Source organism: Ischnura elegans, chromosome 8, assembly GCF_921293095.1.
Source record: "Ischnura elegans chromosome 8, ioIscEleg1.1, whole genome shotgun sequence".
Lineage (NCBI taxonomy): Eukaryota > Metazoa > Arthropoda > Insecta > Odonata > Coenagrionidae > Ischnura > Ischnura elegans.
Genome location: NC_060253.1, coordinates 21,555,910 through 21,627,998, shown reverse-complemented (window position 1 = coordinate 21,627,998; position 72,089 = coordinate 21,555,910). Strand labels below are relative to the sequence as shown.

The following is a 72,089-nucleotide window of genomic DNA, read 5'->3' as shown; positions in this document are numbered from 1 at the left end:
GTTCTGCAACTTTTTCTAGTGAGATTTAGGGGTAGGGGGTATCACAGGGGTCATGACTCCGTAACAATCTATGCAGTTATGCCTTTAATTGTTGAAATACAAGTGTCCTCCACATTAGATGAGTATTACTTTTTTTAATTAGACGAACCATTACTTCACAATATTGCGTCAAACTCGGGTGCTTATACTTATGACGTGGGAAGTCAATGAAGATGATAAATATGCGTTGAAAAGTCGGAAAAAGATATTAAAAAATTGACCCAACCTCAAAATAAACCAGAAGCATCTCTAATAACTAGAGATACGTGTAAATAGCACTTTCATTTTAATTTTATAGCACTTACAATTATAGTTTATAGCATTATGCAGCCTTTTTTTTTTTTTTTCACTATACATTATCAGTAGATGACGACAAAGTGCGGTGAAACACGGTTATTTGAAAAAATGCGGAACAGTTTTAATAATGTGTTGAAAAAAATTAATTAAGGAATAAGATATATACTAAACTATCTCACCCTCGGTGAACTTCGTACCACCTGATAATCAATGAACGGTTTCAAAACGCCATTTATAAATCAAGAACGGTTGTACTGATTTTAATAATTTTTTAATTATTATAGAAATATTAGTAAAAAATGTGCACTCAAGAAAACTGCAAGAATAAGTATTACAATGGCTTGTTAGAAAGAGATTTTTATTTATTCTATATACGTTGGGAGACTTAACTTGCCCGTTCTTGGGACAAGCTTACATAACGCTAGACCGATGCTTGATTGACGTAACAATCTCGTGAATAGGCCCTAAGGAAGAGCATTAATATATTATAGCTTATGGCGCGCTATAGTTTTAACTCGGTTAGGTAAAGTGCACCGCGTAAATCTACCCCCATGTGTAAACGTACCTCAGTCTACCTTACACATTCGGGTCTATTCCATTGAGCCAAGCACCTTCTGATATACAAGGCAAAAAACAAAATGTCATCATCGTATAGATCGCTAACGATCTTTGGTAGCGTTTTTAATAACCGTAGTCAAGGTCACAGCCTGAAAAAAACATTCTCAGGAAGAAAGTAAAGAAATGCTTCTACATTCCAATTGTCGAACTCGCCGATTTTTGCGCCTTTTAGACGGAAGCGTGCGAAAATGGGCTGGCGGGGGCGGTGGAATAGCTTGTCCTCGATGGTCTAGTTTAAGTCTCAGTCAATTAGCAGTAAGAGTCGGCAGAGCATTTCAGCAGAGCTCGTGACTAAATTTACGAATTTTAACATCGAAAAGACAAATTTTGCTGATTAAACATCATAAAAGTCCAGTCATCGCGCCTATGTCGCATTTATTCACGTGCAACTTGAGTAGCATTCATGTGTGGTTAAGTGTACGCTGTGATATTTGACAAATATTAATAACTGACATATATTTCATATTAATAATTTTTATATTAAAATAAAAAGTATATTTCGTACAGTAATTGTAATATGTTGCTTTTCCTCCCAAATTTTAGAAGACAGTTTGCCCATCAGACACTTGTGACCCCTCCAGAAAAAAATTCTGGATCCGCCCTTGTGAACTAGTACTACTCCAACAATGTCACCAACTCATGAAAAATGAGCAGCAACTTTTTTATTCTCTTGAATCATAGTTACGAGAGAATAGCTGGATGAGGAGGCTATTTTTCGTATTCTAACATATATTTCTCTTCAGACTACCAATTTCTTTTCATAAATGGCAATTTGGGGTCTTAGTGAATGTCCACATTGATAGGCTTGTAAATGATATCTACTTATTGTCAACTATAAGAGAAAACTTTATTGCCCAAGCACCCACTGTTTATTTTTCTTGTTTCCAATATAGAAATATGATAGTTTAAATCATATAGATAAAGCTAGCAGAGCCTTATTTCAATTATGTGAGGTTCGTGAATAAATTTCCAACAGTTCCACGCCATAATAGTAAAAGAAAATCAAATCTATCATATTTGAAAAGATCCTAAATATAATGTGTGATATAAGTGAAAGTGCTAAAAAATTCTAAACTAATAAATATTTCCTGTTCAGTGCAATATGTCCATGAGGTTCTATCTGCCTATTTTAATATATAGTGACTGGCTGGACCCCCAGGGCAAAGTACTGGTTAGGCCTGTTCTCCCCAAATACCTCAAGATGGGTCTTTTTCTAACAGCCACCACAACACCACACCATATTTTTCCTAGAATAACAAAGCCTGAGCGTGAAATAACTCACCATTCGCATCTTTAGGTTTTTCATTTTTAGCTCCATGAGATGCATTTCCTTTTGCTGAGCTATCTTCTGCTCGAGTTGCTGTCTCTTAAGTGTTAGGATCTGATTCTGTAGCTCTGCATTCTTCTTTTCAATCCGTAGGACATCCACCTGTAACTTGTTGTGATGAAGATTAGCCTCCGCACGGTATCGCTCCAACGCAGCTTTTTCCAGAGTCAAGGTTTCCATCCTAGACCTGTACTCGTTGTAGTTCTTAAGGTCCCCTAGTGCTCAGAGTAATTTTTAATTTTAATCCATTTTACTCAATTGGATTGATATTACTAATAGAATAGTGTAAGTATTAACAAAAAGTTCTCTCAGAAAGCAGTAAAACTCACCATTTATCTTAAAATTCAAACTCCGTTAAACTCACCATAGGTGCAACTAATACCGGGGTGTGTGCGGTATGGTATACCCACCAGGATAAGCGGTAGATGCGAGATTAATAAGTTGCGGGGGGGGACTTTATCCCCTAAACCCCCCTCGCTGCACCACTGGCCGTATTAAATACATTGCCTAAGTGTCTAGGGAGGGGGGGCACATTCCCCCGTGCTTCCCCCATCCTAAATCTGCCTATCCTGAGTTAACATCGCATTTTCAGGCTTCGATAAACCAACAATCACACTTTTAATTAACCAGAAAACTTGAGATATTTCACGTTAAAAGCATCAACCGTCACTAATGTTGCCTCTTTATCATTTAATTCTACTGGGACTCAGTAGGTACGGAAAATGTAACGGTAAAATTCACTCTGTGATGAAAAAATGCCGAAGCAAATGTGAGCTTAATAGCTACCTACATCAGTATGCAGGAGTACAGTTTGCCGGGCAAAACGTACGCCAGTAACTGTTCCATGACTAATGAGCTTAATGTGACTAATCAGGTTCAAACCAGACCCATCTTAGATTGATTAGGTTGATAACTATGGCAACTACATGAAGTTCATTAAAATGGTGAACAATCCTAATACAATTCTGCAGGTGCCAGAGAGAGAAACACCCATTTCCGTCCATATGCTGAGTCATTGGCTTCGGAAAGAGAGAAGGCATCGTCAACAAGCCAATGCCCTTACTGCCCAGCAACAAATCTTGATCCACAGTTAGCAGCCTATATTACGGACCTTAAGAACTACAACGAGTACAGGTCTAGGATGGAAACCTTGACTCTGGAAAAAGCTGCGTTGGAGCGATACAGTGCGGAGGCTAATCTTCATCACAACAAGTTACAGGTGGATGTCCTACGGATTGAAAAGAAGAATGCAGAGCTACAGAATCAGATCCTAACACTTAAGAGACAGCAACTCGAGCAGAAGATAGCTCAGCAAAAGGAAATGCATCTCATGGAGCTAAAAATGAAAAACCTAAAGATGCGAATGGTGAGTTATTTCACGCTCAGGCTTTGTTATTCTAGGAAAAATATGGTGTGGTGTTGTGGTGGCTGTTAGAAAAAGACCCATCTTGAGGTATTTGGGGAGAACAGGCCTAACCAGTACTTTGCCCTGGGGGTCCAGCCAGTCACTATATATTAAAATAGGCAGATAGAACCTCATGGACATATTGCACTGAACAGGAAATATTTATTAGTTTAGAATTTTTTAGCACTTTCACTTATATCACACATTATATTTAGGATCTTTTCAAATATGATAGATTTGATTTTCTTTTACTATTATGGCGTGGAACTGTTGGAAATTTATTCACGAACCTCACATAATTGAAATAAGGCTCTGCTAGCTTTATCTATATGATTTAAACTATCATATTTCTATATTGGAAACAAGAAAAATAAACAGTGGGTGCTTGGGCAATAAAGTTTTCTCTTATAGTTGACAATAAGTAGATATCATTTACAAGCCTATCAATGTGGACATTCACTAAGACCCCAAATTGCCATTTATGAAAAGAAATTGGTAGTCTGAAGAGAAATATATGTTAGAATACGAAAAATAGCCTCCTCATCCAGCTATTCTCTCGTAACTATGATTCAAGAGAATAAAAAAGTTGCTGCTCATTTTTCATGAGTTGGTGACATTGTTGGAGTAGTACTAGTTCACAAGGGCGGATCCAGAATTTTTTTCTGGAGGGGTCACAAGTGTCTGATGGGCAAACTGTCTTCTAAAATTTGGGAGGAAAAGCAACATATTACAATTACTGTACGAAATATACTTTTTATTTTAATATAAAAATTATTAATATGAAATATATGTCAGTTATTAATATTTGTCAAATATCACAGCGTACACTTAACCACACATGAATGCTACTCAAGTTGCACGTGAATAAATGCGACATAGGCGCGATGACTGGACTTTTATGATGTTTAATCAGCAAAATTTGTCTTTTCGATGTTAAAATTCGTAAATTTAGTCACGAGCTCTGCTGAAATGCTCTGCCGACTCTTACTGCTAATTGACTGAGACTTAAACTAGACCATCGAGGACAAGCTATTCCACCGCCCCCGCCAGCCCATTTTCGCACGCTTCCGTCTAAAAGGCGCAAAAATCGGCGAGTTCGACAATGGGGTGTTTGCATGGATTTTTATAGCGATATATGCGGAAACTTTACTTCATCCTAGATACGGAAATCTTATTTAAACTTAATTTTAGAGTATTTTTGGCCATTTTTGGCTGCGTAAAAAATTACCCGGTTTGAACGTCCGCGAAAACAAGAAAAATCAACATGGCCGCCTGTGACGTCACGTGCCCGTAACTTCGAGTACTTGCCGTACGGGTATGCTGCAGTTAATGGTTACGCGCTCTCTTGAACGAAAGTCAGAGATAGACTGTGCGCAATGTCGGCATATAAATGGCGTTTTGTACCAGAGTGTACAAATAAAAGCAGCAGGAACCCTAGCAAAGTGTTTTTCGCGGTTCCGAAGGAAGAGAAACGGAGGAAGAAATGGTTTAGAGCTGCAAGAAGGGACTTCAATGTCTCTCTGAAATCAACCCTTTATTGCTGCGAGGACCATTTTAAGGTATTTTAATATTTATTACTGACGCTTATTGAATAGATGCTAATGCATGTATATGACACGTAAATTATTCATGATGAAGAGCCTCTAACATCTGCTGAATGAATCCATTAATCGTACAAAATAGCCAACGTAATGAAATGGAAAATAGATGCTTCCAAAAAACTGCAATTCAAAAGATGAAAATTGTTGACGAAGAAAACCTTGGAAGAAGCATCTAGTAGATCAGAAGTAAACAGTTTATGCTATGATTTTGGTATGTACAGTTAAAAATATATACCTAATGCTTTTGTTCATAGATGGAAGACGATATGGAAAATTTCATGAGGTGCAAAATGGTAGGAGGGCATAAGCTATTGAAAAAATGTGCTTTTCCCCACTATTTGGCTGCCAGGAAGATCGGCAGAGAGCATTTGCGTCAACCACCCGAAAATTACCCGTGAAGAGGACTCAGCAGAGATTAATAGAAGACGCACTGAGTGTAAGTTGTACATATGCAGCCCTCCCTAGGCTGGTTCTAAAGATATTTGTAGCCTCAATGTGAGTTGATGAATATTAGTCTTATTATGGGAACTCTTTATAGGTACCTACTTTAAGTGTAGAGTGCATTGTTGATACTTGCCCTTTAAATAAATTAATATTTTAATTAATGAATAAAATAAATGATAATCACTAAATAGAAACATTTACAGAGACATAAATGTGTTCTACAGGTATCGACTGACTAAAGACCCTTAAAAATGTGCTAGATTTTTAATACGGTCCCATTATCATTTCGTTCGTTTTGTATGACGAGGTATCCTTGTGCCCTTTCCCTGAACAAAATCCTGGATCCGCCCCTGTGCAACATTGAAGCCTCATAACAACAGAGCAGTTAATATTTCTGAAAGATATTTCATATTAAAATGTGGCATCCATACTCTTGGCTTCTAACTATTGGCTATACTTGGATTCTAACCCCATCATATCTGAAATAAAATGATTATTGAAAATTTGAAGTGAAGAGTTTGGTGCTGCTCAGGTACTCAAATTAGAAAAAAATCAACTTGGCACTATGGAGATAAGGGTCTCGTTAAATGTATGTCAGTTACTTGCAAATTATTGCATGAATTATACAACTCATAAAATATATGCTTTTCTTTTAGGTTGATAAACATATCCCTCCTCATATAACCAGTCATGATTTGGATGAGGAGTCAGTGGACATAGAACTAGACTGCTCTGAAGCTCATGAGGGTGGAAATACTGCATCCAACTATAAGCCATTGACTCTTACTAAGACATTTAGTGATGCTAGTGTCCAAACTTCTGTTTCTCACATGAGTAAGGGTATTAATTGCAATATGACAAAAAAGGTAGTACTTAACATTGCCACATCACCCATTAAGGTACAGAGGCTGTGGATGAAGAGGAATTGGAGTCTGTCACAACAACTGAGGGTGTGGAAAATGGCGGTGGGAGTGAATATGAGCCATGCTCATCTGAGAGTGATGAGTCTGCTCATGAATTTCAGGACCCTGATGCAATTCTCTCTTGTGTAAATAGGAAATCCAAAATGTATATTGGCGTTCCAGATGAGTGGTTTCCTCATGCAATGTCTTTGATAATGAAATACACTAAACTTGCCCAGAGAGATATTGTAATTACTCTCATGAAAATCAAGGTAAATGATTCTTTTGAAAGGCTCGCGGATCAATTTTGCATATCATGTGGTCATGCATGTAAAATTTTTAACAGAACTGTGCCAATCCTGGCACACACATTGAAGGAACTGATCTATTGGCCTGATAGCGTGACTATGAAAAGGCAGCTTCCCATACCTTTCATTGTACTATGGAGATGAAATCATCTGGTAACTTACCGAAGTGCCTTCTTTCCTCTAACTTCCGGAATGCTGAAGCAGTCATTTCCCTTCAAATACTCCGCCACCATAAATACATCTACTTTTGGTAGATTATTTGTATTTCCTTTATCAAAATTTACCTCTATTGCCATGTTTTCGACAATTTTCCCAGTCGCAATGAGGCCTCATACTGGTAACTACGGGCAAGTGACGTCACCAACCGTATCTTCTCCCGCTGATTTCCTTGGCATTTTAGCGATTTTATTATTCATTTAATAATATATTTCTCCATTTGACTGTATTAAAACCTATGTTTTCTTTATCTACTTCCTTTCCTCTATACAATGAAGAAATATTTAAGCGCAAAAAATTTTTATGCAAACACCCCATTGGAATGTAGAAGCATTTCTTTACTTTCTTCCTGAGAATGTTTTTTTCAGGCTGTGACCTTGACTACGGTTATTAAAAACGCTACCAAAGATCGTTAGCGATCTATACGATGATGACATTTTGTTTTTTGCCTTGTATATCAGAAGGTGCTTGGCTCAATGGAATAGACCCGAATGTGTAAGGTAGACTGAGGTACGTTTACACATGGGGGTAGATTTACGCGGTGCACTTTACCTAACCGAGTTAAAACTATAGCGCGCCATAAGCTATAATATATTAATGCTCTTCCTTAGGGCCTATTCACGAGATTGTTACGTCAATCAAGCATCGGTCTAGCGTTATGTAAGCTTGTCCCAAGAACGGGCAAGTTAAGTCTCCCAACGTATATAGAATAAATAAAAATCTCTTTCTAACAAGCCATTGTAATACTTATTCTTGCAGTTTTCTTGAGTGCACATTTTTTACTAATATTTCTATAATAATTAAAAAATTATTAAAATCAGTACAACCGTTCTTGATTTATAAATGGCGTTTTGAAACCGTTCATTGATTATCAGGTGGTACGAAGTTCACCGAGGGTGAGATAGTTTAGTATATATCTTATTCCTTAATTAATTTTTTTCAACACATTATTAAAACTGTTCCGCATTTTTTCAAATAACCGTGTTTCACCGCACTTTGTCGTCATCTACTGATAATGTATAGTGAAAAAAGAAAAAAAAGGCTGCATAATGCTATAAACTATAATTGTAAGTGCTATAAAATTAAAATGAAAGTGCTATTTACACGTATCTCTAGTTATTAGAGATGCTTCTGGTTTATTTTGAGGTTGGGTCAATTTTTTAATATCTTTTTCCGACTTTTCAACGCATATTTATCATCTTCATTGACTTCCCACGTCATAAGTATAAGCACCCGAGTTTGACGCAATATTGTGAAGTAATGGTTCGTCTAATTAAAAAAAGTAATACTCATCTAATGTGGAGGACACTTGTATTTCAACAATTAAAGGCATAACTGCATAGATTGTTACGGAGTCATGACCCCTGTGATACCCCCTACCCCTAAATCTCACTAGAAAAAGTTGCAGAACCAAGAAAGGAAAGGAAATGGAAAAAATGTTTACTAGAATACCTAAAATAAAGAAGAAATGTACTCTACCGTTTCCATGCGGTTTTTCGCGGAAATGGGTGAAAAGTGTTATTTATGAGTGTTGTAAACGTTGAGATTTAACGTTGAGTTGATTATGAGTGAAATATACGGAATTTTATGGGCTGAGAGGAAGATCACTATAATTTATTGCTATAATAATCAATGAAATAATTAATGAGATCTGCTTCTTCAATAAAAAATAATACAGATAATGGAAGAATGAGTCGGAGTTCTTAAATCTCATTGTTCAATATGATGTTAATTTATTCTCTTCCTTTTGTTTTGGAAGTCCCCTCCACTACCACGACCGGTACCTCTTACACGACCACCACCTCATACCCTCACCAACACTGCAAGCTCCTCCTGCTCATTTGAAAGAGTTTCTTTTCTTTTTCGTTATGAAATATATGATAATGTATCTAATTTATCAAATATCTGATATTTTGTCTATCCATTTGTTAAGGAGAAGATTCCAAGATGTACTGGAGGAGTTCCACTTCCTCAAGAAGTAAGAGTTGAAGGAGAGGGTGAAGTATCGGATGGAAAGGATTAGTACCTGATACGGAGAGAGTTTGTTGACCCTAATTAATTATGATGGGGGGAGAAAATATACTATCCCCGGGTGAGCATGATAATTGAAGGAAGAGTATGTATTTAAAATTTGAACGGGGATGAAAAGTTTTATGTACGTAAATTAATAAAAAATAACAAATGGAATGAAAAATGTATTTATTTATTTCTAAATTTATTTACGCAGAACAATAACCCTTAAATATATTATTAATATATATTATAAAAAAATAACAAGTGGAATGAAAAATGTATTTATTTATTTGTAAATTTATTTACGCAGAACAATAACCCTTAAATATATTAGAAGTTGTATTAGAATGATGGGGGTGACCTTAGGTATACCGGGAACAACTAGCTCGTTTAGACGGTGGAATCAAAATTAATCGAATCATGCAAATGCAAGTCAATGCATATTTCTGCACGGGAATTAAAACATTTTTTTCAGTTATAGGATTGTATTTAGCTATCAATTTAGCTTGTTTCCTGTAATAAATATCAATAGTGTAAGAATCTAATTAGAGGTACCTAAGTATCCTGACCCTGAATCATACAGGGTTTCATAAAGTTTAGATAATAATTTATAAAGGTAATTAAAATTAACCTAAATTTCTATTTGTATCATATTTTTATGACTTTAACTAAAGAAGATATGAAAGGTTAAATATGCTTCACCGGACGAGAAATTTTTAAGTCCAAATATAATTTTTATGTTAATTTTTGAAGGGCTTTCGGAGCGAATTTGAAAAACAAATTATTAATTCATGTATAACGTTGCAGGAGCAACAATATTTGTCAGAAACATCGAAAGGTTAACTCCTTTAATAAGGGAGCAAGACACCCCTGACCCTGACCCTATGAGGGTCTGAGAAATTTTGAGTTCTATATTCGAAGGGTAGTTAAATATTATCACCTATACCGTTTACAGTTTGCATTTATCACTACAAATAAGAAAGATACTAAAAGATTTCTGTTCCCTCAGGCGAGAGAAATTTTTTAAACCGATCTTTGGACACTTTGGGGGGGTAATTATGAAAAATTTAATCAGTGTTTCGTATATAGAGTTGAAAGATGAACAAGTTATCTAATAACTGTTATAACCCTAACACGGAAAATAAGGGTACTTGAGTACCCTGAAAGAAAACCCTTAAGGGTCACAGAGAATTTGATTGCTGCATCTTATGTGCATTGAAAAACAAAGAAACTTTTTTCTTTAAACTTTACCCAAAATCCTTCAAATAACGGAGTTATTAAAGATTTTCTTGCAAAGCTACCTGCTGCTAACCTATAGTCCTAATACCATCACTCATAAATTAGCCCACCAAATCTAAACTACTTGCTCTGTCAAAATTTTTTCAACGGAATTGTTTCTATATTTATGCCCCCGAATTTTTGGGTGAAAATGAGAGTACTAGGACCAGGATTTTTCCGTACCCTGAATACCCTTAAATACCCTAAAAAGGGTTTTTACGAGAAAAATATTACGGATTAATGCTAGTTGTGTGAACGTCCCTCGTACGGATTTTTGAGGCTCTCCGATCAATATTATTGGTTTAAATGACCTTGCATTTCCAGGGACTTATATTGAATGTAGCCAAAATAATATGGATTCAGGTTTGCACTCACCAATTCACTGTCTGAGTTGGTCCTCCTGATTCCTGACGACTTCTTATATCGACGATAGCTATGCTGGTCCTGAGGAAGGTTCTCGAATTTTTTACCGTCTTCTTTAAGTGAAGATTGCTGTGAGGGTGGTCCTCCTAATTTGACTGACTTCTTTAGGTGAAGATGTCTATGCTGACTGCTTGAAGGAAGAGAATGAGTCTGCTCCGATCGAGTCGCGTGTTTATATCCTCAGAGGGGTACAAGCATAACTGACTTGAACTGGTTACGCTCCCACGGATCACGTCAGAGTCATTCCCACGCTCGAGTCTTGAGTTGATAAACTCGAAGCGTTGGGGAGCGTGATAAGGGAGTTCGAGTCCGTGGGACAGGAAGCATGTGGAGCGTGAGAAGAGATCTGGAGAGTGATAACTGGGTGGAATCGGCATATCTACACTACTATTGTATACAGTTTTATACAGGAAATCCTGTATACAATTGTATACAAAATTTTCTTCAAAAATTCTTTGTATACAAAAAATTCTTGAGTGTCATTTCTAATTTTTCTTACCTCGCACTGAAATTGTGTTCATATCAATTAAATTCAATCATGGAATGTCATTTTGCATATTTCAAATCACGCAATGAAATCGTGTTTATATCAATGAAATTCCATTCAGTAGTGTCATTTCGCATTTTCCTTTCATCGAACTGAAATCGTGTTTGTAGCAATAAAAATAATTCTGGATTGTCATTTCGCATTTTTCGTACGTCGCACTGAAATCGGTTTAATAGCAATAAAATGCAATTTTGGAGTTTCACTTCGTATTTTTTTTTATCTCGCACTGAAATGGTGTTTCTAGCAATAAAATTCAATTCCAAAGTGTAATTTCGTATTTTTCTTACTTCGCACTGAAATGGTATTCATAGCAATAAAATTCAATTTCTTGAGTTTCATTATGCATTTTTCTTACCTCGCAGTGAAATGATGTGTATAGCAATAAAATCCAAATCTGGAGTGTCATTTCGTATTTTTTCTTACGCCGCACCTAAATCGTGTTCATTACAATAACATTCAATTCAGGAGTTTCATTTCGCATTTGTCAATTACATGTCCTACAACGCACTGAAATGGTGTTTATAGCAATTAAAATCCAAATCTGTAGCGTCAATTCACATTTTTTTCCCGCACGGAAATCTTGTTCATGACAATAAAATTCAAATCTGGAGTGTCATTTCGTATTTTTCTTAACTAGGACAAAAATCGTGTTTATAGCAATAAAGTTCAAATCAGGAATTTCATTTCACATTTCTCTTATCTTGCACGTAATTGTATTTATAGCAATAAAAATCCAATTCCGGTGTGTCATTTCACATTTTTTTCATGCGTCGCACTAATGTCGTGTTTATAGCAATAAAATTCAATTCTGGAGTGTCATTTCACATTTTTCCTTACTCTGATGAAAATCGTATTTATAGGAAAAAAATATAATTTTGAGCCGTCATTTCGCATTTTTCTTAACCCGCACTGAAATCCTGTTTGAATTCAAATATGGAGTCTCATTTCGCATTTTTCTTAACTAGGACGGAAATCGTGTTTATAGAAATGAAATTCAAATTAGGAATATCATTTCACATTTCCCTTATCTCGCACTTAACTGTATATATAGCAATAAAATTCAATTCTGGAGTGTCATTTCACATTTTTCCTTACTCTGATGAAATTCGTATTTATAGCCAAAAAATTTCAATTCTGATGTGTCATTTCGCATTTTTCTTACCCCGCACTGAAATCTTGTTTATAGAAATGAAATTCAATTCTGGAGTGTCATATCGCATTTTTCTTACTTCGAACTGAAGTCTTGTTTATAGCATTAAAATTCAATTCTGGATTGTGTTTTCGCATTTTTTTTACCTCGGACAGAAATCCTGTTAATTGCAATAAAATTATATTCCGGAGTGTTATATCGCTTTTTTCTTACCTCGAGCTGAAATTGTGTTTGTAGCAATAAAATTCATTTCTGGAGTTTCATTTCGCAATTTTCCTCCGACGCGCTGAAATTGTGTTTATTATTTTATTATTATTATTACATAAATTGTTACAAGTCGACCATAATGTCGGGTGGTAACATAAAATCAGGAAGCACATAATACAGAGAAAAAGAACCAGAATATATATCCATGATAAAAATAACACCCTAATTCTAATCACATACAATTAAGAATTTAACATTATCCCAATAAAACAATTTTAAAACAATCCATTAAATACATTAATTCTAATATAATACAACTAAAAAAAAAAAGCATTGACCCAACTTCAAACTCTCTTTTTGAACCATTATGTACTAAATCAATAGGTCAGTGCTTCACACTTCTTCCTAAAAATTTTGGCATTTGAAGGGAAGATCTTAAAAATCACTTCAGGTAGGTCATTCCACTCTTTAATTCCTCTATGCAGGAAGGATTTTCTCAAAATGTCTGTTTTCTGTTTTTTCAATTGAATTTTAAATTTATGGTCTTTCCTTCCTATGTAGCAGGGTGAGCCCAGCTTTAGACCTAATTCTTTCCAACCCTGCTCTTTTGTGAATGCTTTGTATACCCCGCATAGCCTATTAATGGTTCTTCTCACTTTTAGAGGTTTCCATCCTAAGCTCCCTAGCATTGCTGATACACTTTCCCCTCTTCCATGTTTTCCTAGAGTGTACCTGGCTGCCTTTCGCTGAACTCTTTCAAGCTTAGAAGATTCATTGTTAAAGTGGGGATCCCACACAGAAGTTGCATATTCAAGAACAGGACGAACCATGGTCCTGTAGGCCATTTCTTTAGTTTCTCTTTTGCTCTCCTTTATATTCCGCATTACCCAATGCAGGGTTTTAAATGATCTCCCTACCACCTGATCGATATGCACTCCCCAATTAAGATTAGATGTGAAATTAACCCCCAAGTATTTTAAGTCCCTAACTTTGGAAATATTTTCCCCGAGCAAGCTGTATGACCGATTCTCCGTGTTTCTCCTTCTCGTGAATGTAATTTGCTTGCATTTTCCCGTATTCACATCCATTTTGTTGGAGATTATCCATGAAGATATTTTTTTCAGGTCATTTTGAAGGATACACGGGTCTTCCCTGGCTTTGATACTTCGGTAGATTATGCAATCATCTGCGAAAAGTCGTATATTGGAGTCAACTCCCACATGGATGTCATTAATATAAATTAGAAACAATAGCGGACCTAATACGCTTCCTTGCGGGACCCCTGATGTTACCGCTATCTCCATAGAATAACCTTCACCTACTCTTACCCTCTGAGATCTACCTTTCAAAAATTCCCTAATCCATACTTTAATCCTATCATCTATCTGTAGCCTACTAATTTTCTCTATCAATTGAGCGTGTGGCACTGTATCAAAAGCTTTTTTGAAGTCAATGATCACCGCATCAATTTCACTGCCTTGTTCCAGGACTTCAGCAATGTCTTGCGATAACCCTAGTAACTGGGTCTCACAAGAAAAGCCCTTCCTGAACCCGTGTTGATACTTGAATAGCCAATCATTTGTGGCCCAAAATTCGCGCAAGTACCTAGCGATAACTTTTTCAATTAATTTACACACTACTGACGTTAGGCTTACTGGTCTATAATTATCTACTTTAGTTTTATCACCCCCCTTAAAAATAGGTATGACGGTTGCCATTTTCCATTCGGAAGGTAAGTCCCCATTATTTAGTGTGACTAAAACAAGTCTTCTAATGTAAGGAACTATTGCTTCATCCCCTAATTTTAATGCATCCATGGACACATTATCAGGACCCATTGATTTATTTCTCTGCTGTTTCCGTATTAGTTTTAAAATTTCATTATCTGGCACGCTTATATAGTCGAATTTATTTTGTCCACGGCTAGATAATAATAATGAGGGTTCACAATGTTCGGTGTTAGAGTTTGAATCAAAATTACCATCCCTATCCTTATAGCTCCTAGCGTACCACTTATTTAGTTCGTTTGCTTTGTCTTTGTCATTTAAAATAACTTTCCCACCTTCACTCACGATCATAGATATGTCGTTATTAATATCTTTTTTCCTTCTAATATATTTGAAAAATTTATTAGTGTTCTTCTGGCTTAGCATATTTACCAGATAGCTCTCCCGGGCTTCCCTTTTTTCAATATTAAATCTTTTAATTATATTTTTATAAGTTTCATGGTTTTTAGGGCTTATATTTCTTTGTTTATACACACGCCTTGCCTTCCTTTTCAGTCTTCTTATATTTACATTATAATACTCTGGATCGCTGTTATGTTTAAGCCTTCTCCTAGGAACGAATTTTTCTATACACTCGAGCAAAATATTCTTAAAAGAATCCCAAATTTCATCCAAAGTAGCACCTTGACCCGCCCATTTTGGAAAATATTCTCTTAGCATGTTTTTAAAAGCCGTCACATTTCCTTTCTTATAGTTCCAGATGAATTTTTCAACTTTTTTCTTTGACCTAGTGGGTGACAATTCTAGCTCAATAGAAACCGCCGAGTGATCACTTATACCCGGTATTATCTCAAAGCTTTGCACACCCTTAAATGGCCTTATAAGGAACACATCTAATATTTTACTTCCTCTCGTTGGTCCCTTCACAAGCTGCTCGAATCCCTCTTCATAAACAAGTCTATTTACAAGTTTTTGAACCTTGCCATTGCCTTTAGCATTACCATCCCACTTGGCATTTGGCAGATTAAGATCCCCTGCTATGAGGATTTGTTTGTTCGGTTTTTCGGCGCACGCATCCGCCAAAGCCTCTAGTATACTCATATCCTTATCCGGTTTTCTGTAAAGTCCAATTAAATTTAAGGTTTTTCCTTTTTCCTTCGTGTATATATTTACACTCAGCATTTCGAAATCTGCCCTTACCCATTCTAGGCTACTCAATAAGTTAGACTTGACGCAAATGAATACCCCCCCTCCCCTGTCAGTCCTGTCCCTCCTGTATACATTGAACTCATCTGGAAATATTTCTTTCGAGTTGATATCTTCTCTAAGCCACGACTCAGTGCCTACTACACAGTCAGGATTACACAATTCAATTAGCGACTGAAATTCAATAATTTTGTTTCTTATGCTGCGGCAGTTAACCTGAAGAATTTTTAAGACCTTACCTTGGTGCTGTGAAGTATTGGGGATGGTGACATTTCCCGCCGATGTGCTGCACATTAGCGTATTTACATCGCTGTAGAACTCTCCTATTTGTTCAACACCTCCTGTTAACGTCTCTATTATGTCTGTATCACTTGCACTCCTGCACATTAGTGTATTTCCTTTCCCTGTATCCATATAGGGACCCTCACTCCCGTCTGAAACGGACTTACTCATTTCATTACAATATTGTATCCCTGTAACTTCCATTTCACCCTTCACAATAACTTCCCCACTGTGATCAGCATTATGATCATCACCACCAAGTCCCTTCTTTAGTTTCCCGACAAATACATTTCCACAACATCACAAATTAGTTTTCCAAACTTCTGCGATCCGGATCTATTTAAATGCAACCCATCTCTTCCACGGTCAATTGACTTTACCCAACAGTTCGGATCCACAAAGAACATCCCCTTCATTTTGCAAACCCAATCAAAACCTTCGTTTATATAATCTATGATTCTGTCCGGCACATCTCGCCTTCTCAGAATCCCACTTATGATTATTTTTGCCGAACTGAAAGCCGTTCTAGCAGCTGTGCACATATCCCATACCCACCCCACCACATGGTCACTTGTTCTAGCCCTTTTCACGTCATTTGTCCCAACGTGAATGACCACCACTTCGTCATTGCCACCATTAGTCTTCTCTTCGGTCTTCATTCTTCCAATGATCCTCTCCAGACCTTCTGTTCTCACACCAGGGAAACAATCAACCACATACCCTTTAAGCCTCGGTATCTCCGCAGCATGTCTCAGTAGTGAGTCCCCCATAATACGAACCCTTGGGGTGCCCTTCCTTACTGCACTTCCAGGAAGGACTCCACCCATCTGTGGGCCATCAAGCGCTCCCCTCCCCTCCTCCGCCACTTCTTCCGGAGGTCTCCCATTCTCGTCCTTCTTCCCAACGCTGTCGGAGCGACGAGCTGTGCCAAGTCGAAGCATCTCCTCGAATTCTGCTTTGGAATGTCGCAGGCGGTTTGGGTCCAATCGGCGCGGCCGGCATGTTACTGGCGGTCCAGGGGTTGTCCTGATATGATGCATAGTATTGTGTCGAATCGGTGTGTTTGCTCCTGCTGGCCTGGTGAGAGCCGGGAATTCAGCAAGCACTATGTGATAGCGTGAACTTCCGAAGATTGCCTTGACGCTAGGCTCCGGAATCGTCGGTGCTGGGGCGCCTGTGGATAGTGACGTAATGTTGTCCACCAGCCGGCCGTGGCGGGTGTCAACCAGCAGGTCAAAGTGAGAAAGAAAGTCTGCTCCGATGATGGGCTTGGTGACATCCGCGATTACAAAGCGCCACGTAAAATCGCGGCGAAGCCCAAAATTCAGCCTCAGTGTAATCCAGCCGTAGGTGGGGATGATGGATCCATTTGCCGCGAATAAGTCGTAATCGGCCCTTGTTCGACGGTCTCGTAGGCGTGAACGTGGGTATACGCAAAGGTCCGAGCCCGTATCAATGAGGAATTGCGTCTTGGTCGATTGGTCCGTTACATGTAGGCGGTCAGAAATTGAATGGCAGTTACCTTCCGCCCTTAGCGACTGCCGTGCGTGTTTTCCTGAGCGAAGGTGCAAGGTGCAGTGCAGCGCTTCGCCTCGGTTCCAAAACGGCGATGATACCAGCAATGGTCGTTGGCGGTGTCGTTTGACCAAGGGTATGGGCTGGAGCGACGGGGGGGACGTTCACGTTCATTGCGGAAGCGGGATCTCGAAGGAGAACGGCCTCGCTGGCGATCTGCGGAGAGGGAGCTGACCTTGGCGGTGAGCTCGTCGAGGCGCTGCATTATGGCTGAGGTGTCGGCTGCACCGATGGTCGCAACTCTGGGTTGAGGCACAATCTCGTTGATATTATCTGCGAGCTCCGCCACTTCGTTCAGTGTTGTTGTGGTCTGGGACGCAATTATAACTTGTATGTGAGAAGGAAGCCGATTAGACCATAAACTCCTCATGAAGTCATCCGATACCTCTGATCCCGCAAGTGATTTTAGGTAGCGCAGGAACTGGGATGGTTTCCTGTCACCCATTTCTTCGTGCATCATAAGTTGCCGCACGCGTTGCTCCCGAGAAATTGACAAGCGGCGGATGAGTTCTGATTTTATTCGCTCATAGCGGCCGGTTGCTGGGGGATTAATTATTATATCTTCTACTTCAGCCGCATACCTATGGTCGAGATGAGATATAACATGGTTGTACATTGTTATATCGTTTTTCACGCCGGCCAGCGAAAATTGCGACTCCATCTGGTCGAACCACAATGCTGGTTTATCGGGCCAGAACGGAGGAGGACGGATGGCGACTCGGCATAGGTCTAAGGGTTGAGGGCCCGAAGGATCTTCTCCTGTGGCGTGCTCCATTGGGTTGGAATGGTTGGCCAATTCTGGTTTTTGATTCTTCTGTAGATGTAGTTCAAGCTGCGACAGACGTTCCTGGAGCTCCTGGAATTACTGGTCTTGTTGTGTAAAGCGTTCCTTCTGCTGGTCGGAGATGCTTGTGGCTTCGTCTTCCTTCGGCATGGCGAACGTCGGGGTCACCAATATGAGGCGTGTCGGTCGATAATGACAAACAGAACCTTACTTAATAGATTTATTATGCATGCACGTACAATAACGGTGAGCGAGCGAGCGAGCGACTGAGAGTCTGGTGTGGAATGCTCGCCGCTTATATATCATCAGGCGAAGGTTACAGAGGCTTCTAGAACTTTCCACAATATTCAAGGGAAGCGGCTGCTTGTCGACTGGGCCTCCGAGTAGTCGCTGCCTTTGACTCCGCGCGAATATCGTTGCTACAGGCCGCCGGACGGTCGCCTCAACTTTTTACTGCCGATACGGTCCAAAATGGGGGACCCTGTTTTTTGTTCAATTTTTGTTTTTATGCAGGATCATAAAAAATGTGTGTCTATTCAATCATTTGATTAACAGGCATTTCTGCTATAATTTCCTTTTCATTACGAGCCAAAAACTCATTATAATTTGAACATGATTTCAAATTTTTACCTGCCATTTCAGTCTAAAAAAAATAACAACACGTTTGTTGTCTACCCTTCCTGGTCTTTCAGGATCAGCAAGTCGTCAGCATTTAGAACTTCGACAGTATCCAACCTTAATATAATTTTTGGATTTCATATCTACTTATTTTCTTGGTTCAATGGGAATACTTGTCTATGCCTTAAACCCAACGGCTCATAAGTGACTCTCATCAATGTGAGGGCTTGACGATATCCCTCACATACATTTATTTGGCAGAGCTACAGTGCAACACTTACACCTGTTTTGAGGTAGAGATCATTTCATTTTGACTGCCCTGTGCATAAGAAGACTAAAATAACCTTAAGAAATCCTCAAAAAATAAAAAATGAATCTTCCAAATAAGTACATTGATTCTACTTGTAAGAACCTAAAATTGAAAATTTAAAGACATTCCAAAAAAATTGAAAATTTTCTCAGTGACCAGGAGGAAATCAGTGCTTAAAACATGATTCAAACAGATTGTTATCCTTGTGAAGTATATCTCCATTTGACTAATCGATCACTAACTGGCTATTATCATGATAATTACAATAACCTACACCATTCAAGAATCCTTTGAAGATAAATTGAATGGAAAACAACTACTGTAGCCTGAAAGATTTTATTTTGGGCTCTGAGCAATCTTTGTCCATCTGCCACAAAAAATTGTAATTTTTAACCTTTAACACTAGAACCGCTGAACTTTCCAACCCCACCAAAACTCTCGGTGGTCGTGGCCGGGCAGAGGTGACGCAGCCGGCGCTGCGTGAGTAGGCGGCCGGCGCAGTGCACAGATTATTCCCTTCTGCGCTCCTAACTGGCAGAATAAGGGTATCTGTGCATAGATCTCCTTCGTAATAAACTGCTATTATGCTTAATGCAAAATAAGTGTACAAAGAAACTGAAATAGTTTGTTTTCCCCATGTGGGACAAAAAAGTCCCATCCCGCGGTTTTAGGTAAATCGTCGTTTTTCTCGTGAATCAAACATCGTACAATATGTTCGATGTGACCATTTGAAAGAGCATCAATAATGAGTTTTAGTCAGTGAATTTCAAAGGGATCAAACCACTAGTACATGAATGGAAAACATTTGCAAAGGGCGATGTGACAAAAAAGTCCCGTCCGCGGTTCTAGTGTTAAACTGTAAAAATTGTAAATATTCCTATCACTTCATTTATTTGTAACAATTATCATTCATTATTATTCAGTTGCGAGGTTATCCAAAATGACAAAAAATCATATGAAATGAAAACGTAGCATAGTTGTGTGAAAGAAAAGTGTGCATAATTCATCAGCAACACATTCTCCCAGAGAAATTCTCACTGGGACATTTAGGAACAGCTCCAAAATTTTTGAATGAGTCATGATCTTGTAAAATACACTTTGTTATTATATTCCTTGTCATTTTAACTTGGTATAAAATAAAATCAACATATGATTATATTTTATGAGAAGAGGCAGGGGGAGAAGTCCCTTGCTGTTGGTGTAGCATGCCATCGAATAATGAAACTCTAAGACAAATGGCAGCTGGTTCAGCCAATACATATTCCCAGCACATAAAGGATACATTGTAACTCTACTATCTACTCCGCTGCACAAGATAGGGAATCTTAAGTGATGGGTCGCAAACGACCCACTTGGGTGGTAATGGGTTTATTCAAAATAATTTTATTTTATCAGTGACGTGGATTAGGATTTGTTTTTAAGTGGTCAAAAACATCAACTAAGACCTCTTCAATATACAGAAAATTGTTGAAGAAACACTTATTATTTATGCTTTTTTGACTCACTGATGCATGTAAAACTTCACAGACAATGTACATATTAACCTTTATTTAGTTTTCTACAATTTGTTTCTTAGACAATGTCTTTGTTTACTTTTGTATTGAGAATGTAATTCATTTCATCAAAGAACGACTTCATTCCTCTCACATTTTTGACATCTTTATAATCAAGTCAAAGAGGTTGTTCTTAATCATAGTGGTGGAGGAAAATGTTTTCTTCATGTATTTTCCACCTTTTTTTCACCATCAAAATGCCATCTTTATGTCTTTTTTCATCCAGATGATCAACAAGAAGAGGTTGTGGTTAGTATGTACATAGTAGACCATGAACTGAGAGGATTTTTTTGCCATCATATTAATATATTTTTTACGTAATTTTGACCTTGGTCTTCTCCTTTCAATGTATTTTGAACAAGAAAACGTTCTCTGACAAAATGTAAGGGCCATAGTACTGTTAATGAATTATAATTCTTTATTTTATTTATCAATTTTTTTCTATAAAAATAGAAAATTATGAAGTTTTCAGATTCATAAAAATCCTGTCACTTGTTGAACTACCAACCACCATTTTTATAATTTATACCACTGGTGCTGGCAAAGGCTGCATGCAAATATGAATGATTTAATCATTCATGGACACAAAATAAATATGTATTGGTTAAGTTTCATAGAATGTTACTTTCTGATGTTTCCATTTTTTGGTGTTTTACGTGAGTGGATTTTTTTCGTGGACTTCAATTGTTCATTCTCATGGACCATATTTTAAATACTTTATCTTCACCGCTGCATATTTGTTTAAGTCAGCTTCTAGTGTATGCTATTTTAGGAAAACATTCAATAGGTTACACAAGCTTGATTTTTAACATCATAGTAACTAAAGAATAAATTAAGCAAGATTTTCATCAAAATTTATTTATTAAATATTGGTGAAACTAGTGCCTAAATAAAGGCAAAAATGTGTTAACAAGATACATAACGTGACAGTGTCAACAGTCAAAACAATGTTCGTAGGCAACAGGTCCTAAATTAATGACTTTTTACACCAAGGCTCCAAAAAGAGGTTTATTTCATTACATTTCTTCATGACGAGGTAACTTAAGGTCAGCAATTAGAAAGGAGATGAAAAAATTCAATTCAGTACTGATTAGGGCGTGCACAAGTAGATGAGGTAATTAATATATATTTCAAATTGATTATATTTCCACCATAATAATTAAGTAACTCGATGGCCAAGAGTTCAGTAGCACCAGATATTCCACAGCTGATGCATTAAAATTGAGCAGATAGTAACCAAAAGAACCTTCTTTTAGCAGGTTATGTTTCTAGTTTTATTAACCTGCTCTTAGAACAATACCTTGAACTCTTCTGAGCATGCAACAGTATTTAAATTCAATATCTCCATTACTCATACATTCAAATGAAACGCAAGATTCACTTCAAATGCTAGAGAAAAAAAGACATGACAATGTTCACTCCAAGAATTAACATATTATATATACTGGATTACATTTAATTTTATTATTTCCTTCAAATTACCACATGCACATTTCTAAGATGTTCAGATTTATAAAATTTTAAAAATGTATAAAATATCCCTAATGTGGAAGAAGTCTTAGAGTTCATTTTTTTTAATTGCTTAGTTGCAGGAGCAAGGCTGCAGACAACATAAATATATAATTTTCACTTTAAAACTTTTCAATTTAATATACAACAGACCTCCACTCCATGTTCAACATTGATTAGCATAATTCTGCATATTTTGGCCTCAAAGAATGATGAGGGCCACCACAATTTTAGCTTATTTTAAGTTTATATGCTTATTTCAACTCTGCAGGTGGGGAAACAAGTGTATTGTCATTGGTTTTGCATTAAAGCATCACCTTTCCACTAATTTTTTTCATTGCAAATCTCACAAAGGCACTGAATAAAGAGACAAAAATGTAGTGGACTCTTGCATTTAAATGGAATTCTTCTTGATTTTACAGCTGAAATGGCTTCCTCAAAAAAGTACAATGTAAAGATTATTACAGTTCACTAATAGTCAACTCAATTAAAGCTTGTGAAGCATTCTTTTGTCAGGGTTTTAGCAATGAGAGAACAGAACGAGCACTTTATTTGTCTGTGAATGAGACCTCTTTTGTCTGCACAGCTGGGTCTCCGAGAAACTATTCCATTCAGCCAATGTAAAGTGACTTTCATTTTGCATGCTATCTGACATTTTTTCAGAGGACATTTTCATAAATTTTTATCAAAACATGGACATGGTGTTATTGCCATGGAATTTAAGTTGCTCTTTGTTTTAACGATTAGGTTTAGATACTATGTCAATTATTAAACATAGGTTAAAATTTTAATAATTAAGGGGGTTGATAGTCAAGTCACCAATTGAAATAAGAGCTCTTACAAAGCCAGAAACATGCAATTTGACACTCTTAAGACTCCTTGGTGTAGAAAGCCAGAAACTTTTTAAATTTTCATCTTTTAATCTATTGCTAATATACTATTTAAGAAATCTTGGAATTTGGTGACTCAATATATAAGTAAATATTTGGAGGGAAGGAATTGGGCGGTGGTTTTCTTTTGAGATTTAAAAAAAGATGCCAATCCCACCTATACCCAGTCCAGCTGTTATCAGCGTGAGCTATTTAGCATCATTTATTACCTATGTATATTTAAATAACATGACATGGCATTTCCTTGAAAATTTGGCATACATATGCTGTAAAACTGATAATGGCTCCCCATTAAAAATTTCAAAGCGCAAAATATTTTTACAATCTATGTACATGCTTCTTGCTTTTTTTAGTGAAAAAGTAATGCTACATGGGCAATTAATTCATGTGATAGATGACATACAGGATGAGTGATATGTTAATTTTTTTTAAATAAATGAAAACATCTCATAAATTTTGATAGTCAACAATGTTAAAATTGTAGAAAACATGAACAACTTGTCAAAAAGACTCATTCAAATAAAATTATTGTTTAAAAGGGTGCAAAATTGCACTAATCTTACATTTACAACAAGAAATCAAGGTTGTGACAAATTAACAAGACTACACAATGCTTGAGAAAACTTCTTCCATGAGTGATTTTTGAGGTGAGGGGAAATTCTCAGAATTAGTTTCATGAAATGGTTCACATATTTCTTTGAAGAGGCATGAAGATAGCAGTGGATGGAGAGTATCAACAACTGAGTAGCAACTAGTTGCAAATGTTGAACTTCAAGCCTCTCAAATAATTTGCATTAGATTTGACCAATCTTAATAACAGGAACCAGCTCATGCTGATGTAAGTACTCGACAGAACGAGAATGACGGTATTTTAATTTTTTTTAAAAAGAATTCCATTTTGAAAATTGTTTTTATTTTTGAAATGCATGATCATGCAAGAAACTATGAGTATCCTTGATTAAGGATTGAAGCCGAAATTGCCAGATTCTCTACACCTCTTGTGTTTTCTAAAACCACATTTTATTTCCCATTCATAGATTGCTTCTATGCCAAAGATAAACTTCCCAAGATCAAAAAGTGTATTATTCAACTTCTGGAGTCATGGGTAGATATAAAGCAAAACGTTTCTCCATCAGATAAAATCTATGGGAGAACTGCTCAAAGTTTTGTAATGACGTCTTTGCCTGATATTTCCTTCCAAAGACTGTTTTTGAAAGAAGTGCCACTCAACGTATACCTAACTGAACATTTCCACCAGTTTTTTCGTTTGGAAATTAGGAAAAAATGAAATGCTAAACCTCTGCACAGTTGCTGACACATTTTGCTTTCACTTCAAATGGCTAGGTTACGATTATTTGTAGACTAATATTGCCTTCTGTCAATTTTTGGGCTGGGCAGCAAAACTTTTACTTTACCCATTGCATTACATAAGGACTATTGGTAGCCTCCGGCCACATGAATATTTCAAATTGAATGCATTTTGGAAGACAGCAATAATATTACCCATTTGTTTGTCACGTGGGTTTACAACTAAGCGTACTCAAATGAAAGTTTATACCTCTCAACAGAAATTAATTTGATTATGACAGAATATAAACCTACAATTATGTATATTCTTTTGAGTAATCTCTCATATTCAAATGCCTACGAAATTGTCGTCTTAAGTGCTTTATAATAAATGTCAACATTATAAACAATAATTGGTCAGCCATAGGATTATGTTCAGCACCTGTGGGTGTAATATCATAAATGCTAGTTATGCAAAGTGAAAAATTCAGAAATTTTTTAATTTGGACGTTTTTTTCCATCCTCTACGTATTGTAATTTAGCCTATGCATATGTTTCTTACATATGGTTGAATCTCACTAGCTTTAGGAGGTCAGTAAGCAACAAGCCACTTTTTGTTATGAATACATCATATTTAAATGTGCAGTTTTGTAATAGCAATGGACTTTTGATTAATTGGAGCTTGGTAGTTATCTTAACTGAAATGTCTACAATTAAATCCATGAACAACCTCATTAGGGTTAATCACTTATCCTTTAACTTGTCAAGCAGTACACAGTAATTTATGAACAGGAGTAGTGCACATATTTGTAACAAGACTACATTCTGAACGTTACTATATGTTTTTACTAATTGTGTTTCACTACATAATAGCTTTCAAATACAGAAGATGATTGTTTAATACTGCATTATTAGAGTGGAAAAGTTTTAATAATATTTAATCCTTAAATTTCGTAGCACTATCTGAGACATAATCGATAGCATACTTGGATCATGCCTAAAATGTTGGCCACATGTCCACCTTACTCCCGTTCATTGAGTTATTTATTTGACAGTACTTTAATTTTTTAACCCTAACAGTGGATGGAAGGAGGCAATTTTAGACTTTTGGAAATATTCATTGACTCAAAAGATAAATATGGTCATTGATGGAATCCTTTCTCGTAAAAGATTAGATTTGAAGTATGTTACATGAAAACAAGCAAGTAAAAGCACGATGGTTGGATATAGCTAATGAGGATTTATGAAAACACAATTATAAACGCACGGCATGATCACAGCTGTTTAGTTCACATTTTCTTAACAACTAAATCTTATGAGGTATGAGATACAATTTATGATTTTTGAGTGACTAGAAAAATATAACTGAAGTATGGTTGTAAGTGATGGTGAAAGATTTTGGCTGGCATTCTTATCCCCTATCATTGCTATATTTTATGGCATTGCCTAGCTGGAAATAAATAAGGAACTCATTCACCAAAATTATATTTTTTACTACAGAAAACAACCATTGGACTGAATGGTGATTTTTTTCTCAAACAACTTGCATTTTCACAAACTTCATGCTTAAAAAAAGACAATGACCCATGGAAATGCCATTGACCTTCTAACTCATACTATCTCTTCCAGCACTTGCTTTTCAGACCTATTGCCAATACCCAAGCAGCATAGTGATGCCTTTTTTTATAACTTATAAGTTCAACGGACATCACTCATGCATCGAAACTGATGACATTTTTATCGCCAAAGTGGTATTAACCAGTAATGTAATTTTGATCAAAAATTGGTAACCATTTGTGATATGCCAAAAGCAAGAAATGACTTTTCAATCAATTTCTGAAAACTGCAATGGTAAGCCCCTTTGGCAATTATTAACTGGCCAATGTTTGCCCAGTTACTATTACGTTACCAGGTGATACACATTTTATCAGAGCCACTGTTTCATCATTGTAATTTTTTGGCATCACTTTTTCATAGAGGTATGCAGTTAAGGATTATTTATTTTGGTAATGGCTGTGGTTAAGTTAAAAAATTAACAGCATTCACAAATAGCTATGGTAAATTATTTTCCTTGTCTTGATTTTGTTAAAAAATTAACAGCATTCACAAATAGCTATGGTAAATTATTTTCCTTGTCTTGATTTTTTAGTGCATAGTTTCTTTTCTGATTTTTTTAAAATTTTGAGTAATTATTACTACTAATAATTATTATAATAAAAAATCATCATTATCCATCATCAATATTAAAACAATTAATAATTAGAGCAATAAAAAATGCACTTTATGGAAAATCAAAGAATTCTGTACGTCTTTTTAACTGAAAAACTGTGGGAAAGTGCTCAAATTAAAGGAGAGCTGAAATCAAAGCATTGGATAAACACACAAAATAAATGAAAAACAAATTGAATTATAAATCAGAGGAAGTAAAAATAAAATGCACTTTCAGTGCATTGCAACTGCATTTGTCAACTGTTTCTGCTACATGCAAATTTTCAGGACTTTGGTTATGCACCTTGTAACATATGGTTGCAAGGAGAGCGAGAGACCTCAAAACGGATGGGTAACTGACATAAGGTCAGGGTATGCAGGAGGTGGGAATTTTGAAATTAACCATATAGCCACATTCCAATCAATGAAATTTTCACCTTGGTTACGGTTAGGTTAAGAATTTGGTTAACTGCACACCTTTTTTATTCATAATTTGGAGTGTCTACAAATTGATATCTGAATTAATAAAAGCAAATTATATCATTTTTATACCACCTTGGGGATGGAGATATAAAATGGTGATATAAAAAAAGATATATGTTAGATAAAAAATGGCATATAATGCTGCTTGGGTGATCTCTAATTCATGCTTCTCCTTTTCAAAACAGGCTTTTATAAATTTCTACAGCAAGAATTTGGTCAAGGCAAGATGTTTTATTCCTGCTCCATACCATGAGAAATGGCTAAAACTTCCCAAAACTGAACTAAGGCTCATGCTAAGTAATGCTTCAATGTTTCCTCATGTAAATACCATTGAAAATAATTAAACTATGTATCAATTCAAATATAGAATATGACTTTCCTCTCGGAAGTGCAAGAGTAATGTTTTGTAAGTAGTATTTTTTATGGTCTGATAGTTAGTGCAAAACTTAATTTATCTCCATAAAAATTTTCATTTCCAACACTCTGTCCTGAATTCACGGTTCCTCAAGCTTTATTCAAAGGGCTTGTTTCCTCTCAATCTATTCCACATTTCAATGGATATATAAAACCATTATAAAAGCCACTCACTGCCCCATATGTAGGGAAAAACTGTCGCTAGGACGATTTCCTCCAAATACGGACAACTTGTGCTCGTTAGACATGAATAAAAACCAGGCCAAATGGAAGCAAATGTTGAACAATATATGTATATATGAATTGAATTGCTGTGTTCTTTTACACCTAATAATAAATCTATATAGACTATATTTTCTCAGCTATGCCATTGGGGCTTTTGGTGTCTTTTTAGCACCTTTGAAAGACGCACTCGCTCACAACCTGAGCAAAACCACAGCTGAGCTAAAAGTTTGGCAGTAACTCAACCCTCCCCCTTCCAAACCTTTTAAATGGCTTCACTATTAGACAGCACATGTTCAACTGTTGTTTCACTTGACGTTTTCATACTTTTTCCCACTAAAACTTAGCTTTTGAAGCTCCTAAATGAGACACAGTTATATACATATCTCCCATTCGAGCCTATGCATGGTGAAATAAATCATACTTTAAAAAAAATCACCAAAAACCCTTTAAATCTACCACAGTCATGATTTGTTCAGCAGTCCACAATTTTCTAATAGTTTATTTTTATCAATCAAGCTATTTTCATCACCCACAGTTTTGATGCATTCTGATGAGATGCACTCCAGCACTCCAATGTAACCTTCAGGCACACAATACTATCAAAGTACCCCATAAAAAAATTTCTTTTCAAAGATAACAATTCTCGTTTCTTGCTCTTCTGCTTCTTCTTAAATGGTGTCCTTTTGATTGGTCCCTTCTCACAGTTCTGAACCTCACACCAAAACCATTCAAATTCACTTAAAAACAAGTCAATGTCTCTACTCTCAGTACTACACCAAAATATGTAGGCTCTTGTACATGTATATATATATATCCCTTGCACATGAATCGCCAAGCTCTCACACACTTGACCGAAACGTGATGACATAATATCCACTCAAATCCAACTTCAGACTGCCCCCGGCAAATCCCTTATTCACAAGAAGCAATCTTTTCAAAATGGCCATGCGAGGATGAAACAAAACACGCACTATCCCCACACACCAATACCATCTCCAGTCATTAGATAAATTCTTATTTCAATGGGCCTATGTCAATAGTCATTGATTTTGAGTGCAAATAATAACTTCCCTCCTCATAGAGGGTTTAAAATTTCAGCAACTCTATTGTCATAACAAGTTATTAAAATTGTATTAGTAAAGAGATCATACTGGATTCCCATGGAAAAGAAAAAAAACAAACTCCTAAACACGCTTGCCATTTGTTTATACAAGTGGAGGTATTAGATTATTTTATTACACTTTAAAAAAATATGCGTTCAGTGTTCAGTTTACACCCCATATGTAAGCAAAATGATGATATTTTTATAAGCTTATAATATGTATTAATTTTTGTCTGATACAAAATAAGTGTGTTTTTGTAAGACTGAGAATTGCACAGGGAGATGGACGAGTTGTTGACTTCCACTTGCTAGGAACTTGCTCGTTTGTCCATTGCCTCTCTTTGCATAACCTTTCCATTGGGAACACTACTACATACTTGACCACTGAATTGATCAAACGATGTAGCAATGAAAATTTACTTGGGATATTCTTACTTACACAGATGCTGTCGTATGCTTGGAATGTAAATTGAGAATTTGCAACAATGACCACCCAATTTACTTGAGCCCACACCTCTTCAAGAAACTTCCATGATCCGTCAACATGCTTAATTGTATTATTGCATTGTTTGCTTTCATATGAATAACATGACCCTCTGATTCATACACCCCCAATTAGATGTAATCCTTAAACACATATTAATTTTAGTTCTTCATTGATGCATTACCATATCCAAATTGAAAATTTATAAAATTTACTTAGCTGATATTCAAAAAGCAAGTTAATAGCGTCCTCAAATGTTACGGCTGAAATTTATTGTGATTTTCCTTGAATACTTGAAGCAGAATGTTACTATAATTATTATTGTGATTCAATAGTGTAGTTGAGAATACGTCACAGTCAGCCTTAATTGTAAACACAAACATACCCTCCCTCTATGCTTACCTTCTTATTTAATTCAAAGCCTTGTAACTTGTGAACCCACAAGAACTCATCCGAGGTACTTCAGCCCCCATATGATAATTGTTCACTCTCATTTGCACTTGTCTTTTGTGATTAGAAAAAAAAAACTCACAAGAGTTCATAGAACAGGCCATTCGAAGTTTTACAACCCTCCCTTTTTTTGAAACTTCCACAGCATTTCTCCGAGGCTTCCAGACAAGACTCGAGGCCTCTAAATGTCTCAAAATATGAAAAATTTTTGAGCAGCCAACTGTCCGATTCCAATATATTTATTTTTACCGCTTGAGCAGTCTCCATTGATGTTATTAACTCTCTTCGTCGTCAGAGTAGTCGTCGTCGCCTCTGTTGCTACTGGAATTGAAGGCTACCCAGCTGGGACAACGTCACTGAATGGAGCAGAACGGCATCTTCTGGCTCTCTTTGCTGGCCTCCTCTGGCGTGCCGCCTCCTCCGTCTCCCTCCTCGTCTTTGCCATTGGGCCCGATGACAACTCCGTCGTCTCCATTGGTCCCGCCCCCTGGCGGGCACATTGATTGTCATCTAAGCGCCAGGGTTGAAACGATGGGAGGCCTCACGGGCTTATTCTCCAGGATTCGCTCCAACTCACTCATTGTGCTAGACGTGAGTTTTGGAACAAGCTGCCGAGAAAGAAGAAGGAATTAGATTTGATTTTGTATGATTTTAATTGTATTTATCTTCCTATGATGCCACAAAATTCATGAACTGATTAACGATTTATAAACTGATTAATGAAATGGTTGCTCGAAAAAGAGAACGTAGATTCATGGAAGTGCTGTACTAATCCCTGTATCTATTATGTCTTCAAATTTGTCATTTTCATTATCTCTCTTATTCTAGCTGTCATATTTCTAGTGATCATAGCATGGGCTGGTAAAGTCATGATATCACTGATTGCAATCTATCTGTATATTTTTCCAAGGAAATCTTTTGTGCCAATCTCAAAGCATTGAGTATAAGTCATTTTTCCTACTTTTCCAGTGGATTTCTTAGCATTATAATTGTCTGGAATAATATCCTTAGGCACGGAATCATTTATTTATGTACTTATATCGCAGTCTTTCCTATCATATCCTTATATCCTTTCATATTATATCCTTTTCTATCATATTGAACCTGAAATTTTACTTTAAAATTATGACTTCTGCAAGCAGCCATGTTGCAAAGGTGATATAGGTACTTGAGGCAAAATTTTCAAGCAATTAGAGTCATATTAAAATTCTAAAATCATTCCATAAATCTATTCATTGATTTATGCATTCATAACATCCATTCTGAGGCTTCCTATGTTTAATTTACAACAGAAGATAAATTAAGTGCTTGCCGCACCACCCACAAAAAATAGGCAAACTATACAAGACTGTCGAAACACCTAGACTCATGTTTAAACACCTAGACTATTGTTTCATGTTTTTGGACAAAGATAGGATGGCAGTGAATTTATTCAACAAAAATACTAATAATTAATGATTTAGAACCAAATCATTTTAATTGAAGAGGTTGCAGAGGTATTCACAGTAATTGGTATAACAGGTTACATATTTGTTTGAGGAACACCAAAAGGTACACTTAAAGTCATGTAAATAAAAGGTGTTCCACATTTTATATAAAAGCGCAATAAGAATAAATGTGATATACATCCCCTATTTTCATTTACTTAGTCTTTTTGGACCGATAGAGATAAACATTTATGAGACTGTGGAAGTGCCTTATGTAAGCCAATGTTGTCCACTACGGTCATAATAATACATTTTATTTATCGACATTTAGCAGCACAAATAAATATTTTTATTTTTTTTGTGGTTTTGCAGTGTTTAATTTATTCTGTATCCATGATGGAAAATGCCATGGAGCTAAGCTGGAAACCTTTTCATTTATTGACTGTTAACACCAGGCTTGGAATAAAAATTTGGTGAGTTGCAGTCACCCTTTAGCAACTTTCAGCGGTGATAAAATAGCTTAAAAGACACCGTAGGAATCAGAAATTTACTGTTTTAAAATTAATTGCGGCAAAAATGCTGTAAATTGAATTTATTTGGAAAAAAAGATTGTGACCTCCATGGCAACCAGCTGTCGTAACGTGAGACTTACTGTCCAGTCCACACTGAGGGAAATGATTTTCTGTTCAAATATTTTCAAAATGGCTGTTTTCTGTTGTTGCAAGGTATAAGCAATAAGTCGTTGCTAGTCTCTTTTTCTGAATCCATTTACATGAAAATTTTTGGAGGAGACCCCTTACCGAATAATTTCTGAAAAATTGAAAAGAACCTTTAACTCTTCCTGGCCCAATGTTTTTCCCAGGAAAAATTAAACTTGAATACTTGCATTTAAAATATGAAAATTCTCCACTGAATCATGGCAGGACCATTTCATTTTGCAACATAAAATAACAAGTACATAATGGTAAGTAGTGTGGTGCAAGATCTGTTTTTTATGTGTCGGTTATCGGAGTCTCGAATACAAAACGAATTTTATCCAGAATATGCTGCAACCACCACATCATTTCTGTACATTTGGCCATACTGTTTCAGGATAAAATATACTCATGCCGAACTAACCTTTGAAATTGGGCTTACCAATTCATAATATGACAAGCTATGTTAATATTATTTCACAGGACAGATTAACAAATTTACCAGTGGCAGGACAATATGGCGTTGTTCTCATTGCCGGACCCAAAATCACAATCGATTATAGCAATTTCATTGATGGAAGGGAAAGAAGTAGGAAGTACAGTAAAACCTCTTTACATTGTAATTGAGGGGATCAAAATTTGGGCAATGTGAGTCCTCGTTTAACGTCACTTACCGTTCCTGAAAAATGTGACGATAAACAAAATGACGTTAATCGAAGCACAATATCCCATAAGAAACAATGTAAAAAGTGAATATTGGCTCCTAGACCTCACAATTCCTACGCGAAAAAATTTTAGCGTGTCATATTTGGGCCATTTCTTACGATGGGAATGCCAAACTATGGCATAAACACGAGTCCCTGTCTTCATTGACGGCATTACCAGCAGCGACGTGTACATCCTCCTCCATTTTTGTATCTTCCCGCGTTTGTTTTTTCGGCTTCGCTATGGTGGTCACCTGGGCATCATCATCGCTGAAACTTCGTCGCAGTTACAGGAACCAAGATTATTGAGAACACGGCGAAAAAGTGACGACAAATACTCCGAGTTCTACCCGGAAAAATTCCTAGAAATCACTTTTCAGGTTCCAGAAAACCGTTATGTCAAGTCAAATTTGCTAAAACTTTACTTGACATTTACGCACTTAACATTTGTGCACCTACCTAAGAATTCATTTTGCAGAAAATTTGCTATAAACGTAATCGAAATTGACAATAAACACACCGTTTTACACTTCGTTTAGACTGACTGTATTACCGCCCACAAAACGAACAACCTGCAACGCCCGCCGCTTCGCATTTTTTCTCGCGCGAAATTTAAAAGACCTGACCAGACCTGACGTTATCGCAAAGCAAAGGTGCGATAAACGAATGACGGTATCAAAATTTTCGTGACGTTATCGCGAAATGACGTTAAACGGGGTGACGTAGAACGAGGACTCACTGTATTATTTGGGAGGTTCATTATAGAGAGGTTTTAGTGATCGGCACCATTTTTTCATATCCTTCGGAAATGAAAGGTACTACTGTCTTTTAAATCATTATATTTATGTGCTTAAACAAACATGCATGCATTACTGAACATATATTTGTTATTTATTAATAACAGAAAGTGAGCGCTATCGCGTGATTTTTACCACCATTCAAGAGGAAAGATGTGATCTCTCTCAATTCAACAGTCACTTAAAATGATTAGGATAGTTGGATACATTTTTTCTTATTTACTGTAAGGTATGCTCTCATAAGGAACAAAATGGCCATAACTAATGGTTAACGTAAAAATTACAGCACATTAAAGGTGTATAAGAAAAAAATGAGCGTGAAACATTTATCGCTGAAAATGTCATTCCATGTTCGTAATTGTGGCTGCATTAATGGTCTCTAGTTGTCTAGGTACGATTTGCTGAGGTAGTTAGGCTGTCTCGGGGGTGTCTCCTTGGCATGATAAGTGGAGATTTTATGAGATAAAGAGGTTCACTACAAAGAGTTTAACCTATAAATTTACATGTAAAATCTGATGAGACCATAGGGGTGGTATGAAGTATGGAGGTTTATGATGTAAAGAGGTTCTCTACATAGAGGTTTTACAGTACATACATAAAAACATTGAAAGTTTTCTCAGTCGAAGATTTAGAAGCTCTAACATTTGCATAAAACTTTTCTTGGTTTTTTAGCTCTAAGTTCTCATATTTATGATATTGTTTTGGTTTTCAATGATACTTTGGCTTCCCTCGTGGATCGCATGTGGATGCCATGGTACCCACTATTGTCAAATGAGGGGCAAATCTTTCTTGCACGAGTTGAACTTCAACCGGACTATACTATCATTCCAAAATTTTATATAAATGGATGATCGGGGACTTATTTTCACTGATGCAAAATTTTTAATACCTCCACATCTCTGAATAAACTGAAAAATTTTCCTCAAAATTTGGAGCCCCTGGAAACTCATCATCTTATTTCACATGAATGACTCACGTGACAATATGTGTGTATCAAATTATGCATACATCTAATATTTTGGTGATTAAAACTGGTAAGCTTATGAGTATTTTGTAGGGATGGGAAGTTCAGATAGTCGAAAAACCTAATACCTTGAATAATGAGCTTTTTTACACTATTCACTGTTCGATGACACAAAGTTATCAGTTATTCGAATTACGTATACACAGCATAGATCGTCCGTGATTCTCTTTAAATCCATAGAAAATGGTTGGGTCTTATATGAAGGGGTGCAAATTTGGTTGGTTCTATTCTTTAATAATATTTTTAGGAAAACTTACCATTGAAAGACAGTGGCACAGTCTAGGAGGGGGGTTTTGGGGGATAAACCCCCCTCCCAGAGCTCAGAGAAATTTTTAAGTTAAATCAATTTTACTTAATTGGATTAATATTGCTTATAGAATAGTGTGAGGATTAACAAAATATCCCTCACAAGGCCGTAAAACTCAATATTTTAAACCATTTATCTTAATTTATTACTGGCGGAAGGCCCCTGCACCTCCCGCTTACCCTGGCAGGTATACCACACCACCAGACCCCCCAGTATTAGTTGTGCCTGAAACCCTCCCTAGCCTTAATTCCTAGCTGCGCCCCTGTTGAAAGTAAGCACTAAAACATATAAAATGCTGATGACTCCACGAGAACAACAATAAGAAGAATGTATGTATGTTTACGTTCAAATGCACGCAAAACTGGCTGTTCCTTCTCTGACTCCGTGTTGCATAGTAAAAATTGCATTTCACATATTCTAATTTTAAGGTAATTGTCAATTCTTTATTTAATTCAAGTTTTGCAATATACATAGCAAAGCATTACCGATAATATAACCATCAACATGCATATACATAATAAATAAACAAAAGAATTGCGTGCTCCAAGTGCTCAAGTTTGACGTAATTGTGGGTGACAATTGCATCAGGATTTAGGAGACATATTGAAGTAGAATCACTTGCAAAGCGTTCAGCATTCTTTTATTTTAATTTTCATCCATATCTAAAATTGGTGGAAAAATCTATACATATTCAGCAATGCAGTCCCAAGTAACATTGACCGTTGGGCCTCGGTTGGGGAACCGTAGTCACGGTTGGCTCATTGTGGGTGGATATGCCTACCAAATTCCGCTGTTGGCCCAACGCAGATATTGTTCGTCGGCCCAACGAAACGGTTTATGCTGTTGGCCCAACGGAAATCCCCAACGATGGCCCTACGAAATAGATTATCATTGGGCCACCATTGGGACATCATACCATTTCCTCAATTTCCGCCATGAGAGCTGCAAACAAAATTCCGACAAGATCTTCAACGTAGAGATGGGTGAAATTCCATTGTAATCGATTTATCGTATCAAATGGTTATCGGATCGGTAGCATCTATTCATTAAAAAATAGGGATGGCATAATCGCTTGCTTTGACAGTCAGTGCTATCGACTATGTGCAGGCAGAATAATTATTTTAAGTTAATTTTTTAAGAATATATTATAAGATAATTTTTGGAAATTATGTATAACTCTTTTTTAAGTAATGTTCTGCTAATTTTCTGGTGTTTTCAGCATGGTATTTGACATAAATGGTTCCAAGAAGCGGAGGCTTCTTTAATGCGACTTGTTAGTATATATATCCCGGAGGGCACATGAAAAATTGTAGACTTATAAGATCTGTCTGTTTCGAGTCTAAACTTAACCGATGGAAGTTCGATATGGGCCGTGAATAAGCACGATGTATACCTCGATTGCATACGTTGCAGGATACGGTTCACATGTTTCCCTAGCAACCTAACAACCAAGACTTGTTTGGTTGTAAGGGCTTTGTCTTTGTGATAGCTGTTAAATAAAATAAGTCGAGTGCTTCTAACAAAAATAAGGCATTGACCTCATTTGGTAAGTCTTACAAAACTGGCATTCCTAAAATCATGTTACCTTAAACAGATAGTTTCGTGGAATTTTAAACTTTTCATCATTAATTTAGATAGATCGATATGTATATTTTTTCAGATTGTGGCATATCTAGTATAAGTGGAAGTTTTAATGAAAACAGTGTTTCAATGGACAAAGTGAGTGATTTAGTCCTCTCTGAAGAGATTGAGATTGAATTTGTATGAGTAAACCTAAATAACAACTGCACAATTATTATTTTATGGAAAATACATCAACTATTATACTCAATCAGTGTTTCTGTGATTCCTATTAATATCCCTAAATCTTGCACTTATTAATCCAATGAAGTAAAATGGACTAAACTTAACAATTTCGTTACCGAAGACCAGAAAATAGGAATTGTGAAGGCAATTGAATCAAATAACTCAGGGGTGTACATCTTGCAGTGTGACATGTTTGAAATTAAGGAGGATTTCTTTGAATTACCTCTTAGAAGTGGTACCATTGGTATATTTGTAGTAAAAAAATTAGTACCTGGATGCAAATTGCAGTCCACCCAGATTTTATCTAAGTGTGTTTTGTTACCCTACAAAGAAGATGGAGAGTTTTTGTGTGTGCCATATTGTAATATGGAAAGGTGCTGTTGAAATTTTCCTAATTTTGTCCTAATAAAAATTGTCCTGATTCGTGAAAATAAAAGTTGGGGACCTTCTGAACTGATATTGATTTTTTGTTTTCCACTTTTAACCACTGTAACCTTACTTTGTCCTATAGCATTGATTGTTAATGTATTTAGTTTCATTTTTATTTATAGGGAGTTAAAGGTAAAGATTCTATCTACCGGTATCATATCAAGTGAGAAGGTAAATAAATTTAACTCTCATTCTACAAAAATGAGAAATGCCAGTAAAATATAGCTTTTGTTGGGAAACGGATGGCAGAATTTAAAAGGGCCAACGGTGTATCCTTGGAGAGGGGTTGGCCTCTGGTTGGGAATACGAAGGCCCGACTGTAATGCTCTGTTGGCCCATCGTTGGGGAATCGTTGGTTGGGATACGGTTGGCGAGGTGGCCAAATCATACCATGGGCCAACCGCTGTGTCCCACCATCTGCCAACAGAGGGCCAACCAAAAATGTTACTTGGGGTATTCGATTTTTAAGTAAGGTACTCAGAAAAAATAAGGTACTCGAATTTGAGAAAAATGCTATTCAACCCATCTCTAGTATATTGGTAATATGTACTCAATTCAAAATATAGACTTTTGAAAAATATTTTCAATTTTTTTATAAAGGATAAGCAGCCCAATTTCAAACTTCCCATTTCAATTTTCATGCTTGGGATCTTAGTTTACTTTCAAGAACCCAATAACAGATTTAATTTATATATCACATCTAAAAGTGGCAATTCAATGACAAATGATAGGAGGTGTGACTGGTACCCAATGAAAATTAGGGTTGGAATAAAATAATATGACTCTCGCTCCTAACTCTGAGGAAGGTTCCTCCGTAAATTTAAATCCGTGTGAGTCTATTTTTTATTGTGTCTTTTATACTGTGTCTTACCCAACCTGGGTTATATTTGTGGTTAATACCTCATCAAGGAATATCAAGACGTATATATTAAAAAAAAACATATACATATGAGGAGATAAACATGATCATAAAAATCTTACTTGTAAACTTTGCAAATTCTCATAGAGCTGGTGTGGCGATGCAGCTCCAAGCAGGAGACAATGGACAGCTTCATTTTTCAGGCACCAGGCAGTGGCTAGCTGTGACACGGAGCACCCCAGCCTCTCCGCAATCTGGGATACCTCTCGCAAACGCTCTTCGTGCCGACTTGAAGGCGGGGCCATGCCAGGGGTGGACGGTGCCCCCATGGCTGTGGCAGGACGGGTGAGCGGTACAACGCCTGCTGTTGTGCCGCGGCGTCCACTCGTCACCACGACAGACCCACCTCCCGGAGGCGAGGCCATGTCTTCCGACGTTTGTCTCTGCTCTTTCATCCACGCATAATTCTGTGGATTTTCAAGTTTCAATGACAACATGACCTCTAACAACGTGTTGACAGGGATTACTCTAGACAAAAATGGGAAAAAATCATGCATGTGCATACTTTATTTTTTATGCACTATTGCAGATGAAGGGGAACTGCCTTTTCTCACAGATGTGACCAGAATTTTTCTAAGGTGGGTATCATACTCAAAAGATATTGATCTGTGTCTTGGAAAATATTATGGCTGTAACTATGTAAATTGGAATGGAAGGAACATATGGACAGATTGCACAAACAGAGAATATAGAAAGTGGCTAGGGATTATATTCCAAAAGGGAAATAAGTATGGGTTGACCAAGGAAATGATGGAAGAATAACCAGGATATGGACTTAAGGAAATGTACTGAAAGAAGCAGGCACTAGCCTAGAAATAAAGGTGGAAGAATAAATAGAAAAAGAATCCTCACCATTTGGAGGAAATAAATGAAACGTTATGTAATTAGCTCCATTCTGAAGAGTTAGGAAAATAGGGAGGAGAAAAAACCTGGTGTCGGCATTTACCTACGCATAATAAAAGGCCCCCATGGGATTGTAGCTTAATATCTCATTCAACTGCTGGAGTGAAGTCTCCTACATGAAATACTCAAGCAGGGATCGGGTGTAGTGCCTGAAAAATTTTGCCAGTGCCTGGATTTGAATGCAGGCCCATATGATGAGAAGCTTTTAGCCACCTGATCAACCCGATTCCACATCATTGAGAGATATTTGTGTAATTAAAGTATACCAGGACTAGCCACAGTGATATGTAACTCAACAGAGTCACCAGCATTGCACAAATTGTGCAAAAATTCCACAGAGAAAAATTATTGGCCTTGACTTGGATTTAAACCTTGATCCTCTGATTTCCAGATAAGCTACCTTGTAAATCATTCCCCTTCCATTTCCACAGAGGAGAATGGTGCCTTTGTAGCTTAAGTGGCTAAAGTATTCGACTGGCAATCGGGGGTTCCAGGTTCGAATCCCAGTCAAAGAGAATTATTTCCTATCAGAGATTACTTCCTCTGTGGAATTTTTTCAAGATATTTGTGTAAATCGAATTGGCCCTACATACTACATATATTTGACAAGATATTGAAAGCAGAACAAATTCATAGCAATGTAAATAAAAGTTCCCAAGGTAACCTATTGATCTACTTCATTGTCAAATTATAGATAAAGAAAGATAAACTAAGCCTCAAGGTTACCAGAGAAATTGTTATCTGCATCTTGAAATGACCTCATTAGGGTTTCAAATCGAATTCCACTCGCAAATCCTTCATGTAGGGTTGGCAATTTGAAAGATAGTGGGAGGAGATCCTGCCACCATGTATTAATCCAAAATAAATGTAATAAGTGAAATTGGACAGAAGGAATGTGTTGTTTCTACGTAAATGATGAGGAAGCAGTTGGGAAATGATGTAGAGGGTTATTGTGAAATATTTTAAGTTTGCTCTTGTGCCTCAATATCTGAAATCACTAGTCTCAGTTCCATTCCTATTACATATCTGATTTAAGACCAATTTTAGATCTGATTTTTTATTGGTAACTAGTTGGCAAATTTTTATTGGATTTTAGCACCTCTCTGAGATGATTCTGGCCACACCTGTTCTACAAACCACACTCTTTGGAACTCAAGAGGGGTTTTTCAATGAATGGCACCAAGATTCCCATGGTACTTGGTAACAAAAGAAGATAGGTACCCTAGACTGACCCCTATTTGAAATATGGATGCATCTCCATAGTAAAATACAAAGTTTCAAAAATTAAAACCAAATCGATTACTTGAGGTTAGAGAGGTTTCACATACACACTGCACTTCTCAAAATGCTGGTTTTGTGGCTCAAATGATTTATGTATTACCATTTGTGGCATTTGCTTGAAGGCCACCCCATCACATATGGCAAAGAATTTCCGACAAATAGTAATGGCATTGTTTGCAAATTCTAAACTTAAGGCTTTATCTTAGCTTTATCATTACAAAACATGTAATTCCACTAGTTAAAAATTCAGTTAAGCTTACACATTAATTTCAGAGTTATGAAGGCTTTCACAAGGAATGTGAAGTGTAGTTGGCATTTTTCAGGATACCATTGCATTTAAATTGACTGAGGCAAGCAAAATGTAGTGGAAAGAATGAATATTGATGGAAGAAAACAAGAGAGCACTTTTTCCTCAAGTTTTACTTTGGTACTACGAGTTTTAACTACTTGGTCATCATCAGGCACATACCTTTAACAGGTACCTGGTATGAATATGGATGATGACCTAGCAGTTGAAAGGCTTAGTACGTGAGTTAAACTTGTGGAAAAAGTGCTAAACCAATGTTGGTTGAAGAAAACAAGATAGCACTTAATAATAACATAGCACTTAATAGCTATGTTGATTACCATAAGTGTTCACATTAATTGCTAAGGGAAAAAATTCCCCTCAATTGGGAATTAAATCATGGACCTTTGGCTTTGCAGACTGCTGCTTCATGCAAGGCTCCTTGGTTCCCATGGTAATTTACTGGGGTCCAAAACTTTTATGGTAATTTCATCAGGTTCAGCACCAATTTCTTTCATGAATGTCATCATTGTCGTAAGTGTACTAGAATCTCACTGTAAGTTCTTGCCATTGATGATTTATTTATATTTTTTTCTATTGACCAGCCTCAAGAATAAAGAGTTTGATTCACACCTAGGGTTTGTATGATGATGCCACTTTACAGGGGAGTCGCATGTACTCTAAGATTTGGATGTCAGCAGCCAGGCAAATCTTTTAGAACTTTCCTCAGCCTATTTACATCAGCACACCTAACAGGGTTAGAATACAGGGTTTTTCCAAAAGGTAAGTTGAATGATGCAGTGATGTAGTAGTATAGGTAGTTGAATGATGCAGCGATGTAGTAGTGTAGGTAAGTTGAATAGTACAGCGATGAGCATGGCTGTACTATTACAGCCATGCTCATCGCTTTTTTCCTCAAAAAGGCATTGTCCACTCAGAGTTTGTGCCATAGGGTCAAACTGTGAACAGTTAGTTTTACTTGTAATTCTAAAAAGATTCCAAAGCAGAGTGAAATGAGTCAGGAAGGAGATCACGGACATGTTACGTCTTTACCCCGACAACGTGCCGTCACACACTGGAGCTTGTTCATTGTTACGGAGCTTCTACTGAAGTGTGGTGTGACAACAATACCCCAGCTGCCATACAGCCATGGCTTGTCACCTTCAGACTTCTTCTTGTTCCCAAAGAAAAGGAGGATACTCAAAGGGACTTTAGAAGCCATCAAGAAAGTGACTACCACGTGCTTCAAGGAGGTCCCAATCGATGCCTTCCAGGGTACATTCTGTGGCTGGGAAAAACACTGGTGCTGGTGTTCCAATGCAAATCGAGCCAATTCTGAAGAATTTTAGTCGCTTGTATTGATATCATCAATAAATATTTTTTTCTGAACTTAATCAACTTACTTCTTGGATAGACTCTGTAGATATGACTCCTCTGTAAATTAACATCATAATGCATTCACTGGATGGGAATAGAATCCTTTACTCTTAGCCTCACCCTCCATAAATCACCCTATGTTCTCCTCTATGCTCATGACTGCCAAAAATAATTTTAAAAATCAGATCCAGAAAAAGTTACCTCCCACCTTTAATTGGCATTTGGATTTCCTGTCTTTGAAAATTGTTGGACAAACATGTTTTCTCCACCTTTCTGTCTTATTTCAAGTAGAATTTCATTAATTTACCATTTTGGTCAATATATTCCACCTTACAGCTGCATTGTATTTATGCAACCCTTTATAAGAGATATGCAGTCCGTGAGGTTTGGCCAAATATCTCCTATATCCTAAATACAGTTTCAATTGTTGTCACTAATGCAACAGAATCCCGAAAAATGCCAACTGAACTACTAATACATTAATTTATTACTTATATTCCTAGGAGGATAAATATTATTTTACAAATACAGATATCTTACATACATTATCTAAGTAAAGATTCAATCTGCATCATATTATGGAAGCATAAAAACTGAAGGGACACCTCACAAGATCTTTAAAGGAATCTTATAATCAAGAATTTCAGTGTTAAATGAATACATATTTTAGGAATTGTTTATTCAAGGAAAAATATATATTCAAAAGCATTGGCTTGCATCAGAAAAAAAAATATTTCAAACACCACAAAAATTATTCTGATGTATATGCACATACGTATGTATTATTTTCATAGCATTTCGACCTCTGTTGCATTTGCTAACTTAAATCCTCCTAGACCTATTAACTCACTTATATACTAATTCTTATTCTTATTTCAAAATATCTCTTTTTTGTGAAAACACAAGATGACTGAGCATTCATTTTTTTCTCAGGCAAGAAAGCCATCAAAAATAAATGTGTTTAAGTTTAAAACATGAGTTACAGAAGAAGGTGAAAAATGGTGTGATGGCAATGGGTTGGTATTGGAGGTTGCACCTGTAGGAAGTAAGGAAAGAAGGTTGATATTAAAGACAGACAAAGTGGATAAGGGCAGAGTTAATAGGAAGCAAATGGAAGGGCAAAAAAAAAAGAAATTCAGGCCTATTTTATCCCTACCGTGGATATTTTTCATTACCACTTTTTTTAATTAGGCAGTTACCTATTTTTAAATATGACAAATACGTATCTCCACTGAAACAATGATGGAAAATCATTTATTATGGGAAATATTTATATTAAATAAATGCCATTTTACAAGAAAAGCTTCTACCTACATTTTATCTACATAAGCCAATCTTATAAGTTAACCGGGAAAGCAATGCATTGAACTCTAAAAAAATTGGGAGAGTAATCTACAGCAAAGCATGCTACTTAAAGGCTTTGATTTTTTACGAGTAGCATGAGGAGATTGTGCATTTATTGGGATCTCATGGAGCCAATTAGCAGAATCCTTCAAAGTCAGATTCATAAAGGTGATCTGACAAGCCAAACTACTGCCAGCATTTTAAGAATAGTGCTTTCTACTATGTCTCACAAAAATGTTTTTAGTGAATCAATTCATCTCAGAGTGCCACAATCAAATTGAAGTGAAATTCATTACTTGTTTTAAATATTTATGATAAGTAGTTTCCAGCATGAAAAAAAATATAAGATTTAAAGCTCGTGCTACTTCTGAGATTCACATACAAGAGCCTCAGTGATTTCAATAAAAAAGAATGGGATATCAACACATCCCATTTGTAATAGAAAAATTTTTGCAGAAAGAAATGTTTAGCTTAGAGTTAATTAAGTTCATACAGTCCAGAACTCACCACTTGTTACCAAATTCAATGAACTTACAGACGAGAAAGAAATCAGAAAAATGCAATTCATTGTGAGTAACAAAATTATTTCTAAAATGATAGAGGTAGCAGATGTAAGAGTAAATTGCATGACTTGAACACCTTCCTTATACTGATCTATTCATGAAATAAGTTGCAGAAATGCAAAATTGATGAAGATGGATTAAAATATAGTGAGCAAACAAGATAATTAAGTGAGGAAATGTTGACAATTGAAAGGAAATTCAAGCAATGGGAGATTTAAAGAATGAAAAATAAAATTTATAACGAACATAAAATTTCTGTTCAAAAGAAACTTAAGAGAATACCATTTTAAAAATGCAACTGCGATACAAAGTTCACATCAGTCACTCAGGGAAATTTCACCACTTCCTCAATGCTAATTCATAAAAGTGAAATTAACAGAATATACCAAATACCTCGGTGATCAGTAAAAAAAAAAAACTACTTTACAACTCTATAACATTGAATTACGATGTTTATTTTCTATTCCTCCTCAAAGTTAAAAAAGTAGGTGCATTCAATTTCAGAAAACTCAAATGGAATCAAGATCTATAGGTAATCATAATCACTGGGAACATTTAATTGCTACAACAGCAAAAATGAAAATAAAAATACTCCAATCATTCAAAAATACATGAGTACAATAGTAACACTCATTGCCTTATGACTATTTTACCATTGAAATTCCACACACATGGGCAAAATGAAATCTAAAGAAGCTTAATATTGTACACACATAATTTAATGGACTAACATTGTACATATATGTATAGTGATTCTTATCCATAACTAAATAGGTAACTCTTAAGGCTCAGTTGAAAGAAAGAATGATACTAATAATTTGAAATGGGAAAGCATGACTCTTGCGGAAAAACTCTCTAGGAAATTTATTTCTTGAAAATATTCACAAACTTGCCATGACCTCCTCATAATTTTTTTTAATAAAAGGATAGAATGTAAACAGAGGATGTTGCTGGTTTAATTGCCTTGCTCAGTCACTCTTCAGTAGACTGCTATACTCAGTTCATTTATGTCACAGCTAATGTGATTTATTTTGCTAATTACTTCAGAGGCAGCCTCAATCCTACTCTAATGGTCACATTTTGTCTTTTTTCATGGTGTACTATGTATTTGTTTAAAACGTATGCCAACGTACCAAAACTTTCAAGAACCTTGAGAAAAGTCTTCCCATCACTTATATGAATCAGCATGTTAACGTTTTACCTTAGATAAAACACCGGAGTAAAATTTTCATTTTCATAACCCATTTTTTTTATAACCCAAGCAAATAGGCCTATTAGATATACCTACTGTAAAATATGTAGATTATGTGTACTTAAGCTCCCAACAAGTAATAGATCACATAAGAAGACCAGTCCACCTTGATATTTACATCCTCTAAATACATACTATCCACTGCTGCTATAAATACTTTTTCAAAGTTTTGAAAGTTCAATGAAAGCAAAATTAGGTACATATTCACCTTGCTTGCTTTACTACACAGATAAAGCATAGGTATTTTTGGTTTGAGAGGAATTAACTAGAATATTTGCATCAAAACCTTTGGATAGTGTTCAAATGCACATTTTCATCAATTACTATTCAGGTTATTTTTTAGAGGTAGTTCCAAGGGCCACATTTAATGTTGTATGGATGGCTTAATTTCTGGGACAGAAGTTTTGACTATAGGAGGCAGGTTAGAGATTAATTTTGATTTTATAAAGAAAAGGAGGGCATTATCTGTAGGTGCTGCCTGATTGATTTCAATGACTATGGCATTACTTTCAAGTTCAGTGGTTTTTCCTTGAAAAAGAAGCTTAGTTGTTGAATTCGATCAGAGCATGTGTAAAAAGCAGTGATGTAAATGAATACAAAGTTGCTTAAATTACCAAGTTTAATATTATCTCAGTATTTTTTATTGGGAAATTTTAGAAAATAGTCAATTAGATATAATCTAATGAGTAAAAAAATTGTGCATATGATTGGTATATTGTGGTTTTAATGCCGATTCTCAGCATTGCTAATAGTCTTCTGGCTGAAAGTATTACCTCACTCACCAAAACATGACCATCATTTATTTCATATGCCAAAACTTAGATTTTTGATTAGTATTATTTTGAGGAAAAATTCCATTTTAAGAAATGAAAAGGGGTCTAGTTTATTGCCTCGTAAGTGCAACGATAAGCTTGTTTCGAGAAAGTAAATGATCAATTAAGAGAAAAAAAGGCAAAAAGTACAGGTTGATGGCAGAATTAGGATTCAAACTGAGACCCAAGGTTTCCTACATTTAAAACAATTCTCAAATAATCATAGGCAACACAGAGGAATTATTCATGAAGTTTCCATTAAGAATAAGATTCAAATATGGCAGTAATCCTAAAATTACTACAGATATGAATTACTATTCATCGAAGTTATGATCATTCAACATGAAAACTTCAAATCACTGAGGAGCATATCTCCTTAAAAATATGTCCCTCTCAAAAATAGGATTGATAAAAAATAAAATTAGAAATATGAAAGATAGTATTCACTAAAAGTAAATGGTTTATATGAATGTGTCAGCAACTGTTTTGTGATATAATTTCAAAAAGTGTATCATCAAACCCACATGTGATAGGGAAAGAAACTAGAAACTCAAATGTCAACATGCATGCCTTTGGTGAAAGATTTAAATTATTAGATTCAAGTCATTTAATAAGTTATTCAAAACTGCAAACATCCTAGCAGCAGGATTAAATGCATAACTTTTGTCTGGACTTCTGTTAACCTTTGAATTTCCAATCATATTCATTATATCACAGAGGTTTAAGAGTACTCATGACCAACTCTTGTAAAATTACATTGATGATATATTACCAAATTAATAGTATGTAATCACCATGAAATATTCAGGATATATAGAGTAAACCCAATAGGTTGGTTCAAGTCTTTGGTTCTTGGCTCATTTTGTTCTCGATGAAGAATCAGGACCAAATGGAATCGGTACCAAAATAATAAGCAGAAAATCCTATTTGAAAACATTTTTTGTTCATTATTTATGCTACACAGTTGAAATAGATTGGATGCTATGGATTCAATAACTTGTGAGATAACTTAATGATTATTCTGGGCCATTACACATAAAATTATCCTCAGCCATCACAGGCTGTCAGCTATCTTAAATGCCCAGGACTGTATCCAGTGATAAGAGGATATATGTACGTCCAAAATAAGGTGTCACTATCCCAGAAGGAAGAATCTAGGGGGTGTGCAACTTAAGTACATCAGAGATAGGGGGAAGATGAATGTTGGGTTAAGCAAGGATAGCAAAGGTTTGGGATTGAATAAGACTACAATCTGGATCCACCTCTCAGGCCGGAAAAGCAGACTTATGCTGAACTATGCAATGCCCATTCTTATGATGGCTTTTATTCTGGCCACTGGAAGAATGTTATTTGCATTATAGTAATTGGTATCACAAATATTTTTATGCCCCATGGATTTACAAAAATATTGATATTAAAATTTACAAAATTATTTAAATTACTTCATTCATTCACACGGCACGGAACGGCCTTAAGCACGAGCATACAAATAAACTTATAGGATAGGAAAGAGATAGATAGGAACACATGATTGAAAAAGGACATAGACAACGGTGCTGTAGTAGATGGAAAAAGCCAGAAATCAATGCGGCCTGACTGGGACATGAACCCAGAACCTCCCGGTTCAGGCCACATTTTTACCATCTGATTTCTGGCTTTTTGGATCCACCACAGCACTGTTATCCTCGTCCTTTTCCAACCATATGTTCCTATCACTTTCTTTCCTATGAATTTCTTTATATTATAAATAATATACAACATCAGTGCTTACATGTCTCCATGGATGGATGTTTTGCTTTAGAAAAGGCAGTTCGATCCGAAAAAAAGGTACACAAACGTTGCCTATAGTAGAAAATGTGAGCCAAATTTGAATCGTTCTTTTTATGCAGGAAATCGTTCAAAATAAGGAATCAGGTATTTCTCCATAACAAACAAACTATTACAGACCCGGATACTATAGAAAGATTGAAAAATACTTTTGGTTTGACGCAAAAATTTGGGCATGGCAAAATGGCAATTTGGGTAGATTCAATACCAATATCCTTTGCTATTCCCATCAGATTCACTGTAATAAAAAATCACGCATTTCATAGCCCCTGCTGGGTCAAAATGAAAACAATAACTTTATGTTGGAAAATCAAGCAATTAGAGTAAAAAACTTGTTCAAAAAACAGAACCAAGAATCAATGCCAGGAACCACACTGGAATAGAAAGAGAAGTGGAACCAACTCATCCCCACTTATCAGTGTTCATCCAAAAATGAAGCAAAGAATTTTACTCCCAATTATATATTAAGGTAAAAATTTCATGTATGAGACACAGGAAAATGTTGAGAAAGGCGTACTCTACATCCCCAGAAAATTTCGATGAGGAAGCGCAAGTTTTGAATGAGTTACACATCACGAAAAAGGACCAGTGTAGTGAGAGTGATGGGTCCTATCAAGAATAAACTTGATGTAATGTAAACAAAATCATAAAAATAAAAACTGACTAGTCCACTACATAGAATGCTAATTACCTCTTTGTTGGGAGCCTGTGTTTCATCTTCTGTCCAACTAAAAGTGGAGTACTTGTTCTGCAACAGAGACAGTTTGCAGTTGAAATAACACACAATTTTTCTAGCTAGACTAATATTGAAAGGGCATGCATTTTATTCAAGTGTAAAATCACAAATTCTTTCTCCTGGGTGAAAATACGTAAACTATACTGCAATGCTAAGCGTAGTACAAAACATGCTATAATTGCAAAATTGACTCTGTTATCATATAGGTAAATATGCCTACTTATTAGAGCACTAAATTTGAATACAAGGAATGACATACAAAGAGAATGGCTGGAATTGTTTCACTGTAAAAGGTTCCTTTTAGTCACCTTAAATGATGCCCGGGCAAACAACGACATCCCATCTTCCAGCTTTCCTGACACGAGTCCCATTGTAAGAGGAGACCATGCCATGAGACCCACTCCTGGAAATCATAACAGAAATTTCATGTGGTTATTTAGACTATCGTAGATTTTGACAGCATGCTAAAGGAAAACAGAAAAATACAGTAAAGAGATCGGACAGAGAAGTGTATTAGCAAAGGGGGAATTAGGTAATAGTTAATGAATGGTTTGTTATACAAGTGTTTAAAGTAAGGCTAGTGAAGAGTCTTTTCCCGAGTGTAGCGCTTTATGGTGCAGTAACATGGACACTTAGGAAGGAGGATGAGAAATCACTATAGGCCATAGAGATGAGGGTATAGAGAAGAATGGAGAAGGTAAAGTGAACAGAGAGGAGAGAAACGATGAAGTGCTGGACATGGAGGATGGGGAGTAGCCGTTTCTAGATAAGTTGCAGAAGAGATAGAAAGTTTGAATGAAATGAGTACTGAGTAGTATTGAAAACATTTTTAGAGGGAAGAATGCTTGATAAGCATGGGAGGAGTAGAAAAAGAATACATAGTATTTTTAGAAAGAATGAACGATGGTGAGCCTTATTGTGAATTGGAGAGGGAACTCCAAGTTGGTAGGGAGTGATAGGCAAAATGCTCCATGAAAACCTACCTGAGCTGGTAGACTACATAAATAAGGTATAATCCAATTATATGGAAAAATCTTGCCGTTCCCATAGGCTCTTGAGGCTGGGCTCATAAGTGCGAGATTTTATACCCTACATCATAAAGGGAGAGAGAAGGGAAGCATGGGTGTACCCAGTGAGGGGCAGGAGGGGGCAGCCCCCTAGAAGCAAAAATCTTTGGTGAGTCTTTCAGGAAAATCAGAACTGGATTGAAATGAAAATTTTCAACAAATTTTCTTCAAACCAACCAAAATGATATTAGTATAAGACATGTAACTAAAATACTTTTTTCAAGCAAATAGTTTTAAAAACTAATAAAGCGGTGTTATCTTTTCCTTAAAATGTCGGTTTAATTCACCTTTTCGATGCTTAAATGTTACAACTTGAATAACCATGGCCTGCCTCTCCCTCCCCCTTGTTCTGACCCTGGGTACACCCTTGAAGGGAAGGGAAAAGTAAGGAGGAACCCATGCGATTAAGGAGCCTGATGATGTCTCAGGAGTAGAGTATGGAATGATATTTGGTGGAGGTGACCAACAAATTAGGTCATTTGCACCATCAGGGAAGGGTAGGAAAGGTGGGGCAGAGAGAGAAGCCTGGTAATGGTATTAGGCTGTTCTTCACGAAAGGTGCTAAGGAGACCACGATTTAAAGTTCCATCTGATGGACTGAGATCTACACTTGAAGTGCCCTATACAAGGGACTGAAAAATCTCGGCCACTATCAGGATTTGAATCGGAGCCCACGAGTTGAGCGGCCAATATTCTCACAACCACAACAATTCAATACCCTTCCTTGATAGGATGGCAGGGAAAGGATTGAAGAATCCCACACAGCCATGAGGGGGATGTAAGCTACTGCTACAAAAACCATATTTGCGGTTGAGAGAGAGGTCATCCTATTTCGCCCTCAGCTGCAAGTGATGACAGGAAAAACGTTCTAGAACATACAGCTAACCTCTCCTCATCTGCCCTCCCAAGCCCATGCTTCAAACTCTTTGGACAAATGGCAAAACTCCCTTCTTTTCCAAACTTATCCCTCCCTTGCTTGCTAGTGGTCACATACTATGTATTCCCTTGCCGTACCAGTCTACCCTTATATTGTCCTCTCAATGTCTTCAAGAGACTGGATGCGATAAGTTCGTTATGTACGTAGAAAAGTGGTTAGTCTGGGGTGATTAGGACCCTCGGCTAGGCCACAAGATGGGTTCCTCCCCGGGGAAATAAAAAAAATGCATGCCTGGGAATGGATTTAGACAGTATTCTGGCTCTTAAAAATTGCATGCAAATTAAACAAAAATAGAAAAATTTGTGAGAAGAAATACAATGAAAAGTGAAAAGTTCACAGCTTATAAATTTCAATAATTTTTTATGGTTCTATTATCTATTAAGTGTATTTTTCCATGAAACTGCACTGAAATCTAAAAAAAACTCTGAAATATCCTTTTCAAATAACCCTTTCAAAAAAGCATCTGGTTCTTTTTTAGGTATCTTCTGAAAACTTGATTTTATTTATTTTTCATATGATCTTTTTATGCTTAGGATATTGTAAATAAAGAAAATAATGAAAACATATTATTTTCTAATTGCAAAACACTTTACTTCAAGTAATCAATTTATTTATTACACCTTTCATGTACCCTTCACTATAGAGCATCGGCAGACCAGCCAACCTGGCCAGACCGCCCTGAGTAAATGTCATTATGAAATGAATCAAATGGGATCCATTCGGTGTTTGGTGTCAAATGAAACAGAAAATTACAGTCAAACACTGTGCAGTGTTTGTTTTTTGCCAGTGTTATACATAATTTCCCCAAATTATCCAAAGTTGTACCAATCTATCCCTAAGTGGGTAGGGTCCTCTAATCTTGAGAAGAGGGTTCGGGAGAGGATTACAATGTTCTCTTAAGTGCTCTGCCCCTCTTGGTAGAAAAAAGATAAATTTTTCTGCACAGAGTGAAAGACTTGTGATCTAGAGCTACCACAGCTGAAGGATTAAGAGAATAATAGAGAAATTTTTCTCCAGATGATACTGGGAACAGTCGTTTTTTGGACTAAATCTTCAAGAACTGAACCCAATTGAAGAATTACCTAGAGTTTTCTTCAATTAATCAGAACAGAAAGCCTTATACATGGGTCACGCATTTTTGGCATACATACTCCAATAATAATGTTGACATAGACATTGTTTTTAACTCTAGGAACCAAATTTGTATATTTTCCTCACAATTGAACTACAACTGGGAAATTATCTCCTTATATCATTTCTCCTACCACTGCTGTTTACTTCTATTTTTTAAAACCCACTTACAGTAATTAAGGAGAATTATTTTTAGTTATGTTATTTTTTTTACAAAACAGTGAAACTACATAGTTAATTAATATTAGGGTGAGTATGCATTTTAATTTTCAACTAGTAATTTTTTTAACACAGCATCATCCATATTTAAATATGTATTCACTAATGGATCTGATAAATGAGACAGCTACGTAATCAGGGCAAATTATATCAGTCCCAGTAATGTGCCTCAACCACCCAGACTTAATTGATGACTAAGAAATGAATGATTCAATGTTATGCGCAAAATTTACTAACTCATTCCTAACTGTGTGGTATTCCATTATAAGGTTCCTTGGATAGTTAACTTTTATGCCATGTGGTCATTTTTATTACCTTTTTCTTTTTTGTTAAAATAATGCAGTCATTTTTGCAACATTTTTCTTAGGAGAGGAAACCTAGCACTCAAAATTTAAATAAATACAGAAAAGGAAATAAGAATCGAAAAAGTGTTTTTAGAACTACCTGCAATTGCTTATAACATATACATTGAATTTTTTAATATAAATTTTTTACTGCGTACAACGCGTTTCGGCTCACTGAGCCATCTTGTGCCAGATGATGGCTCAGTGAGCCAAAACGCCTTGTACGCAGTAAAGAATTTTGTGGAAAAACGCTACGATTTTTTATTTATTTAAATACTTCTATAAAATGCATACATATGATACTCTACTGGATGGAAACATTAACGTCTGTCTGACTTGAAGGAAACTCACCAATTTTATTGTACAGCTCCGGCATGTAAAGTTCAGTCTTGTCACGGCAGAACATGTGGTACTCAGCCTGCTCGCAAATGGGAGTGACACAGTTGAACTGTCGGCAATTTGTGTACGCTTCCATTACTTCAACAGGCGTCCACCTGGCCGTGCCCCAGTACATTGCCCAACCTTGACTGATGACATGGTTCATTGCCCTCACCACCTCTGTTATTCAGGAAGAAATGAAAAACATTGCAGAATAGGGTGTCAACAGAAGCCAGAATATTAAAAAAAGCATGACTTAGCAATATTCAAGACTAAAATAAAAAATGACTGGGATATTATGGCAAATTTTATATGAAACAGAAGGATTTTTTTACATTCATAGATGGGTAAAAAATGTCCAAAACTTTGTTTGCATAACAATAGATCAGTCCCTAACAAGAACATTTTTGTCATCTTCTGCCCCTTCAGACATTCCTCTGAGTCACAATAAATTTTGAGGATGACACCACGACTCCTGCCAGTGATGCCACACCAGGCCAAATACACTCTTTTCCCGCAACTCTAAGTCACAACTCCCCACCCCTCATAACACATTGCCTATGCCTAATTGTCACATCCCTTCCCAAACAAAAGCCAAATATCATGGTTTGCCACACAATGTTTGCTAGCAAATTGCACATTTCACTTAGTGTAAATTTAAGCTTCTATTGAAGCTACATATGATGTGCCATATACTGATACTATGCAAATTCTAAAGTCATACCCTCTTCATGTCAGATGTTACCCCAGCAACAGACAATATCCATTGGATACCTAAATAAGGTTGATATGTATATCCAAAACACATAGCTATTATTGCGGAAGTAATTTTCCATCAAGAAAAGGCTGGCTAAGGTGTTACAGTTGTATATTTTATTGTTTCACACTGAAAGTATGTTGCTTATTATCTTAGTTCTTATTAAGGTCCTGTTTCTCTTTGTTTCTGTTTTAAGATGTCTCTTGAACTCAATGCCAAATATTTACATTTCTCTAAAATCTATAGCACCAAATTTTTGACCCACTATTTTTACGTTGTGAATGTAAGTGTAAGTGCTATTTAAAATGTTAACCATCATGGCATCAGCAATTAACAAGTGATGAATCTTCTGCTACCTGACTCACCAATCTCCCTTTGATGCCATGTCCCTACTGAGCTGTTTGTTGGATTGGTAATTGATTTCAATTTTGGAATTATTAACTCTAATTTTGAAAGCTGAATACCTGGGAACACAGGCATAAAATAGAAGTGCCACCACACAGAGAGCTCTGAAACTAAAATATGTGGCAGTTTGCTGTACACACATCCACCAGAGGGTTGACATAAATTCTAAGTTTAAGAGGAGTGTGCACTTACCTTCCATTGGACACATTGGGTCAGCCCTGTGGACAATAACGACATCTATGTACCCCAGCTGTAACCGCGCTAGGGATGCTCTCACTGATTCAATCACGTGCTTTCTAGATAATCCCCTCTCTTCCGACCTGGAATAAAAAAATAAAAATGTCAAGTATTATACCCACATAATTAGTTTTCACATTTTCAGATGTAGTAAAAAAATATCCCCTCAATATTCCAAATCTAACTTGCTTTTCTATCTCAGGATGGGGATAAGACCCATCATCATGATGTGCAATCAAATTGCAATGGGAATTATATAACCTTGAAAGTCTCATGGTACGGAAAGATCAACATAAAAACAAAATCAATGCAGGTATGTTGAGTGCAGAAAGCTTTCAAAGGCAACAAGGATGCTTTGCAACTTTTGTCGCTGCCTGTATTGCATGTGCACCACTCACAAAGTAGGTATGAGTCCAACTTTCAATCGTGATCCACACACCCTGCAAAAAAATATTCATGTGGGCAGTGGCACTCCACAGGTAAGAAACCATGAGCTGATCACAGAGTTTTTAGTGTCAAAAATTTACAAAATATTGATTATATTTTGCAGCTATATGATTAATACAGTTGACATTTTTTGTAAATAGATAGATGTGCTCAAATATTGTTAATTATCCCAAAAAATATGCGGTTACTTTTTTATCAATTGTTGCAGAAAATAAGAAAGTTTACTTTTTTAATTGGTTTTAAGCTTACTACGCATATCAAATTTGAGACAAATGCCCTGAAAATTTGCAATAAACTTTTTCAAAAATCTAGAAATTTGCATTTTTGCATTACTTGCTAGCTCTCGAAATATCCAGAACTTGAAAGAAATGGGAGAAGTTTGGGAAGAATATTCTCACACCATATGGTGTGCTTAAGTACTCAGGAATGAAATTACTGGCTACGTACAACCTTGCTTGAGTTAAAACATTGTCAAAGTATAGAGAAAATCAACATTCAATGACAACATTTAGCAATAGATTGAGCGCTGTTTAGCTGGAGATGAATACTAAAATAGGTGCCATGGGGAGCTGAAGATACTCCAGAACTTACTTTGCATTCCAGTAGATTTTGGTAGTGACAACAAACGATGCCCTCTTCCAGCCCCTCCTGTGGAGAATGCGACCCAGTTGCACCTCTGCCCTGGGACCTGAGTGAGGAGCCTCTGACACATCAAACACATTTATTCCACTCTCGTACGCCAGCCGCACCACTTCCTCAGCAGCTTCTTCACTCACACCGCTACCGAATGTTACCCAAGTACCTGAAATTGCACCGAAAATAACCAAGCATTAAAAATCATAACAACAAATTACAACCAAAACTTCATCTATCTAGTATTTATTTTTATAAAAGAAATCAATTTTTACATTATTTCCTGTTCAGCTTGCTTAAAAAGCCTGATACGTAAAACCAATAATTCCAAGTTCCCCACTTCTCTGGGTACTATCTTTCCCGAGCGATGTCAGGTGGCCTGCATGGGTATACATAAAAGGAAAGAACTGATTATAGTATCGTCATGCAAGTGGAAAAAGAAGAATTGGCAAGAGAAGCGTCTGATATGGAGCATAGTTCATAGTGGTGCAGACACTAGGATACTTAGGAAGGAGGACGAGTGAAGTCCGATTAAGGCTTTTGAGTTGTTGGTGTAGAAAATAATGGAGAAGGTGACATGGATGGAGAGATAGAGAAATGACATGGTGGTGAGTATATATAGTCCTAGACATGGTGGGTGAGGAGAAGCAGCTTCTTGATGAGATACTGAGGAGACAGACAGATTGCTTGGATGAAGCAAGCACTGAACTGGAAGTGTTGATTAAAACAGTGCTAGAGGGAAGAATGATGGGGAAGGAAGGGAGGAGAAGGAAGAGAATAGGATTTCCAGGGATAATAAAGGATAATTGGAAATTATTGTGAAACCTTGTTGTGAATTGAATACAAGAGTCAAAGTTCGGAAGGTAGACAGGGTAATCTGCAAAAAGCTCGACATAAATCTATTTTGGCCGGTAGAATCCTCTAATAATAATAATAAATATTTGAAGCCTCTTCTGTTGAAATATCAGCCTTCATTGGATTAACCGTTTACATTTTAATGGTAGAAAAAATTTTCTTTTTTCTTTTATGAACATTATATTCAAACCCCATACTTCTTCCATGGTTTTGAGCACCAAGACAATGTCTTCATCATAAAGAAAATTCTGCAAGAATTTAATTAAAGAAATTCAGAGGTGGCTCTTACAGCCAAGTGTGGAGACTGAGAATTCCCAAAATCACTTTGGTAAAAAATTTACTATGAATACAAGCTTGATTTCTCCTTTTTGATTACGAGGAAATTATATTTTAACTGAATGTTTAAGTAATGCCTTTCGTTGACGTACTCGGGGACAAATTACCGGATGGTTAATGCACATACACCTCTCTGCTGCTGAATGATATCATATAATATCATTCTTAACATGATTCTTGAGTCCAAGAGACTCAAGAAATACTCAATACTCAGTAAATGACCCAAAATAAGGATGAGACGGGGTAGGAAAAGATGTAGGTTTTCAAGATTTTTGAAAAAGTATCGATGATTATGAACTAATCAAACCGTAACTGAGACATATCGTTGAAATTATAGGTAAAAATTTAAGCTAATTATTACTCACGAAATACATGAGAGTATTAATTTCTTTACAATTAAAAAACTCGTGTAAAAATAATACAATTTGGAACTCGAACCGATAAACAAAAACAAACTACTATAACCACGAAGAATTATACTATAATTATGAAGAATTGGTGCTACAACTGGCAAAGAAGATCTGGACTGATAATCGCAACTTAAATGCGGACATTAATATCATCCGAAAATTCAAATGCCAATAATGCCTCACGACTGACTTATTAAAAAAATTACCAACTGCCAATGTATTTTGGAATAATAGGGCTCTGAATACAGACTCACGTTCTACGTAATGGACTTCGAACGAAAGAACGTAAGAAAAGTCAGCCGTTTCTCAGGATAAATTAAGTACCTACCCATTATGCGATACAATATCTCGCAAATTATATTTTATACGGATAATTGAATCCATGGGAACTTATATTCCCTATTTCCGTGAATCATGATTCTACTTTAAATTAGAACGTTCTTCACCAAGGGGACTACAGGGAGGATATCCCATTTCATGCCAAAATAGCTGATTTCTGTTACCACTTAGGTCGCATTTTTATCAGTTTTCAAAAATGTCCGCGATGCATTGATGAGTGCAGTGCGATCCACTTTTTCCCTATATTTGGGCGTTTAACGTTTAGAATAGCAAGGAAAAGCACTGGAAAGTAATACAGTTGATAGATTATGCCAAAATGTGTATACATTTCCATTTGTACCCCTAATTATACCCTATTACCCTGTGAAACTCGGATCAATGTGTTCGTCAGCGATACAAGTGGCAGTTTCTGTAAACCCATTTCAAGGCCTGTGGGTGACAAAGCTTTTAGAGGTATATTTCAGGATCCTGTTTTGTAATATTCATGTTTTTTTACGTTTGCGAAAGAAAATGACTAACGGAATTCGTTCGAGGAATTTCCCTCTTCAATTCGGGCGGCATTTTTAACTACGCTCTGATTAGCGTTCATGCAGCAATGCACACTAATGGACTTTCAGCTGATGAATTGTATGTTAATTGAAAGCATTGATAGATATTTTATAATTATAAAATAATGAATAAAGAAATAGTTAGTGCTAAAATAGCTAATGGCTATAATGTCCTTGAATATTTATTTATTTTGTCTTTTTAATTTTTTAAAAACTTTTAAATTTTATTTCTTTTAAATTACAAAATTAACGGAAAAATATTTATATAAATAAATACCAATGTAAATATGAAGGGAAAATTAGAGGCTGAGTTGAAGTGTTTTTTTTTTACTTCAAGAATAATTCGTAAAATATACTTGCAATCCTTTTGAATAAGCAATACACAATAATAAATATTTTTCAGTACATTCTCCTTAAAATATCTTTCTCCATTATAATGGCATCAGTGTATTTTCAGTCTTAAATACATACACCACCATGTAGTTTTAATTTTTTTCCAATTTTAACTTATAATTTATTGTCACTCATAGAATTACATTAATATTTTCAAAGATAAATAGCTAAGGTAGTGAGAAAATGCAAAAAATAAGGGCAAAATTGTAAAAATAAACATTAAAAAGGCTGTACCTCTGATAAAAGCTCCATTTTAGGAAACGGCCTTCTTTGCACATTAAGCATCGAACAAAGACCAAAATAATTGTCATCGAAATGGATGGGTGCAAGTTTTATGGCGAAAAAAGACAGGTCATTGTATGGATGTTATCCCAATTAAATAATTTTTCCAATGAAGACTTGTGCACTTTCATTGACAATGTTCATGCCAACTTGGAACGGTAGGCTTAACTGTTTTCATTCGATATATATTGCAGGAAGGTCTGTCTTACTTCTCCTATTTTTACGCCACTAAGCTCGCACCTTTCACTTTAAATATAACACGCACACGTTGGCTCCTATAGATCGGTACACTTGCCAGGTATTTCAAAAGGTCGCGGGTTCAAATCCCGCTACGTGCACCTCCGTTTGGTTTTCAATTCTAGTTATGTCGCATTGTTGTTCTTCTACACATGGTTAGCACTTGTGACCAACCGTGAACTCATTTCCAAGTACTTAACGTCCGAGAACTTCAAGGAAAAAAATTCTTTTTGACATGAATATATATCCATAGAGGCCGCATATTTTCGTGAAAAATCGCATATTTTTAAAACTCTAAATTCCAAGGCATTTTATGATTTCACTTTCCGGGTTTTAGTCATTCATACTTCCAAGGATATTAACCAAAGAGGTCTTATGTGTTATTATTTTTTTTATCTTTCCAAAATTAGTAAATAATATGTTCTTTTTTTGGAAAAGCACATATTTTACTTCGAGTAAATATACTAGTTAGTAAATATTATGCTTGAGGAAATGAAAAATAAAAACAATAATTTAACCCAGTGAAAGGGATTCCTTAAATATTTGAACAATTTGTGAATTGGGGCAAGTTTTTCATTTCCGTTTAATAGAAAATTGGTCTGATGAAAATAAATACCATGAAAGCGACGAGGCGTATCACCAAAATGAATTTGTAAATATTATTCACATAAACAATATTGCTGAGGAAAAATGAAGAATTATTTATGGGATAATCTTCGAGATTCAATGGAAAAAAGGAGACACAATTGATCCATACTGGGCCTCACACTGTAAATTGTACGAAATGCGGTGGGAATAAGGAAGGGGTATGAATAAATGCATAGAGAAACAGGAGAAATACTGTTTATTACTGTGGTGAGGTTGCGTTGGTGCGAATTGGAATTAAGGTCTGGGTGATACCATTCATGAAATGCAATAATTTTCTTCCTCTTCGAGACAACCCAACCCTTCTACATTGGTTATGGGCCAAGGATGCCGGAATGCAGGCGTATTGACGAATTCGTGATGATTATCTGCTTGTTTCGAGCACGTTTTACTTTCGCATGTCTGAGAAGATTCTAGCGATGTTCTCCGGAAATCGTCCCCGGCAGCAGTTTCTGAAGAATGACGATAAAAACACGTGGAGAATGCAAGCCGAAGCTCTACTGATCAAGAACGACGTTTGGCAGTACCCATTGGGACAAAAGGCGAAGCCAAAAGTCTGCCCGGTGGCGGACGCGAAGTCATTGGAGGTATTGGGAAGATGACGGATTTAAAAGTCAGGTCAGATCTGATCATTCGCATCGACTCTTCTGCATAAGGACAAGTGCTAGGGCTTGAAAATTCGTGAGATGTCTGGTTAACACTTTGAAGCCCGTGGAATTTTCATGTTCAAGTTACGAGTAATCCAGGCCTAATTCTGTTTTTTTATAAAATCATTTCCTAATTTGAAAAAAGTATATTTAGGAACCACTAGTGATAGAACCTTCCATTCAAGAAGACCAGGTAGCAAAATAATTAGGATAAATAGTTGGGGCCCGAGAAAAACGTGCGGAATATTTTTCCACGGAATCAAATACGACAGCCCGAGCGTAACTCTGGCTCGGGTCCCTGGCAGAAAATATACATTCTAGATATAATCGGGCTTGGGCTTCAAAGTGTTAAAGTTCGACGTCATTCCTCAAAGGGGCCTGAAAGAAAGACCAATGGTCTTATAGCAGCTTAGCCACAGAATATGCAAGTGAGAGATGAAGCTAGATAGCATCTTTAAATTTTTTTGATGCTATTGGTAAGCTCGCGTCGTTGTCCGTTGAAACATATGCAGATTTAGTTGCCATTACGGTATTTTATAGCCTGACGGCCTCTTATAAAAATTTCAGATGTGCTATCCTGATCTTGAAAACTTGAAAGTGAGGATTATCGAAGAGGAGTCATGTGCAAAGTAGAAACCCTATAAACTTACAGTTGTCGCTAGCTTTGGGTGCATGGCAATCGGGAAAGGTTTTCCGGACAAGGTGAATGATTTTTTTCTCTGTGAAATTTTCTCGCCACCCAAACTCTGAAAAAAAATTCTCTCAGAGACCAGAGAAAAGATTGAGGCCCGAAATTAACCCTGGAGATGTACGGCGAGGAGGCAATTACATATGTGGAGTGAGAAAGGGAGACCATGCAACCTCACTAACACCCCCATCTGTGATAACTCTTCCAATTCTGCTCGCAAGACCACCGCGAGGACGAGGGGAGGAGGGAGTTTATAGATTGCAATTTGCGCCGCATGACGTAAACGAGCGTCCAGGATGGGTGGCGCTGCGCTCATGTTTGTGTTTCGGGTTCCGGACGCTTTCCTTGTGTTACCCCGCGGCGCTGAGGCCGCAAAAGGCGGTTGGGGTGAACAACACAAACCTTTGAGTCACATCCCTACGGACCGACCCGCCATCTGTGATGTGCTACCGTAACTTCCCAACCTCGGATGAACATCCAGAAATGCACCATGTATCCGTCCATTCCATCTTCCTGGTTGCAAGCGAGTTCACAGACCGCAATGCCTTCCCCGAGACACACAAGCTGGTGAACACCGAATATTTATGTCGTGCTGGTTAAACGTGCTGGAAATCCACTCAAACTTCTTAATCTTCACTTTTCTACTAAAGAGAACTCCTCCACCCGACAGAGGTAGTAATTTTTTAGGGTGACGTAAAACTCACGCCATCGTCTAGAAATTTTCATAATAAACAGAGTAAAAATTTAAAAAATTAACATTTGCCTCATTCTCTGATGAAAAAATTCTAATTAAGAAAATACTGATGTAAAATTTTAAGACATAAATAATGTCTCTGCGACAATTTGGTGGAGAGATAAAATGAATGTTATGATTCAAGGCACGTATCTTCGGCTAAAATAAAAAAATAAATAAAAGCGATTCATGACATGAACTATTTTTTCTCGGAAAACCGTCTCGGGATTTTGAGGAACATACACATCCATTAAAGTTTTCTGACCATAATATCAGACCTTAAAGTTCAAAGGCTTGTAGAATTGATGTGGAATGACTGATGTCGTCAATGACAGGAATGATGATGTCGTCTTAAGCTAAATGCTCTTTCATATTATAAGAGTTTAGTGCTTTTTGTGTATAGCAGCAAAAGAAAAAAAAGAAGAAGGCGAGATGTTGTCTGGATAATTGATGGCAATTAAAATATTTAAAATTGCAAAATGTCACTTGATATGTTATTCTACGCATAATTAGTTTTAACGGCTTGTCGAATCACTTTGTCGCATATTTATCCGTGACGATAGGTAATCGACATAGCATGGGACAGCCAATGGTGAACCTCACCTGCTTTGCGTAACTTTGCCATTTGCGATACTTTAGAACTTATGTCAATGAGAAACTGCCAGTATTGGAAATGCTGGAAACTCGAAAGCCTGAATATACGTAAAACGGCTTTTAGTGCTCAAATAACGGTAATGATAGGAGTGTGATTTCGCAATTAAAAACTGTATACTTCCATTAGGATTGACAAAAATGGTACAATTTGATAGTCTATCCAAAATAAAAGATTCCAAGAGAATGTCAATATAATTAAACTACCATTAACTTCCGATAATAAAATGATATTACGCATTTATCCTCAAATACAGGCAACCAGCGAAACAAGGAACAGCCAAATTTAGATAATAGATAATTCTGTGTGTATTTATCTGAAAATTGGCGAATGGTCCCTAAAAAATCACGAATGCAGCGTAAGCAGCCCATAATTCTGTGGAATTAAGGTAGTAACAATCAAATAGCCAATAAAAATTGAAAAAAAAGACACATTTGCAAGGCGAAGCCGAGAATGCTCGATAACGTCCTTGCCTGAATCACACGATACTTGGACCTAAAAAAAGTTTGTTTAATGTGACCATCGCCAGGATAATTTCAGTATATTTGTCGCAAAACATAATGAAGGGTTGTTGAAACCAAAATTTTGTGCCATTAAGCGAATAAGAATCGTTAAGTTACGCGAAAATTTATTGTGTTCATCCGCAATGCGGCTACTAGGCTATGATGAGATCAAAAATAAAACCATGACGGCAGTGATGATGATAACCACTATACCAGCTAGAAATCAAGCAATAGCGTAGGGCTTCGAACATGGTATGTGTAACTCAAAGGTGATAATTTACTAGTAAGCACGATTGCAACTTCTGAGAAACAATAATTCTGGTATTCTCTGATTATTGGTTAATACTTCATTTGGAAAAGTTGCGAATGTAGCTCACGTAGCCCATTACTTTGCATAATTAAGGTAGTAATAATTTAGTGGCCAAAAAATAAAATTGAAGGGCACGCATTTTTAAGACGAAATTTGGAGAGTTAGAAAACGATAGTAATAACGTGATTCACGAAACTTTAAGACTTGCATCAATGAACTATTGTTTGGAATTGCACTAGGCTTGCGTGTTTCAGTTATTAGATTGGCTTATTGGAGCGTAGCAATCCACTTCATGGTGAAATTCCAATCAAATTGCAAACCCAAACAACATTCTTTGGTATTTTTTTTACGGGAAAGCCTCCGAGTATCACGTGACGGCAATTATCGGCAGAGTTCCGGACCACGGTCCGGTAGCTGCGCTACCTCTGTAGTTTATGCGTCGAGAATAAGTCATCAACGCATTTTCTCGGATGATTCCACTCGGTAATGAACGTCAGATTAACAGGGGAAATTTTCCTTCCCACTGCTGGCTCTACTATACTTTTCTTAACTCGGATGACGCATTAAAATCTAGTCTAAAAACACCAGAGCATCCATATTTGAGAACGTTGTGGATGTCATGACCTTGATATCACACTAAAAAGGGGTTATTTTTCGAGTACCAAATGGAAAAGCCTACAAAAATTAAAAAAACAGTTTTGAAAATTGTTAGAGGATACAATCAATAGCCATATTTTCCCGTTTTTTTGGACGCTATGAAGAAGGAAAATCTAGAAAACCCGAGCGCAAAGAAGAGCGTTCGGTGAGGTACAATAAAATGAAATTACCTTGATGATTTTGGAAACAAGTCTCTTTTGTCCCGTATCAATTTATCTATAATACTGCCGAAATGATTTTCATATCTGAATATGCATACATTGAGGAGGGTCTTACTTTCCAATGATAAGGGTTCCCACGATTCTCAACTTCGTGAGTATTACATGTGATGGAAGTTTATAATCGAAGTATACAGCATTAAACAATATATACTATCGTCGGAAACAGAAAATTAGGCCAATTAGGCCATCACATTACTTAGTATATTTAGGCGCTGAAAATAGCTTTTGAAGGAAGATCCGACGCTTTTCCGGCAAATGAACTGAATGATCGGCTGGACACCCTAGGAAGCTTTATCACGACATGAAGATGTAATTTTTACTAACATATGAAGGTAGATGGTGATAATATTCTAAATTCTAGAAATAAGAAACAAAAGATAGAAAAAGAAAGGTGTCACAAGTTGCACCATGGGAAGGTTATTTTGTTTCCATAACTAGTTTCATATCAGTATCAAGAGCTGTCTGATTAAAGACCAGCTAGCGTCAACTTATTGCTGGAAGGTGTATGTGGGGTAAAATTTAGAAGTAGATTTGGTTGAGGACTCACTTGCGTATTGCACAGGCATAGGGGGAGCAGTATAGGAGAAAAGAGAAACTCCTCATCCATTTCAATGCGACAATTTAAAATGATATTTAAACAGAATACGTACCTACTATAAAAATTAAATGAAAATCAGAAAAAATGAAGACGACGTAAAATAAATTCTATGCAATAAGATTAAGTAAGTAGAAGTTACCCATCAAAATGACGAGTCTGGTGTTTCAGGTGTTTAAAACATCCAGAATGAATTTCCACTGAGTGAACTCGTCGAAAATCGATCAGACTTCTAGTGTTAAGCGAGGATGTGCATGGAGAATAAGAGATGGGACTGTACAGGCGTAGGAGTAGGTAGTATTGAGGAGAGAAGAGGAATTCCTCATCCGAGGCGGCCTATCCCGCAACGCTCATCGAATTGCAATCCTGCGGTCTCGTCGCTATGGCTCTCTCTGGTCGATCGCGTGGCCCTAACAAGCGTTTGCGGTCTCCCGGGGCCCGCTCACACGTGCACGCCGCCCGAGGGGCCTCCGAAAACCCTTAATGACCCCTCCAACATCGGTCGCCTCTCTTCGCGCCTGGCCGCAAACTGCCCCATTCACCTCTCACCATACTCACACACATACTCACACACACCAGCCCCATTTGACCCTCTCTCCCGCGGAGTCGAATATACCCCCCAACCCCATTCGACGATCCGTGATCCAAACTCCATCGAAATTTTAAAAATTTTCTCTTCCGCCAGTGTGTGTGCCATTCGGAAAGGGATGGTGGAAGTCAACCGCATGACCCGAGAGGCCAAGGGTGTGAGGGGGGTCTTTTTCGATTGAAAAAATCCACTAATGTGGAAAAAGCGGTGAAGGCGTGAGTAAAAAAATGCGGAATGTCGAAAAAAAGATGCAAGGAATGAGGGGGTGGGGGGCAAATGAGGAAGTCAAAAAATGAACGACTCGAAAAGCGAGCGAGTGAAAAAAATCGGTAAAAGAGGAAAAAAGTCATGAGTTAAAAAATGGAAAAAATCCACTGCCGAAAAAATTGCAAAAGAGCAATCGGAAAAGTAATGAAAGCGATGTATCCCATGTTGCACCAAAGAGATTTCATCTTTTTATTTTGGATTTGATTCGCGTTTGACCGCCGAAGTCGATCGGTCGGTGTAGCCAATCAACGATTCTGTCGTCATCCCCGGCTGCTTTGACGTGTGCATTGCCAATCTACCAGTGATTGCTGTCTAGACACGCTGCGCTACCGTGTTAAATTTACTGCTGTCTGCCCTTGAATCTGCAAAACTTTGCGTGTGACAGCAAGGGTTGACTCTAACTAGATTGTCTGATTACCACCTAAATCATAAAAACGAGATCTGAAAATAACATGAGCAACAATACTGCAAAGAGGAACTGGCATGAATAAGTACATTATTTGAGTTTCAAATTCACCTGCAAGCAGATTAGGAGGCACAGGTCATACGCTTTGGTCTTGATAACCAGTAAGAATGATAGCATAAATCGGTTAAAATCGCTTTAAAAGTGAGAATTTAGCTTCATTTTGTAAATTCCAGTTGTTTAAATGAATTTTTCAGGAAGTTAGAATTTAAAAAGACTGATTTTATTCACAATATTTTTTTCCGTTTTCAAATGATACATATTAATCCCCAACCATTTCCTCTGATCCTTTCATAATGGAAGGTTCTCTATTATCTCATCCCGTTGGGCCAATTCATATTTTCACCAAGTGAATGAATGGTACATCAATTCTCCCAACTGCTTATATTTGATTGAGTAATCGCTTCTTTAAGACAGGTATCGCAGCTTTTTCTCCTTGACGAGTTTTGGAAAATTCGTAAAAATAATTTTCAGGAGTTTCAAGTGACGTATATCGACAAAACCAACAAAAATGCGCATAATACTGTTCAGACCCACAAATATAAACACTGACTACTATTCTATCCCTTCAAAACTCAACCAAGTATAAAAGTAACACTCTTAATGCATTATCATCAGTCATTGGCGTAACTAGGACTTGGCTTCCAGAGTGGGGGATGGATTCCATTGTTAAATATAGTGAATCCCCGAAATTTTAAATTTCAAACATTTAATTTTTCTTACTTTTACTTACTTGACAATTTCAAACAAATACTTTTCGGGGATCTCCAGTCTTTGAAGTCGAAATTTTTTTTTCTGACGAAATCGAGAGAAAAAGCGGAAAAACGAAAAGTATCAACTCAAAATGAATATTAAATGATCTCTTATTCGGGCTGAGTATGAGCAGATCTCGTGTTTTAGAAATTAACTTTCACTGAACTCACAGGAGGGTGGGTGATTGAGGTCATGTTCATAGGCACTCATGGTCTCCAAGTATCCATGGTATTCAAGAACTACGATCGTTGGAGTACAAAATACCCTTTGAGGAATCTTTACGAGAGAAATTTCAATTGAAAGACGTGAGGCATTGGTGGCGGAGATCTTGAAACTTGGCGAATCAATTCGGGTTGGGATTCGACTTATCAACGGTGGAATAGAGTCTGAGAGAGCTTTTGGACTCATACAGAGGCGGATACATACGTGGGGAGCAGGGGGCGCGCGTCCTCCCCTTGCCAGCCCGCCCGTATTACCGAACATTGCAGAAACACAATAGTAACTTTTTATATCATAAGATGACATTTTCTTGCATATGTGCATAATCAATTCATGAAAATTTCTTAAACTTTGCATGTGGCTTGATAATTTTTTTATTACAATAAAAGTAAACGTAACACAAGATATCTCTTGCGACCCCCCCCCCCCCCCCCATCGAGTTTTTTCTGTATCAGCCACTCAGTGATTCAGAGGACTCAAGTGAAGTCTCGTAATACTTAAGAGGTAACAGAGTCAAGTTTGAGTCATGACCAAACCTTGAGTAACGTTCTGGAATACGGTCCTTAATTTCTAAACTACACACTCCAAGTCAAACTCAACTTGAGTCTGATATCTGGACCACTGAAGTGGAGTGGAGGCTCAATATTGAATGAAGTTTTGGAAAATGGTCCTTGGCACCTACGGAGATGAGTGGTAGTAATAGTGGGTGTTTGGTTCGATACAGATCCTTTAACTGCCTCAAATAATTACTATATATACGTTATCATTCTATTTCCTGTTATGAAGTTCATTTATTGTTTGTTTTAAGTTTCTTTTTGATTCTTAAGTATTTTTTGTTGAGTTGGTGGATTGGTTAGTGGGAAAAAACCAAAGGTTTATGGTGCCAGAAGCCATATTGAGACGTAAATAGTAAATAAAATCCATAGTGCCGAGTGATATTTAAGTTTACATAACTGCTTTGACACATTAAGTTAAATACGTCATTTTGTAAAGTTTATAACAACTGATCTAGCTCCATTGAGATGAGTTGACGTTTAATTCCAAAATGCGAACTACAGCTCAAGTCAACATTGAGTTTGAGATCCGAACCCTCGATATCTACGGAGACGAGTCGGTAGTGATGGTAGTAATGGTGGTTGGGTGCTATGAACTCACCGAGTCCGACGTTGGACACCCTGAGGCCGCTCTTGCCCAGGTTCCGGTATCGCAGTCCGGGCGTGACGACGCACGAGGACTGTCGCGAGACGAGGGCCGCCCCTCCGCCGCCCACGTGGGTGGGCACGGCCACTCCGCCCCCCGGGGTCTCCGGCTCCCCCACCCGCCCCCCGCCCACCAGCAGCGTGCTCCCGCCCCCGAGGCTGCTTCCTAATTGCTGCTGCGACGACTGCAAGTCGCCCCCGCCGCCCCCGGAACTCGTCGTCGTGAACTCCTCCATGCAGTCGAGGCTGGCAATCGGCGCCCGGCAGCTGTGCGAGCGCAATGCAATGAAAAGGAGAAATATTAAGGCTCAGAGTTTGACACATCAAAATATTATTATAAAAAATGGTTTGCATAAAAAAATGTTTTCACAAGACATATGAGGCGGTAAGAAGGCAAGGAGTAAAAGTGATATTTTTCTAACCAAAGTTAGGTACAGAAATTGAGGAAGAAATTCAGAGTTTGATGCATCAAAATATTATTCGAGAATATAGTTTGGGTAAAAAATTGTTTTCACAAGACATATGAGGTGGTAAGAAGGGAAGGAGTAAAAGGGATTTTTTTCTAACAATAGTTAGGTACAGAAATTGATAGATGAAATTTTCAAAAACTTGGTGGCCAAGGTAAACTTGTGATTCTCTGTTCTCTGCTGATATTAAGTGAAGAATTCAAATGCACACTAAATATTCAGTTGATCTAGTTTGTTTTCTTGGCCAAATTTCTATACCTAACTCAGTTTAGAAAAAAAATCACTTGTACCTCGTGATTTCACTTCCTCATTTGAGGAAATGATTAACATTAGAAATACAAATGACATAGAAACTTTAAATAAATAAGCATATAATATATTATCGCGATTGCTTGCGTAAAATTTATGGAGAAAATAGTGATTTGTAAATATTTTGATCGTCTTATATTACAATGCCTTGTACATACACGTCTTATTTTATATTGTAGTTATAAATTGATAGTATATTCTAGCGGTTCTTAGAGAATCATTGCTTCAGTAGGAGGTTAGAAGGAAATTATTCGGCAGCGGAGTGGAGAACGGAGAGCTTCAATAAAATACATAACACGTGCATTAACCAATTATAACCTAATGTTGCTTCTAAGCAACATGAAAAATCATAAAGTTTCAGCTATATTCAGGAAAGGTTTAAACTGCGTTTTCTTTTGTGCTGCAAAGTTTAAATATTTATTTAAGACAACAATTTTGAATGAGTTGAAAATATTAACATTTTCAAAAGGAGAAGTCTTCAAATATTATATATCCCAGAAGCAGCTATGCGTTAGAAAGGGTTAAGAAAAACAGAGATACGAGAAGAGGCTACACATATTTCAATTTTGAAACACAATTTTATAATATAATCAGATGGACGTGAACATAAAAGAGTGCATGAAATTTTACCATAGCATACTAACTCTAACCAGAAATTTTGAAAGCTCACGCACTCACCATGTACACATATACAGGTCAAAAATAAGGGAAATGTTTTCTATTCGAGGCCTAAAAATGTACGTGCATTATGTTTAAATGCCGTTTTTAACCTAAAATGTTGCTTGGGTTGGTAAAATAACATTTCAAGAACAAATATCATAGTCGTTCGTTTGGCCGCATCCACTATGTTTCTATTTGCACATTTTGAGACCACGAATTTTTAAATCAGATCATTATTGGAAAATAAGCGAGGGCCTAATGGCCCATGCTACCGATGCACCTCGCTCTACACTCGTACAGCGACTCCTCTCTCTCCCGTTGCATTGGTAATATCTTAAATTTAGCATACTCTAGACGCACAAATTCATTACTTGATATTAACATAGCATACTAACTCTAACCAGAAATATTGAAAGCTCACGCACTCACCATGTACACATATACAGGTCAAAAATAAGGTAAATGTTTACTTACTATCTTGTCACTATGTTACTACGCACTCACCATGTACACATATACAGGTCAAAAATAAGGCAAATGTTTACTTACTAACTTCTCACTATGTTACTTGTTATCTTTTCATTGAATTTATCAGAAATTGGGATTATAAATGGAAATAAACTTTGTTTAGAGATAAATACACAAAAGGCAGTTGCCATGCAGTCCACCATGAAGAAATATTTAACTTAGCCGGGATTCGAACCCGGATCTCCCGATTGCCGGTCAGGCGTGTTAACCAGTTCCACCACCAAGCCATTTTCTCAGAGTGAACTTCGCAGTGCAGTGTTCCTGCAGTGCTTCGGTTAAAGACTTTAAATATTTGCGCGTGATTACTCGCTTCTCGACTCCAAGGGCAAAAACCAGCTTTAAAATACGACCCGCGGCTATCATTGGGCGCGTGACGTTTTACACAAGTATGTGGATGCGGTGAATTTTCCATTCAAGCTGAGGCATAGCAACCCAAATAGGAATAACTATTGTGCAACACCCCTTTGTCCCATTGGAAAAAAGGGTCAAATGCTTTTGGATTATCCGACAGAGAATTCGGCAGATGGGAATATAAGGACGAAACTCCTAGACATCTAAATTTCAGTTGGTTGATCAGTCAAGATTTTGTCTATATTTTATCTAAATGTCAGCCGATTGGTTGGTCGTTTGTTCAGTTATATTTTTTAAGCATGAGTAATCTTATTTTTCTTTCCCTCCTTTTTGGACCATGAGACTCACTTCGCTTGATTTCGTTTCAACTGCTAATGAGTATGTGGATGTAGAGATTTTCCAATTCACGCTGAGGCATAGTAACCCAGGTAGGAATCATTGTTGTGTAATACCCCTCTGTGCCATTGGCAAAGGAAGGGGTCAAGGTTGGGTGGTTCTGGATTATTCGACGGAGAATCCGGCAGATAGGAATATAAGGAAGAAGCTCTTAGACATCTAAATGTTATTTTGTTGATCAGTTAGATTTTGTCTATATTTTATCTAAATGTCTGTTGGTTGGTTGCTCAGTTAGATTTTTTAAGCATAAGTAATCTTACAATTCTTAGTGATTTTTCTTATATATTAATCTTAGCGGGGAGGGCATGTTGAAAATGGTGTTAGAGGGTAAAATGTTAGGGAAACGAGGGAGGGGAAGGAAAAGAATAGGATTTTTAGATAGACTGAAAGGGAGTAGGTCTCACAGTGAATTGAAGAAGACAGTGCTGTAAGGAAAGGGAGGCTCCCAGATCGCTTCTTTACTACTCCATGGAAGCATACATTAATCGGTAGAATACTATAATAATGAGACTGACTTTGGTGCTGGTTTTCGTTTCAACTGCTAATGAGTATGTGAATGCAGAGATTTTCCAATTCACGCTGAGGCATAGCAACCCTTGTAGGAATCACTCTTGTGCAATACCCCTCCGTGCCATTGGGAAAAAAAGGGGTCAATGCTAGGGCTGGGTAGTTCTGGATTATGCGACGGAAGGAAATCGAAGGGCGAGTACCCTTAAGGGCGAATGGGGAGGAGACGAAGGTCACTTGGGGAGGATCAAAGGACGCGGGTTCTGGATGTGCAGTCACGTGGAAAAGCGAAGGAGACGGACGAGGAGCTAACGGCCATCACCGGAGCTGCCCGACTCGGAAAGCGGGCGCGCGTCAAAGAATCTTGAACGTACATGTAGACCATCCAAGTTGAGTGCGAGACCGTCACTAGAGCGCGGATGAAAGTGTTTTGTACTGGTTATTTATTTATTTTGTAGCAGGCCATATGATCGTATTCCTGGTGTAACATGTATAATTATGAAGGACCAGTGGCGCAGCGAGGGGGGAGGGGTTTGGGTGATAAAACCCCCCCCAGATCTCAGAGAAATTTTTAAGTTTAATCCATTTTACTTAGTTGGATTGGTATTACTAATATAATAGTGTAAGGATTACTAATATATCCCACAGAAAGCCGTAAAACTCACCATTTTAAACCATTTATCTTAAAATTCCGCAATTTATTGATCTCACATCTACCGCTTATCCTGGTACGCACCCCCACGCACCCCCCCACCCACGCACCCCGGAATTAATTGCACCTAAACAACCCCTCCCCAGCCTTAATTCCTAGCTGCGCCCCTGTGAAGGACAATTCTCATCCAGAAAGTGAATTACAAATAGTACACCAAACATTTTCAGATAATTCGCGAGTTTTCAATTCAACACCTTATTTCTCAATGCTCGAGAAGCCACTAAACAGGCAAATTTGGAATCTTAAGTCAACTCCTTGAAACATCGATATTTAGTATTAAAAAAATAAAAAAAATCGAGACGCCAAAACGAAAATCAAATAATTGGTCGATATCTATCAGGACTGATTTTTCGCGGTGCAGCTTTGTGGAATGGTATTCTAACATACGATTTTATGGATGAAATTTCAGATACGATTATTTGACTCATATTTTATACATACGATTTTATGGGCGTCACTCGAAACAGGCCACCTGAAGTTTCTCGGGGAGAATAGTACCCAGAGAAGTGGTAAATTGGAACTTGGAATTCATGGTCGCAAAAAAGGATTTTTAGCTAGAGGAACAAAGCAGGCATGATGATGATACACATATGTAACAGCAAACAATGGAAAAAACGATATTCGTACACCACGCACGGGATCAGCTTATACCCCGCTCCACAACATTCATCATTACATGTGTCCGTACGTGC

At 36.8% G+C, this 72,089-nt stretch overlaps 2 protein-coding genes and 2 long non-coding RNA genes across 4 annotated transcripts in view; 1 reads left to right on the top strand and 3 right to left on the bottom strand.

Annotated features, from left to right (window-relative positions):
* The window catches only part of LOC124164312, an 11,736-nt gene extending 2,443 nt beyond the window's left edge, over nt 1-9,293 (top strand). Inside the window, exon 2 of the long non-coding RNA XR_006866023.1 lies at nt 9,091-9,293. This is a non-coding gene — a long non-coding RNA (uncharacterized LOC124164312). The remainder of the gene's footprint in view (nt 1-9,090) is intronic.
* The window catches only part of LOC124164314, an 11,757-nt gene extending 747 nt beyond the window's left edge, over nt 1-11,010 (bottom strand). Inside the window, exon 1 of the long non-coding RNA XR_006866024.1 lies at nt 10,824-11,010. This is a non-coding gene — a long non-coding RNA (uncharacterized LOC124164314). The remainder of the gene's footprint in view (nt 1-10,823) is intronic.
* A 6,511-nt stretch (nt 11,011-17,521) lies between these two features.
* LOC124163805 lies at nt 17,522-18,340 on the bottom strand. Its single transcript, XM_046540897.1, has one exon. It carries the CDS (start codon nt 18,338-18,340, stop codon nt 17,522-17,524), a length of 819 nt encoding a protein of 272 aa, XP_046396853.1.
* A 3,332-nt stretch (nt 18,341-21,672) lies between these two features.
* LOC124163804 (voltage-gated potassium channel subunit beta-2) lies at nt 21,673-67,607 on the bottom strand (the record flags this gene model as incomplete). The annotated part of the gene is made up of 8 exons (XM_046540896.1): nt 21,673-30,490; nt 38,053-38,397; nt 48,327-48,383; nt 48,680-48,774; nt 52,421-52,627; nt 53,802-53,929; nt 54,885-55,095; nt 67,424-67,607. Coding segments are annotated over 8 exons (1,329 nt in total), but the record flags the coding sequence as incomplete, so codon positions are not given.
* Nucleotides 67,608-72,089: the final 4,482 nt, after the last annotated feature.

What these genes read in the sequence shown, in the direction of transcription:
- LOC124163805 (XM_046540897.1), bottom strand. Translation starts at nt 18,340, where the DNA reads ATGGAGCACGCCACAGGAGAAGATCCTTCGGGCCCTCAACCCTTAGAC.